Genomic DNA, 72,089 nt, shown 5'->3' on the forward strand with positions numbered 1-72,089 from the left:
GCATTCTCTTCTAATTACTAGTGGAACATATATTCCTTTGGATCTATAATAGATCTAGATAATTTTATCCAGATCTTTAAACCAAACAATCTACCAAACATGCAAAAAAAGCAGAGGTCTTGCTTTGAAGACTTCTCTATCATGCAGATATTCTAGTAAATATTCAAAAAGATAACTAACAATATATCCTGAATCATATGATAGACAGAAGTTGTACTGAGATAAGCATGGTCTCCATTCCAAGGAAAATTTGCTTGAAAGAGGTGACATTTAAGTGTGATGTTGTAAATGAATGCAATGTAGAGAGGGAGAGAAATGGAATAAAATCATAAAAGCTCAGATAATCTGACTACCAAAGCAGACTCTTAAATGATAAACTGTGAATGCTTAGTTTGGTCTATGAAAGCTTCAACCCAGTAAGAAGAAAGAAATGAAAACATCCTACATGGTTATGCCACATGGCTTGGGGCTGAGGGTATCAGAGTTTCATATATTGGGAGATAATTCTGGCTTGAGTGTGCTAATGATGAATTAAAATGAGTCTCAAGTTCATGGTTTCATGTTATCTGAAGTCTAATATTCACAATTATTGCAATGCGGATCACAGTATGGGAAAGAAACAGAGGTAAGGAGAAGGCTTTCAAGCCTGTTGCAAAGGACATTCTCTGTGACTAGATTCTCACCACAGAAACAACCAAGATTCAGAACATTATAAGGGAATACTTCTCAAACCTTTATGCTAATAAGTTTGAGAACTTGGCAGAAATGGACCTTTTCCTAGCAAGTATCAACATGCTGAAACTAAACCAAGATGAATTAAACCAACTTAGCAGACTCATATCAAGCATTGAAATAGAAACAGTAATAAGAGATCTCCCACATAAGAAAAATCCAGGACCAGATGGATCTACAGCAGAATTCTACAAGGCCTTCAAAGCAGAGCTGTGACTAGATTCTCTTCAGGAGTTCCTGCTTTTTGTTGTTTTCTTTCCTTATGAAGCCTTGCAACTATTACATACATGGTGAAACTTTCACAAATATTGGTGAAGGAAGAAACTGACTCAGAGAAAATAATGTCAAATTATGATAGAAGGCCTTGGTTCTGCTTTTGAATTTTTTACATAGTCATATAACTACCAGGAGGTCATTTAAAAGCACATTTCTTTATTTCTTTCTTTTTTTGTCAGTAGTGAGGCTTGAACTATGGGCCTGCCTGCTGTCCCTCAGCTCTTCAGCTCAAGGCTAGCACTCTACCACTTGAGCAACAGAGCCACTTCCAGTTTTCTGGTAGTTAATTGAAAATAAGAGTCTCATGGACGTTCCTGCCCAGACTGGCTTTGAATTCAAAGCACATTTCTATGGCCTGTTTCCTCCAGTTAAAATTGTATCACTGAAATATGTAGTAGTTCAGTTTTTACTCTTTTGAGAAAATTCAATACTGATTTCCAGGGTGGATTCATTAGTTTACCATGCAACTTCAAGGATAAATTTCAGTCTTCCAAGAGGAGTTATCAGAAAATAAAAGATGTTAGGTTAGAAAAATACAATCTGACACCAACTAGACCTAAGCATCCACTTCACTAACTGCCTTTTCTAATTAAAAATAATCTGGACCTAATTGATTCATACACTTATTACTTAGAAGTTGTTTACTAAGTACTGATTTTATAAAGAATGATGACTACTAACTTAATGTTCATTGTGTCTACATGTAACTCAAGGAAGAAAAGTACATAGGCATCAGACGTACATACCATTGTATACAAACAGTTGGGGCAGCTACCTCATAAACCTAGAGCAGAGGGCTATCACATGATATAGATAAGGGCACAAGATATTGTCCCATGATCAAGGTGACCATTTTCCATATTTTCCTAGGTTATCTCTCTCCTACTATAGAAGCAATGTCAAGCTGACTGTTGAAAGCTGGGTCTCTGGCTTGTGGTATTACTTAGAGCATAGTTTGATAAGTTATGTTACCAGGGGGATGTTCCTGGAGGTTAATCTTATTCAAGACCCCTCCCCTTTCCTGTCTTCTCCTTCTTGGCTGTCACTATGAGTCAACCCTGACACAAGCTAAATGTTCTGTCTCACTATTAGCCCAGAGTTTATAACTCCAAGGACTGTAGATTGCAACTTGAGAAATCATTGTTTATATCATGTGAACATCTCCAATGTGTTCATAGTGACCACACTAAAGGAAAATGGGTCATTAGTGTTGCTTGTTTTTAAGTCTTTGGAACTAACTTGTGGGGGGGGGGGGAGGGGATTTGGAAGAGATTAGAGATGTAAGCTACAGAAGTTTAGAATACTTTAAGCACAGATTACTGGGGGACCAGTTCGAACTCAGAAGACCAGAATGTCGATCAAAATGCAAATAGTAAAGACTGTGGTGATGAAATGCCAGCGGATAACAAAGATTCTCTTGAGAATTTCTGTGTCTACATTTTGTCCATGTTCTAAGAATTTGCATATATCTGACTGTCAAAGCAGCTCAACATTCAGGTAGTGGCAGGGTTATTGTGTGATCATTTTAGCCGGAATTATGATGAGAGAGTATCAAAGAGATTGGAAAACAGGTACATTTTCCCAGGGATATGTTTTTTATATTCCATTTAATTAATATATTTTATTGTAAAGATACTGTACTGAGGGGTTACAGTTACATGAACACGGTAATGAGTCCATTTCCTATCAAGCATTGTTACACCCTCCTTTATATTTCCCTACCATCCCTTTCCTCCCCACCTCCCCAACTCCTCTCTCCCCTCTCCCACTCCCCACATAAAGTTGTAAAGTTTATTTTCTTGTACATCCTGTACATCTCATTGTTACAATGGGTCACCCTCAGCATTTTGTTATTTCCCTTCCCCCCCCAAAATTGGAAAAAAATGTATATACAAGATAAATGCATCAATTCTTCAAGGTTGTTCTCATGTTCTTGCTTCTCCTACAATTACTCCTACAATTCACTTGGCTAACATATATTTCATTTTTATCTCAACTCGAATGCCATTTCCTCAGAAATTCTTCATTGGCCTCCCTCCATTTAATCAGCCTCTTCTTTTTTGCACTAGAATATTAAAGTTTTAATTATAATTTGATTATAATTTTAACCTGCTTGTTATAAGGTTTTAGATTCTGAAGTGTACTGTCTTCTTTAATCTCTGGCAGAGCCTCTTTTCTTTCATACTGTTTGTTACCATTTGCCATACCTCTCAGGTGTATTTAGCCATATAATACCTGTTTCCTCTGATTAAAGAAGTAGATCTTCATGAGGACAAAAGTCATGTGTTGCTTAGTTCATTGTCAGAGTTGAATAGCCCTATAAAAATTTGTGTTGATGTTTAATGTCTCTTGGGAGGTACTAAGAAGTCAGAAACTTCACCATGGAATTTGTGGGTGGGACCTTTGGGAGATAATTTAGATTAAATGAGATCTTAAGAGTAGAGCCCTAATTTGAGGAAACTGTGGGTTTTTAGAAAGAGGAAGAAAGACTGAGCTAAGATGCTCAGTACCTCTGACTATATGATGCTGCCTTGGGACTGTACAGATATTCCATCAAAGAGAAAAACTCTACCAGATGCACTTGCCTATTTCAAACTTCCCAGTATTTAGAACTATGAGGTAAATAAAGCTTCTTTCTTTTAAATTATTCTGTGGAATTCAGTTACAGCAGAAAACAAATTTAAGTCATTCAGCCCATAGTCAACATCTATACACATCTCTCCGAATGAATGACTAAATAACATTGGTTAAGTTACTTGACTTCTTTGAGTGTTACATCCTATTAATACCATTATGGAATTAATTCAAACCTTCAAATTTGCTAGCATGAAATAAAGCGATGTCTAAGCATCACAATACAATAATCAAATAATAATGCTCCATAACTGTTATCCAGAATCTAAGAGCTCTTATCTCATTTTCCATCCCTCTCTCTGTGCCTCCACATTTTCTTACATTATTAAGTTACACGTTATGAAAACTCTTATAAAAGCAGAGATTTCATAATCTTTCTTTTTCCCTGGACTTTTATGCAGAGAAGTAAAATAAAATTTGGCAGTTTTATACAACAACATAACTTATATGCAAGATTGACAGAGGAACTCTCTGCTCTAGGTAATGAAGAGTAATGATGAAGACAAGCAGATACCACCTCAAGTCACACTTCAGATGTCACAGTCAAGTTTTAATGACTCTATTGACTCTGACAAAGCACTTTAAATCTTTATTTCTGTGTTTTGGACAAATTTTGTGATTCTTTGTAGTTGCCACTGATTGATTGCTGAGAAGAGTCTCCTGAGTTCAACCTCACCCATTCATTCTCAGAATGGGAATTAGAGGAGGGAGAATCTGTTATTGCCTGTGCTTACAAATAGCTATAATTTCACTTCCAGTTAGAAATAATCTATACACACATTACCATAATTTCACATATCTACTGGTGAGTGTAGAATCCAATTGAATGATGGACCTAATTGAATCTTCATTCATGCTGGATAGAGCTAAATAACAAAGAAGCAAATATGCATTGTTCTGTATCGTGGCTCTCAAATTTCTTCCTTTGCCTATTTCCTAAGTGCCAGAAATTGTAGAGCAGCTTGTTGCTCTACAATATGACTGGGCTAGTCCTGAGGGTCTTCACAGAAAAGGCAATTGGGGTCCTGGTCAGCTGGAGATTCCACCTGAATGGTGAGTGTGTGCATGGTACAGCTACTTCGGAGGGCTTGAGCAATCCTCTTCTGCACTGTCTGGCTGTCCTGGCTGGCTTCTGTTGACAAAGGATGACCGGGAGATGAGCACTGGTTGCTCTCAAGGTCGAGAATCACTGACTTCAGCTCCTAGTGTTTCATTTTAGGCCTGTGGAGGCCACAGGCCAAGCACTCAGAAGACACCATACTGGCTCTGACAGCAACACTCACACAGACAAGGCAGGGGGATGCTCTAAGGTAGTGGAGACCCTTCACTATAGGGACATTCACATTCACACGTATTGCTGGTTCATTGTGCATAGAATACTGTATGAGCCATAGAAACTGCCAAAGCAAAAATATTATTTCATATATACTCCTGCTCACCAACCCCAGGGATCTCTGGTTGCAGCCCTTGGACTTAATTAGAATTTATATCAAGAGGAAGTGGCAGGCTTGGGGAGCATTTAGAGTTCCCGACAGATTTTCCTTAAAGCAGAAACCCTCGCCACCATCCTTTCTCCTGTCCCAAATGGGATCCGGGGACTGGAACAGCCCCTCCATTGTGATCTGATTGTTTACTATATTCTTCCATTTGTGGTGAAATATTAGTGTAGAAGATCTGTAAATTCCCTGAAGCCAGAATTGAGTCCCTGAAGCTGAGGATGCCTGAGAAAGTACAGCTCCCAAATGACTGCCATCAGCTCTTCTGTCTCCTGCCTCTCAGTAGTAACTTCTTGGGTCATTTTTTTAGAAGACTAACATAACATCCTTGGTTGGCCTGCACTCTCTCTTCAGTAGTGAAAGAACTTCCACTCACCACTTTTCCCAGCCCTAAGACAACAGGGACAAAATTATTTTCTGTTTGCCAAAGTAGCTGGGTGTAAACCAATAGCCTAAGATATTTTTCACATGAGTGCAGGACTTCCAATCACTCACTGAAGGACCTGCTGTAATTTTTACCAGCACATCTGGTAGTCCATTAGAACTTCAAAGGAAAAGCCTGTGTATTTCCTCTTCCAATATTTAGTGTGTGTCTTAGACAAAGGCAATAGTCGAGATCGATTTTAGCATCCTTATTTTTGACCAAGAGATCACCACACCAACCAGGTGAAGTTGACCTTTTAGGGTCTAAACCCTGTACCTGGGGAGACATTTAGCCTTGGTGCCATCTCTTCTCTTTCTGTGATCAGCCCTGAGGGAGGATGCCATCTGGATCACTGTTGCTATGACAACATGATAAGTGGGTTGGATTTCAAAGACCCTGGGCAGTGCAAAATACTTTACAGTTGTTTTGACAGGCAATAGACAATAAGGGCAGCTCTACAAAGAAAAAAGAAATTGCTGACTTTTCAAGACAACGACTGGATCTTGTCGAGGGTGTTTACAGAATTCACTGACCTGCAGCAACATGAGCTGAGAGAATCACTTGGTTTGTTGTTAAAGACCAGATATGCAGGCTATGCACTGACACCACACCATCCACTGCTAAGAGAAGCTCTTTCACGCCATTGTAACTCATGCTCTTTGGTACACCTGGAAAAAGTAGGAGTGAGAGGTTATTGTTACTCAGCTATAAATAATTCACCGAGATGGCTAAACAGGCTGCAAAGTCCTAACCCAAATGCCAACTTTCTCTGTCTTTTTGACTTCAATATTGACAAATCTGGCGATCTTAAAGGGTTTGCCATTAATCAAAAATTCACAGACAGAATACTTTCAGAATTTACTATGCAATAGTCAATAATAGTAAGCATCCTTAGTATATTATTAAAATAAGTATGATTTTCCTAGTAATCTTTTCACACATGCTGGGAAAAAATGGAACAGGTTGGAGTTAGGTAACAATAAATTCTGGGTTAACATTTTCAAGGCAACTATTGTGAGACTGCCCAAAAATTCTCTTATCCTTAGCATATTTATAGTAAAATAAAGGTGATAAAAATTGTGTGGCATTGCAGAATTATTTAAGAAGCAACTCAGAAAACATCTGTTCTTAGTAAATTATAATGTCCTACAGGATTGGCTATTTAACAACTTACTTAAAAATTGAATTTAAAGAGGATTCTAACATTGATAAGTATACTATTAAGTTCTTAGGGTTACTAAATAAATAAAGTGTTTAGTAGAAATTTTACACATGGCAAGTGCTCAGTAAAGATTTGTTGTTGCTATTGCAGTTACTAGAAGACAACAATTTCATTCACACACATTCTGTTACTAATGTCAGACTACTTTAATCTGTTCCTAGTATCCTGACCCTTTTGCTGCTCAGAGTAAAATAAGGTGTTGACCAGTTCTTTGTTTCTTCCATGAAGCAATATGAAGTAGGATCAAACTAAACTCAAACTGCAGAGTATTTTGAATTATTCCTGAGGAAAAAAAAATTCTCTTCAAGTCCTAAATCCTAAAAAAAAAGGAGGATTACAAACTCTCCATTTCTTTACTTAGGTGGATGTTGGCCCTACATGCTCACTAGATCATCTAGAAATATCTGGGCACTGGTGGCTCATGCCTGTAATCCTATCTACTCAAGAGGCTGAGATCTGAGGATTGTAGTTCAAACTCAGCACCGGCAGAAAGGTCCCTATGAGACTCTTATCTCCAATTAACCACTCAAAAACTGGAAGTGGCACTATGGCTCAAGTGGAGAGCATTAGCCTTGAACACAAAGAGGCTCAGGGACAGTGCCCAGGCCCTAAATTCAAGCCCCACCACCAACAGAAAAATAAAACGAAAGTATTTAACTAATATTTATGTACAGGGCCCCCTATCCAGAGAACTGGATTTAATTGCCTAGTATTCAGGAGGAAGGAATGGAGGAAGTGAGGAATGGAGGGATGGAGAGAGGAAAGGAAGGAAGAAAGGAAGGGAGGAAGAGAGAGAGAGAAAGGGAGGGAGGGAAAGAGGGAAGGAGGGAGGGAGAGAGGAAGGAAGGGAGTGAGGAAGGAAGAGAGGGAAGGAGATTTAAATTCTCACACCTTCAGTTCTTCCTTCTCTATAAGACTTACTGACTTAAGAACTGTGGGGTAGTCCCAGCATGTTTTAACAAACATAAAGATGTGGCCTAGAAGAAGCAGAAACCAGCATTTCTTGAATGCAGGGAGGAAGGGCAAACAGTAAACATTAAGCATATGAATCTCCTTCATTCATTGGTTCATTCATTCATTCATTCATTCCTTCATCCCTCTCTCTTTCCCTTCCTTCCTTCTTTTCTACCTTCCTTCCTTCCTCCCTTCTTTCCTTCCTTCCTCCATTTCTCCCCTCCTTTCTCCCTTCCTTCCTTCCTTCTCTCCTTCCTCTCCCCTCTTCTACATTTTAGTCTGTCAGATAGGTCTTATTGCCCAAGTGGTCTTGCCCCAAGATCTTCCAACTCTGCCACCAATATAGCTAGGATTATACAGACCCTCAATACCATGCTTGGCCAAGAAAGAATATCCTTTACAGTGAGGGTTATTTCTGTCATCTAATCCATACCCACTGGAAGACCCAAGGAGCCAAACAAACCAGAAGAATCATAGGGCTAGACTGGCTGTGGGAAATAGGGTCAATACGCATGAAAGCTCATTCTAGGCTGAGTGAGTCAGTAACATCACTTCCCTAGCCAACCATTCTCATGCCATATTAAAACCCCACACTTCCTTTGTAGTACTTGCAAAGGGTCAGTTCTCTGTAATCATTTGGATAATCTATTTCTCTCACAATTAAAATATTGCCTCATGTGGCCCGAGCTAGCCGCTCCTCTGTTTGTCTTTGTAACTCTCCTTTGAGTACACTATCTAGCAGTGCCAGACCCAGTAAGCTCTTGCTGGATAAATAAATAAAAGGTCACCCTGATGTTCTTGTTCTTTGAAATGTGCTTAGACTCAGATATTCAGTTATAGTGCTACCCGAGAGGTAGATTTTTCTTGTCTTTCTTAGACCTTTTTCAAGTATACCTAGGGAGAGGTCTAAATCTTTTGCAGTATTTCCTTCCAGTGGTATATTTATAATTTGCATTTGGTGTTCTTTTATACCATGAGATATCATTTAGCAGTTGCTAAGGTTATAAACAGAAGCCAATTCTTTTTGAATTGCTTCCATGTAAATGAAAACTTATTTTCAAAAAAATCCCTAATCTGTTTTAATTTCATCTATTAAAGAAATTAGCAGAGAGTACACTTTACAGTCTTCTCCCTTTGTGGTTAAAGGAAGGAAAATCACTGATCCTAGGACTAATAATGAAATCACTCATACCTTCCATAAGCAAGATGCAGAGGTCTTTTAAGATCCTAATGGTACTGGCCAAAACCATGATGGAAAAGATAAATGTGCAGATTGGGTCAGCAATTTTGTAGTCTGGCTGGAAATTAGAGCAATTTAGGTTAAGAGATTTCATACTTCCTAGCAAGAAAGCCTGATTAATGAAATAAGTACTCTTCTTGTTTTTCTCCTTTCTTTTTTAATTTTAAGTTTAATTTTGTTGTCAAGGTGATATAGAGGGATTATAGTTACATAATATGGTGAGTACATTTCTTGTCTAACTTGCTACCCTCTCCCTCATTTTTCTCCCTCTTTGCCTCCTCCCCAATCCTGGCCCCCCTACCAAATTGTATAGATCATTTCCAACTTACAGTCTTGTGAATATCGCTGTTACATTGGTTCACTCTTTGTCCTTTGTCTCACCATTTTGTTGTTCCCTTTCCCTTCCTCTCTAAATACTAAAGTGAGGCCAGCAGTGGTGGCACACACCTGTAATCCAGCAAGTAGAGGCAAAAGACCTCTGAGCCATGTAGAAAAGAGGCTTACATGAGCTATACAGAAAATGAAAATGAAAAATAAAAGTGAAATACATTCATCTTAGTGTTTTTTCAAAAGACTTGACTCAACATTTCTCAAATGAAGGACAATGTCTGTGATGAAAACATACAACACCCACATTACCCAATGTCTTATCATTTATAGCTATGGTGAGGACAGGAAAGGGTGTGATTTACACAGAGCTTGCAGATATCAACTATATATGCTCTTGGTCTTCACTGACTGGGGCTAGATCTTTTTTCCTCCACAGTTTGATACATACACTTGAGACAGGCATCTTTGATGTAGTCCTAATGGTATAAGCCAAGGTGTCATTCTTCTCTGTTTTCACTGATGCCAGGGACATTAGGGAGAAACACCTGCTGTTCTGCCTTTGATGAAGTTCAATGCCAAGGAAAAGCCCATACTCCATTGTCTCTAAGAAACCCAACATCAGCTTCTATCATCATATAAGGCTACTCTCAAAATTCCAATAGCCTTTATAATTTTTAACTGTTTTTTGCCTTACACTTGAAACTTTCAAAGAGCCTTTTGTCCTCCTGACTTCAAATATGTCATTGTCACTTTCACTTACATCTTTTCACATTTTAGCAAAAAATGAAAAAAGCAAAGCCTCTGAAAGTTGAACAATCATGATGCAAAAAAGAAAGAACTAGTCAGTTTCAGTAACTCAAGCTTGTAATCTTAGAGAGTTGGGAGGTGTAGTGCAGGACTGTGGTTGAAGGTTAGCCTCAGCATAGAGTTTGTGAGTATACTTTTCAATGAATAAATTCATGCAGTGGCATGTCCTGTCAGACAGGTAAGTGGGAAATATGAATAGGAGAATTACAGTCCAAATCACAAGAACCTAATTGAAAAACCACTAAAGCAAAAGGTCTGCTGGAGATATGACTCAAGTTGTATAGAACCTACCTAACAAGTACAAAGCAATGAGGTCCAACCTAAGTATCTCATCAAAGAAAGAGAAAATGTTATTTTCCTCCTTTGCCCTACCTACTATACCCACTCACCTCTGTTCTTCATATTACTAGATAGAGATATGTAGTAAATATATATTGCTCAGGATCAGAATCCCAACTCAATTTATACTTTGTGCCTAACACTGGTTTGGGCAAAATAAGCGACTCCTATATTGTAAGTAATGTTGGCAGGACAATGAGTCAGGTGTACGACACTTCACCAATCAAACAACAAGTATACAAGTATGAAACCCAAACTTGGTCGATAAGACTTTTCTACCCAGAAATAGTGATCTTTAGCAGTGACAAGAACAGGAAAAATTTGTTGAAAATACAGTTATTTTAGTATGGTGCTTAGATGAAACACAAGTTTCCCTTATTCCTACCTTGATTTCACTACTCAAATACATTCAATAAATTTCAGCTACTAAGTTTACATTTTACCGACAGGAATGGGAGGGAGGAATGGGGGAGAATGAGGGAATGAGTGACATGGATCATGGCTACTTCTTTGTACAACTAATTAATAATAAAAATTTTAAGTATACATTTTGCTTAAAAGAGTCAGAAATCTCTTCTGTTGCTAACAATCAAAGGACCTTAAGGTGTTCATAGTTTCATTACTGCCCATCTTAATTAACATCATGACAAAAGGAATTACTGTCTTAAAAAGACCAGCTATCAAATAACTGAAGACAACTGTTCTTAGGAATTTGGGAAAGACTAAGGCTTCAGGCTTTGAGTATTCATTTTACTCTTGCAAAGTGGTTTGTTTGTGCAGGTAAACATAGGTTGTTGATACTAGTAAAATTGGAGGATCAGCATCTCTATGACTTAATCCATGTATTTATGATGATGGTAGGTAAACAAACACACTCACCTTAAAGTAGATAATAAGGGCACTGATAAGCACATTGATGCTCTGAAATACATCTCCTAAGGCATGCACAAAAGCTGCCTTCACACTGGCGTTTTCTTGTCCCTCCCCGTGACGAGAGCCTAGACCTCTCTGGTGCAAAACCACAGTGAGTCTGCGAGAGAGCACAATGTTCTGAGTATAGAGAAGATTAAGTCTTAGAAACCTGTACAACTCAAGGAGTTGGCAATAGAGTGTTTTCCAAAATGGCAAGTAGTTAGATAATTATGTTTGATACTTGAACATAAATGCATCAGAGAATTTTTAAATTTTCACACAAAAAAGCCATCTCAGTTTTCTAATTCATTCACCTAATTCTACTCTGCTTCACATAAACGTTTCTATTGTTTCCTTGATGAGAATCATGTATTTGACAGTGAAGAGGGGGAAAAAAATCTCATTCATTTACTAAATGTCAGGCACTGAGCTGGGCTTAAATTGGAAACTTCAGGAAGCTTAATTAAATGTATTGGCTTCAAATGCATACCGCAGCAGAAAGGGCTAAAATAAGAAGAAATTGTAACAAAGTTAAGTTTGTAACTCTTTAAATTTATTTAATTTTTTCAGTGCCATGCTGTTTGAGTAATTTCCTAATGTCCACTGATGAAAGTCCTGTGTGTGTTGTTATATCCTGAGACAGAAATGCATTCATTTATTATACTAGGACTAATACATGTGCCTGCACATATACATCACACTGTAAGTTTTAACATCTCTTTTCCAATTCAAGATGCTAGAGTAAAAAACTCTGTAAATTTTACAGCTGACTCTATTTTAGCTGCAACTTAAAGAGGATGGGGAAAGGCAAAATGAGAACTGTTTCACTAATGACCAGCAAGGAATATTTTGGCTATAATCTCTTTCTAAACCTTTTTAAACAAATATTTTTAAAGCCCAGACATATTGCATGGTATACCATGTATCCCTGTCTTCTTGCAGCAAAATATCTATTAACTCTGAGTCCAACATCAGAAAGCAAAGTAATTATTGTCTACCAAGATCTGGTCATTCCAGAAAATAGTTCTCAGATTGTCAGTATTGGGGTAGAAACTTACTCTTAACTAAGTATGAACTAAAGTTCCCTAATTTCCATTATGACTTCTAGTTAATAGCCTCTCCATAGCTGTCATGTATGCTTATCACATTGCCATTTGTTGTTTAACATGATTTTAAAAGAAGGGAAAACTTACTTAGGAATTCATATGCCACACATATGTGAAAGGCTTGTACCATAAAGTCAGTGCAAATAAATGTATAGCCCCATATGGTTTTGTGATAAGATAGGGATCACACACACACACACACACACACACACACACACACACACACACACACACACACACACACACACAGATTCTTACTTATCCTATGTCTCCTAAAGGACTGGTACCATACAAAGGTGTTTGACTTAGAGAAATAGATCAACTCAGCTGAAATCAAAAGGTCATGCTAGAGGTAAATAGTCTGAGGGGAGAGAACACTTTAGGCAGAAAAACAACAACAACAAAACCCTAGCCTGCAATAAATAGTATTAGGGTTCTGTCTGCAACTTTTGTCACAACTTCTACTGGAACTATCTGTCCTGTTATTGGGTCCCCAAAGAGCTGACTGTTGTTCTGATATGTCTATATTCAGATAGTGCAGTCTCCAGTGACACTAGAAACCCACAATCTCAGATCTTCAAGGAAGCGTTCTAGTCACTCAGCAACTTTACCCATAAATAACTACCTCCTTAAGCAGGGGAGACAAAGCTTTCCAGTCCCAGTTGTCTTTCTAGGTGTGCAAAATACTAGTAATGTTATGGTCAACGTTCAGCAGCAGGTGCAGTAGAACAAAGGAAAAAAGAAAAATTGGATGTTATCAATTTGGAAAATCAGGCTGCATCATTAAGGTCTCAGATGGTTGTGGTAGCTGGCTAGGTTTATCGTTCATCTTTGTGTAGCATCAACACCATCTCTGTGACATAGGCCTCTTAGGAAATTATTAATACTTTCGTTCTTCCTGCAGCTCTGGAGACATATTGTTCTCCTCATGCAAAGATGATGTTATTGACCCCCAATTAGCAGGACACGGGCTCTGGAGTATTTATCTCCTAGAATTGATAGATTTGCATTGATCTGCCCACATTCTTTCTTCCAGTGCCAATGTAAAGTTCAGTCTCAAGCTAACTGGTAGGAATCAGGATCTAGTTAGTGATAGAAGATTAAACATCATTCTTTATATTGTTTAGCTGAGGGGAATCTTAAGGAATTGTCCACAAACTGAAAGATAAGGAATGGAGGTATTACAAGGCAAGACTCTTAGAGTGACCTAAGAGGGAAATTTCAAGTTGTTGAGGCTTGCATGTCCTCTAATTGGAAAAATTCCATCACATCCTTTGTTAAAATTCACTTCTATTATTGCCATCTTCATTTTCATGTAAAAAACAACTAGAGTAAGGCAAGCTTCACTGAGAGGGAGAGGATAAATAGGGGGTAGGGAGTGAATATTCCTTACCTGATGTTTGATATCAAGAGGGTTTTCTTTTTATTTAAAAGTATTTTCATCGCCTTCACCAGTTAAGCATGCCAAATCTGAAAATTCAAAATTCTACAAATTCCTAAACTTGGAGTAACACAATAACACTCCAAAAAGTACGTATTTATATGATCAATTTTAGTGAAGATATTACAAAAGAATTCAAAATGAGAAGGGAAACGGGAGCACAAAAGCTCTAAGATCTCTTCCAATTTAGTTCTCTGAGAACTCATAATCTGTTCACTTAGTAAACTGAACAGGCGAAAATCACATCTCATATGGAGACATAAACATGCATTTAGAGCAGTGTCCAGGACCCCAACGCTAAGTCTATGAATATGATTCAGATCTTGATTCTATACTACCCAATGGACAATATATTTAACATCTCTGAATTTCAGTTTCCTACTCTATAAAGTTGGTGTGCTGTGAACAGTATATCCTATCAGCCCCGACTCCTATATACTGGAAGTGTATAGAAGTATACAGAAGTGTACAGAAGAGATAGCTTAAATAGCCAATGTTTAGGGCTGGGAAGGTAGCTCAGTGGTAGAGCGCTTGCCTTGCATGCATGAGGCCCTGGGTTCAATTCTTCAGCACCACATAAGCAGAAAAAAAAAAAGCTGGAAGTGGCGCTGTGGCTCAAGTGGTAGAGCGCTAGCCTTGAGCTGAAGAGCTGAGGGTCAGCACTCAGGCCCAGAGTTCAGGCCCCATGACCGGACCCAAAAAAAAAGAAAAAAAATAGCCAATGTTTAAAACCTTTTGGTGTAATTCAAAGTGGACAGACTTACTTTTATTTTTAATTTTTTTGTTTTCATGAGATTTTTAATTATCTCTACGTAGTTGTACAAAGGAGCTGGCCTTAACGAAACAATTTATGAATATACTATGTCTTGATCAATGCCACCCCTTTTTCAACATTCTCACCCATCCCTGTCCTACCTGCCCTTTCCCTTACTCTTCTTAATTTTGTAGGACATACATTGGATCCTTGACTGTATTCTCCTCTTCTCCTCCTCATTCATCTACCTCTCTCCCCTGAACTCAACCTCACCTCTTTCATCCAGGTATTTGCCTGTTGAACTTGGACTTGGCCTTTCTAAGGAATTACACTATTTGAGTTCTGATTTGAATCTACACTAGTTCAGTTAATATGTTTGTATTGCACTTGCATACCACCAAACACATTACTTACAAGTTGACAAGCTAAATCTAGCTAAATCTAGCTTGTAAACTCATAAGGAAAAAAACATGTATCCTTTGACTCTCTGAGTCTGACTTTTGGTCTCAGATAGTTGAACAATGTGTTTGGTCTTCAGCATCTTCAGGAGTCAAGGAGGGTTTCTTTTAATATTATTGTCCAGATAAAGATAAGTCAGTCAGGCACTTAATGTGGAGAAAACTTACACAATATTGGCCAGCACCGCACAACTTGAAACAATGACCATAATGGTTGCCTGGATCTTGTAATCAGGGTATATCAGGCGTTCACATGCCATGTACATCAGCACAGCAGTCACCAGCCAGATGCAAAGGACTGACAGCAGGGCACCAAGGATCTCTAGAAATTCAAACGCATAAACACAGCCACACTCAAAAATCTCCCATACATCACCCACTCCCCACAAGAAACCAAACATATTTTTCTTTTACCCTCTGAAAAAGAGGTTTTAAAGTAATTCAGTCAACAGTTCACAAAGAAAAGGTGTGGATGAATTTAAGAACCAAGATGAGGTACTTTAATGTCACATGCATTAAAAAAACAGTGTCTGAGTTCATTATGTTCCTTATTTCTAAGTAATTTCCAGCAAATTTTGAGAACAGATTAATTGCTGTCTGCCCTCACTATTTTCCTTGAGGATTTTAATTTAAACAGGTGCTAAAATGATCGAAACTTATTAGGAGATGAAATAATGAGCCACAAGGAGGAAAATGTGTTTAGAAACTCTTAATTTCCCCATAAAACATTTACGACTTGCCAGTAACAGCACCTTTAGTAGAATAAAATAGTAAAGAGGGAAGGCTTCTGAGGATACTTGATGAAAATAAGTTGCATTTGCCAACCCAACATATTGTCAACACAGAGGAAGCTCTGAGGCTTATCTACACTCTAACAGCCTTCTGGGAGCAACAGGAAAGCAAAGAAACATCAGTATGGAGACATTTGCATTAATATTTGAACATAAAGTACTACTCAATCTGTCCATTGAGGAAAGTGCCTTTGCTCAGTTACTGTTCCTTAATGCTTCCCTTGATCTTTACCCCAATCTCTCAGGTAGATTCTAAAAATCCACATAGGTCTCAAAGTGCCTGGGTCTGGGAGTCACTGGTCATGTTGCTGTCCTTATCGCCCTTTAAATTAGCCCCAGACATGGTCTCCTTTCAAGTGGCACTCCTACTATCTGTCGGTTGCTTCTCAGACTACAGCCTCTTGCATACTCTTCGTGATTTTTGCCATGTTCATATGCTACTTTTTTTTTTTAGCTACTTCATGTTTTCTTCAAATTTACTGCATATGTTTGTCTTCTTCCTAAACAGAGTAACCTATAAAATTACATATTTGATGTGCTTATTTATTTTCAATTACATATCATGATGTGTAATTAATATTCATTTGACACTAAATATCAACTGACTTTCTCACATAATTAGAATAGCTGGGGCAGATGTTTAGGGCATGATTTAAAGTGTCAGACCTATGTGACCTGCCAGTCACTAACTATAGTAACCTATTTGAGCTTGAGTTTCTCTATCCATAAACTATGTATAATAACAGCCTATCGGTACAATAAGCTGACTTATGTTATTCGCTGAATTGTGTCCCTCCTAAATTCATATTGGAAATGTTAATCATAAGGCCTCAAATTTTGTTGTTATTTGAAAATAGAACTCACAGATGGGTAGACTTATTTGTAGCTCATGTAATACAGTGCATGCCTAGCAAGTAGAAGACCATTAGTTCTTAAAAGAATAGAATAGGAAAGAAACTAGGATTCTTCCAAGTATAATTAGTTAAGATAAGATCATATCAGAATAAGGAGAGTCCATATTCCTACAAGGCAGGTATACCTATTCTTAGGGGAAATCTAGACTTCCACATGCCCCCTGGGAATGCCATGTAAATATTAAAGCAGGGGTCTATAAACAAGGTACAATGAAGAATGTCAGCAAACCACCAGGGATAAGAAAGAGGCGTAGCACCCCTTTACAGCGATTTCTCCATCAGTGGGAAAACAGAACCATGACTATTGTTCCCCCAGAGGCACAGAAAACTCAGGCCGAATCTCTTCCACCTGATATAAGGAATAACAGAGGCAAAGCAACGGAGTTGCTATGGTTATGTGTTGGAAAGGGTGTTGTGTACAAAGTAGCCAAAATTAAAAAGACAGTCTCAAAGACTAAACCCTTATTGTGACCTTGGGCTAACACCTACACATGAGCAAATAGTTGCTGTAGTGAAAGAAATATCTCCAAGAAAGGAGCTCCCTCCTCCTTGACTCTTTCTTGTGGTTGATACTGATTGAACATATATTCATCTGAGCTATCCGTTCACAGAATGGCTGTTTTAGTACATTTTCTGCAGACATAACAGGATGCACTAGAGTGGATAATTGATAAAGAAAGGAAGTTTATTTCTCATAGTTCTAGACTCTAGGAAGCGCTAAAACCAAGGTGTCAGCAGCTGTGCAGGCCACAGGGAATATGGTGAAAGGATAAGTAAGCATTCACAAAGTATGGAGGAAATTGAGTGGAACTGAATCTGTTCTGTCAGGAGCCCACTCACCCAATAATAATCCATGAATGAGAACACAACCCTCATGACCTAACCACCTCCCTAAAGGTCCTCTCTTTTAGTACCATCATAATGGCAATGAATTTCCACATGAGTTTGGAAAGCAACACTCAAACCATAGCAATGGATGACTTCTGTTTATGCTCTGGAAAGTCCATATGCTACTATTAACACGCTAGTAAAAAGTGCTCAGTCTCCGCAACTCTCTTGGGCACTGCAGGCCTTATTTCACAATATGGCATGAATTCGAATAAATTTTCTCTTTCAAGGATCCAGAGTAAGAGTAATTTAATGAATAATATCATGGCTGTTCCCCCACATTGAGACCCAGGAGATGATCCTGCAGCTACCATGATGCACATCTACCCTTTGTTCCACAGGAGAGGAGGTAGCACCATTGATCTGGCTGTCTGCTGAATAACTATCAAGAACAGAGATTCCTATACGCATGGTTGTTTTATCCTGGGCACCCAGAGTCTTCCCTTAGAAGGATTTTCTAACAAAACTTTGTTCTTACCCTTTCATTTTTGCCCTCAATCGGACTCTGAGTCACTGTCCTGTCAGTATTGTTAAATAAATTTATACCTGCTCGGTGCCACCCAAATGTCAGTCGCTTGGAAGGGGGCTTGGATGACAACCACAAGGAAAAGAGACTGAGCAAGAAACTGGTCAGGTCAATTAAGAGATGGGCAGCATCGGTGATGACAGCCAGGCTCCCAGCAATATGTCCACCTAGGGGAATTGAAATATTATACACTGAATTAAAGGGTCCAGAATGTAACTAGATTCATATGCATTCTATCCACAGTTAATGAAAATGCTACAGGCTCAAAAACCTCAGGAGAGAGAACATTTTTCAAGTTTATTTAATCCACTTGGGCTTCCCAATGTGACAAAGAAACAAGTCCAGCAAAATGATTAGAATTTGAACTTGGAAAAGCAAACTTAAGATGAAACAACTCCTGGGGGAAGAAAGATTGGAAAGTATGAAGCAAATATGGAGGCCATCCTACTTAGACTAGAGCATCAGGATTCAGAAAAGGGCTACATAAAAGATGAAGTAGAGAGGTGTAGACCAGATTCAAAGAGTAGCATATTCCAGGGTGAGGGTTTAACTTCTGTCTGAAAACCAGATGTTGCAATCTGTATTATTAATTGACTTGTAACTTCAGCATAGACTTTCCTATTTCCTTAGCTCTACTAATTTCTATTATACACCTCAGTTTGAGATCACTATATAAATAGTAGGGAGAGAAAAGGAAATGGGCAAAAAAAAAATGCTTTTCAAAAGGGACTGTTGTCACTGTATTTGATTTCAGTACCCTGGTATTGTATATGCATTTATGTGAGTTAGGGAAGGGGAGGGGAACAATAGAATGGTGAGACGAAAGACAAAGAAAGAACCAATACAACAGTGATATTCACAAGACAATATACTGGGAATCATCTGTACAACTTGAGGGAGTTGAGGGAGGGAAGTAGGAAAAAAATGAGTGAAGGGGTAACAAGTTCAACAAGAAATGTACTTATTACTTATGTAACTGTAACCCCTCTGTACATCACCTTGACAATAAAAAAGAATAAAATAAATAATGTAACCTTAAAAAGGACACATGGAATGCAACAATAATCCAAAAAAGAATGAGAATGAACCCAAGCCACATGTGCCCAGCCTTGCTTTTCTCTCCATTTAATGTGTTTCCTCTTTCTTCTAGTTCTCCACTGAAAAGACCTCCAGCCTCTAAAGTAGAAATTAAAGAGAAAAACCTTGTCCTTTCCTTCCTGAGCGGGCTTGTTGTTTGAGAGCAATAACCTTTATTGCTCTCACTACATCCTCCCAGCAAAGAGCTTCTGCTGACTGATTCACCCTTCCTGCAACTGTTTATTGCCTTGTGTACTACAAAGCAACCGAGACTGTCAGTCATCAGCTCCTCCATCATCTGACTCACCTTGTCTCGCCTAATGATTAAAAAAAATTACATAGATGGCTCATAATTGCAATAATCCCCACAGACTTTGGCTCTAGCTATAGTTAATAACTGGTTTGTCAAAGTTTAATGGTCTGAGGCAAAGTAGTCTTCAAGCTTGTTACTGAGCTGTCAGTGCAAAAATCAGAATGATTCATTAGGCAAAAGGCAACATTTTGCTAACAAATCAGCTGTCCTTCCAATTATCCACTAATGTTGCTCTATCTGCCAAACTGAGTCCTGATAATAAAGCTGTGTTAATAATGTATTATTTCTTTCCTGGAGAATGACTAGATGCAGATAAGCTACATGCTGCAATCTCAGCAGTGAGTGATGATTCTGTGCTACACTGGAAATGTGGCTAAGTCAAGGAGAGGAAGTCATATGGGGAAACTTGAATAGGCTCAGCTGAAATCAAGAGGCAACTGAGAAAGAAATAGGGCTTGCTTTAGAAGCAGCACATGCCTATGGAGAACTGGGACCCCAGAATCATTTTTTTAACCATCAGAATTCATCATGAGAACCTTTCAGAAATCTGTGTCTATTGCTGAATGTTATAGAGCAAATTGTTTGCAAGAGGTGACTTGTGGTTGAGCTTGCATTTGCTTCTAAAAGCATAGGATATTATTGATAATTAATAATCCAGTCAGCATTTATTGAGTGCTTACTGTGCATGGTATCAGGAACAGGGAACATAAAGATAAACAAATCACAGCCCTCCTCTTCAGTGATTTCTAAACTCTCATTGCTGTGAGGCCCCACTACTGGGCCCAGGAACAGTGAATACTGGGGGACCTTGAGAACTCTTCAAAGAAAACTGTAGTGTGAATTAGCAAGAAAAGAGAGATTTTGTTTTTCAAGAATAGGAACAAAGAGAAAAGGAAGAATTGTAACCTTTCTGGAAAGTCAGAAAGTATAGAGGAAAAGAGGAAAAAATGGAAATGAGAGTGGAAAGAGCTAGGACACTTGTGGGAAGTAGTCTATGTCAAGTTCTATTTTACCATGGATTAATTAGGTCTGTTTAAAATTCAAACTCAAGATTGTGTCATATGCAGTTTATATTTGAGAGGAGTCTTTGGAAAGGATGACTGGGAAGGAGGAGAAGCTTGTGGCTAAATGTAACTGCAAAGGTAAAAGAAATCATGGCAACAGCATGTGCAGAACATTGATCAACAACAAAGCAGGAGTGACACAGATAGGACTCAGTACTCGAAACAGAATCTACTTAGGGCTTACAGGGCAAAGGTGGCAGCAAAAGAGTATTGGACTCAAATTTAGACAGTTGGCCTTAAATCTCCATGACATTTTCCATGGAGACTAGAGGACAGGACTGAAAAGAAAACTTCTCTGACAATATTACCTTGCATCCATCACTGTGCAAACACATGCATGCAATATTCTTTGATCAGACTCACATCCTTCTTCACTGTCCATTTTCCCCCTTTTCACTTCCCAAACCAAGTTCAACAATTTCATTGTTTCATTTACACACACGTACATGATTGATGACCATATTCATCCTTCTTTATCCTCTCCATTTGCCTACTCACTTCCCACTAGTATCCATACCTCAGAAGAAACGTTTCACTATCCTAATATTGATTTTGCTAAAGAGTTAATTGTTCATTGCTCCAAGGGGCTTCCCCATGGTTCACATGCCTGTACTGAACTTCAATCAGACTGATCCACTTGCTTTATGGCGTTTCTATAATGAGGAATTTTCACAAACAAATCAGAAGCATTCCCATCTCAACAGGTTCAAAAGGCAATGAATGAAGAGTGGGCACATTAAGCTCTTATCCTTCCTTCCTTCCTTAGTTCTTGCTCCTCTCTGCTCTAGATCTTGTGGCAGTTATCACCCTGAATATGTTTTGGTGACCTGTAGCAAGAACAATCAGGCAAGAGAAGAAATAAAAGGGATCCACGTTAGGGAAGGAAGAAGTCAGATTATCCCTAGATTCTGATGATATGATCTTATACTAAAGAACCATAAAGATTCCATCCCACACTCTCAGATCTAATAAACAGTTTGGCAATACAGTAAGAAACAGCACGCAAAACTCAGTAGCTTTTTGTGCACCAACAATAAACAGTCTGAGAAACATTAGGGGACAATTCCAATCACAATAACCTCAAATAAGTAGAATACCTAGGAACAAACCAAACAAATGGGTTGAAAGAACTCTACACTGAAAAACATAAAACCTTGAAGAGGGAAACTGAAGAAAATCAGAAGATGGAAAGACCTTGATTGTTGATGAATTGACAGAATTAATATTGTAATTCTGGCCATACTGTCAAAAGTAATCTACAGCAAATTCAATGGAGTACCCTTCAAAATCCTAATATCACTCTTCACAGAGTTAGAAAAGTTAATCCAAAAATTTATATGGAAGCATAAATAGCCATCTTGAGCAAAAATAAATGATGTTGGAGGTATCACAATACCAGACTTCAAAGCATACTACATCCATAACAATACCAGCATGATACTAGCACAAAAGCAGACAGGAAAGCCAATGGAACAGATTAGAAAACCTAGAAATGAATCTATGCGCCTCTATTATCTAATTTTTGACAAAGGTGTCCAAAAAGTATATTGGAAAAAAGAGCCACTTCAACAAATGATGCTGGAAAAACTGGAAATCTACATGAAGAAGGCTAAAACTAGAATCTCTTACCCTTACTAATATCAATTCAAAGTGGACCAAAGATCTTAACGTAATGCCTGATACTTTGAAACTACTACAGGGAAGAACAGGTAAAACACTAGATTTTTTGGCATCCACAGTAGCATCTTGGATACGATTCAAATAGCTCAGGAAATAGAAGCAAAGATTGACAATAGGGATCACATCAAACTAAAAAGCATCTGCACACTAGGATAAAAGATACAGAATGAGAAAAAATATATTGTCAGCTATACAAGTGACAAGGTATTTATAGCCAGAATCTACACGGAGCTCAAAAAAACCTAAACTTCCAAAGAAACAACAACCTAATTAATAAGTGGGCATATAAATTGCACAGACAGTTCTCCAAAGAAGTACAAATCAACAGTAAATAAATGAAGAAATCCTCAACATTTCTAGTTATAAAGAAAATGCAAATCAAAAGGACATTGAGATTTAATGGCCATCATAAAGAGCACAAACAACAGCAATTGCTGGAAAAGAAATGGGAGAAAAGGAATCCTTCCACATTCTTGACAGGACTGTAAACTAGTGCAAGCACTATGGAAATCAGTATGGAGGCACACTATGAACAACTGGACATGTCAGAATGAAATTAAGGCTAATTAAAAATAAAAGAAGCAAACAAATGATTAAAATATACCAAATACCAATGGGAAATAATTTTGTCATAAATGATGCTGAAAAGTTGGCTAGCTATTTGGAGAAAAAGTTTTCAATTCTTAGAGCATGTAATATATTTCATTTCACATAGATATGAAAATTAAATGAAAAGTTTAAGCAACTAAAAATAGTATTTATCTTTTAGTAGATGAAGATTGCTAGTGCTGAAATGATGAGTCATGAAAGAAATCTTATCAAAATGAAAAGATTTATACATTTACCTTTATAAAGCTTAAGACATCTCAAAGCCAAAAAAAAATGAAAGTTAATCAGAGAACTACTAGAAATGCTTTAACACTCTATTAAATATAGTTTCCATAGATAAATATAAAGAGACTTAGAAAATTCTCTGAAATGCAATACACAATAGATACTAAGAATGAAGCTGTACATTCACAAGAGAGGGAAATACATATCAATAATAAGCATGCAAAAATGTTCTAACAGTAACAATTAAAGAAATGAATACTAAAATTTACTAACCATTAACAAAGCTTTTAGAGGATTAAAATGTGTTTAGATGACAATTTGAATCATCTTTGCAGACATGCAAATCATATCAAGATTTTGGATAACAATTTGTCAATATGAGCAAGTAAGAAAAATATTCATGTCCATCAAGCATTAGTTCCATTTTTAGAAATCTTTTAGAAGGGATGAGCCAGAAAGACAGAGTTGTAGTCAATTTTCCACTGTAGCATTGTCCACAAGCAGAAAATCTCCCTGCATTTCTAACAATAAATAAATCTCAGTAGGGCCTACTATAAAATATTATTGAGGTATAAAAATGTTTACAGACATTAACGCCATTTTGAGCAGTTTTTAACTCTGGTCATAAGCATTTAGAATATTCTTAATTGGGTTAAAAATTTGTGAGCTATACATAGAAAATAAATTGTACAAAATATTTCATAATGTTATTGGAGATTGTCACTGAAATGTAGGTTACTAATGGAATTTGTTCTTTCTTCTATTTATGTACACTGAGCATGTTGTTACTTTATACATAGAGAATATTAATGCTTTTAAAGAAGAATTTAAGTAACCCTCCTATAATGACACATGGTTTATTTGTGTGTCAGAGACTCCTTCTTGGACAATATTGTGAAAAAAGGAGTTCGCTTCCTTCCTATTAACCTTGTGAGAATATTTTTTCTGAATAGTTCCTTGGTCAGGTGGCTTGACCCTTGTGGGTTACATTTTATTTACATCCTTTCCCTGCTGCACTTTAATTAAGACATCCTTTTAGAAGCTCCTTGAATTTTAGTTAAGTCTTGTTAATTAGCCCATATCCTTTTGCAGACTGTATTCAGCCAATGGGAGCAGAGGGGCAAGGCTTGCTGGGTTAGTGATAAACAGGGAGCCGCCTGTTTGTGTGCTTGCTTGCCAGATTTTTGGCTGATGGTGCACCCTTTTGCAGGAGTAAACTTTACCTTGCTGAGTTCCTTTCGAGTTGGTCTCCTTCTTCCTACAGAACATTCAAACATCCCAAGCCATTTCTACTAATACTCACCCACAACTTCTGCAATCATGAAAACAAAACACATCGCTGAAGCAGCACAAAGTTTCCATTTGGCATGCACTTGCTCCTGTGCTCTGTTTTCCGCGGCCTTTGAGTGGCTGTGGCAATGATAGATGCCTTCTAGTTCCAGCTCTTCTGGCCTTTCTCCAGGAAACTGATCTTGATTCACATGTTTGTGTTGAAGTTCCACACTATGGATAAGTTTGATGAGAGTAAGGAATGAACACGGTTACAAGCAAACGTCTCACTGACAGTACTATTATAGAACCACTGTTATGACATATGCTAACTAGTTGGGAAGTCATCACTCACAGCCCTCCTACAAGATATACCAAGTGTAAGGAACAAGTAAAAATATTTCCTCCTAAATTCACATTTACTACAAGTTTAACTTTCATTTGGCCAAGTGTGTATCTACTCAATACCAACTGATGATTGAGAGCTGACAAGGTGATTGAAAAGGTACAAAAAGGGACAGGAGAAAAAATAGCAGACTAATACAAAACCTTCCAATGTATTTCACTTGGAAAATATTGAGAAACTGTGCCATAAAATAGTAATTAAATAATCAGGGGATGTTGTAAAATATTTTTCATGAGCCAGACAATGATTCAAGTTCAGATGAAAGTCATTATAAGATCACCTCACATGTTCATGCTGAGACCTTGTGAACTGTCAGGGACTTTTCTCACCCCAGTGCAGGCAATCTACCATTCGTGTCATAATGAGATTTTAAACCCTGGAGTTTCCAAAGCAGGCAAGGACTAGCCGTCTATCAAATATACAGCATAACTCAAGACCATTATGGACTCCTAGAATTTCCCAGGTAGAAATGTTGTAGATAACAATTAGTCTAACTGCAGTTTCTTGGCTGCAACTAAGGTCTAGAGAGTTAAAGTCGTTACCTGAGTGACATCAAATCCCCAGGAAATGACAGAGCAGGATTCTAGACATGCTGTTTTCCCACTTGGTCACATACAGCCTTTCTCTCTCAGTGTCAATACACTCAAAACCAATTTTTAGTGTTGCAGATGCCAATGCCTGTGGATTGTGAACTAATCCGATTTCTACAAATTGGTTAACTTGTTTGAATGCATTAATGAGATTCTTAGAATTAAAAATTTTGCATTTCTGGCTTTGTAAGGTTAAAAACACAATAAATTAGCTTCTACTTGAGTGATTTCATTTAGCTTATCATCATCTGGAGTTAAAAGTCTTAGGGTTTTGGCTTAGCTCCTGCACATTATGATGACAAATTATATATTTTTTCAAAATAAAGCCATATCTATATATTCATTATAGGAAAATCTAGAATTACCAAAAAGCAAAAAGCAGGAAAGAGGCATACTTCTGAGAGATAATCATTACTGTTATTGCATAGCTTTCTGATACACATAATTGGGTCTATACTATGTTAGAATATTTTTGTTTGCAAGAATAGAAGACAAAGATTGTGTTATAGAAATGATCAAATGAGAATATTTGGTTTTACAACTGAGGGCACCTAGTGGTGTACAGGGTTCAGGCACTGTTTGAAGAGGGCTATGGACACATTTCTCTGCTGTTTGCAACCATGCTTTAAGTTCAGGCTGGTTTTCTTCATTGTAGGGGAATTCTTGGAATCAGGCCGTGTTTTTCTTTTCTCATATAGAGAAGAGTATCTCTTCTTACACAATTCTAGAAGTACATTCCAATTTGGACAAATGACAACTAACTAGTATAGTCAGAAGAATATGAATGAGCTAATTGGTTTAGGTCATTTCATTTAGGCAAGTGGCTAAATCCAACATGCAGACTCCTAGAACTGAAAACAGGATAACTTCTATGCAAGTTACATGGCCACAACTCTGTGAAACAGCTGCAATTGATATGAGTAAGACTACAGTATCAGAGCAGGATTACAGAAGATACAACTTCAGAACTTTACTCCTGGAAACAGAAATTACCTAATTTCTGCAATTTCTTACATCTCAAATATAATTATTTTTTATACACATAGAAAAATGTATTTAATCTAAATATGCCATAGCATAATTAACTGATTTTATATTATTCAACAATTCTCTTTTCTAATTATTTGCTCATATAAGCACACTATGATTCATATTCTTATGGTTCATCTTTGCTCAATATTTTATTATCTTCTTAATAAGTAATCTTAGAAAGGGAATTACTTGGTCCAAAGGCACTTATCTTTCTATGAATTTGATTGTATTTTATCAAATTAGTTTTGGAAGGTTTCTATCAAGGTTAATAACACTTTGGATTTGGAGCAGATCTACGTAATCTTTGTGAGAATAAGAGCCATTTGGGGGAAAATGACAGGGTATTTAGATCTCTAACAAGTTCCTTTTTGCCTTTGTACTGTAATACACACCCTTGTTGAGTGTGCCACTCAACAAACATAGAATGCTGTGATCACTGGTGCCTATCAACTCAGAGGAGCCATGGCAGCAGGATGGTTTCCTCTCTGAGGTGAGAGACAGTAAGAGGAAGGCAGGCACATTCACGTGCAGTGACACTGTCTCGTCCTATGAAGTTAAGTTTTGTTTTATGTTGGGCATGAGTCTTGTGACTGTAGAGAAACAGATAGCCAGTAACCAGCAGAGAGAATTTAACCCAGAATTGCTGAGAAGCTAGAACAAGGCAGGAATCCTACCAGGAGAACACCATGAAGAGAAGTGTGGAAAGCATAGGCAATTGTTGCTGTTTGATACTGGTTTTCTTTTTCTTTTCTATTTTTTTTCTTTCTTAGGCTCTAAGATTAACTGGTATGGGTACACTCTAAGCTGGCTTTGCTCTTTGAAGCAAACGTTAAGGCAGAAGTACAAAAGAGGGCTTCAGACAGTTCATCACAATTAGATATATGTTGAGGGTCTGAGCATGGAGCTCATGTCTACAATCCCAATTGTGCTGCAGTCAGAGGTAGGATGAGCATGGTCTAAGGCTGGCCCAGGGAAAAAGTGAGACCCTATCCAAAAACTAACTAAAGAGAAAACAAAAGGCTAGGATGTAGCTCAGGCAGCTGAGCACTTGCCTGGCAAAAATAAAGTACTGTCCAACCATAAAATACATACAAAGAAAGAAATTTGATACTGTTTCATGTGTGTATGTTTGTGCCCACTATCTTCTCTGGGCTCACAAAAGATTCTATGACTCTGGAAGTAGGTGTAAACAAAAGTTAAAATACATTCCTCATCTTTTCGTTACAGCAGAGTGATCTAAATGTCTCTAGATGCCTAAGAGGTTCTAGATCTAAAAAATGATGTGACTTCTAAGAAGTACTATTTCAACAAGTGGGTTATAAAAAGTGAACTCAACGATGGATCACAAAATGAAGTATTTACAAGTGATGAATAAAATCTCAGTAGAATCCTAGCCTTCAAGTATTGATGAAAGCATTGAAGAAAAGGAATGAGACCAAATAACACAATAAAAGGATAAAAGAGATAAAGAGAAATTAACAAAACTAAACAAAAACAAAACAGAGCAAGGTTTTAAGAACCTTGTAGTTCATCTGCAAAAATACAACTTAGAAAATGATTTTATTCTCATCATCTTACAGAAACTTTTTAATTTTACTTTGGTTGGTTAAGCTCTCTTGTTTCTCTGTTTTCACAATAGTACTGATGATATTTTTATATCATTTCATGTTGACTCTTTTTGACATGACAATATTACTTTCCTCAAGAAACTCAAATCACTAGCCCTGTAAAAAGAGGGTGAAATCTGAGTTTTTACCAAGCATTTCCAAGATTCCATTGATTCATTCATTCATTCATTCAATAAATATATTTTTACATGCTTGAAACATTCTTACTCTCTCTCGTGTTCTGGGTGCTGTGTTTTAAGACAAAGACTTTAAGAAAGAAATAAGCAGTGACTTGAGTCAATATTAACAGAGATTATAATATAATAGAGAGAGGAAAGAAGATGCTTTATTTTTAATTAATTAAATTAATTTTAACTGATATATAAAAACATAAAAATTATACCGTGAATGCAATTTGATGTTTCAATACATGTGTGTGTTGTACTGTGCTTAAGTCACGCTAAATCTATTTTTCTTCTCAAATTTTTGTCATTTCTTCATGGTGAAAACATTCAAAATACTTTCAGTGACTTGAAATACATTTTACATACGTACAATTGCATAGAATTGTTATCTATCATCACAATAGTATAGTGGCATTAAGTTAGGAGGTAGGAGAATGCGTCTCTGGAGGGATGGTGTCTTAGCAACTAGATAAAAGCAGCAGACCACCTATGAGTGAACAACATGTAATAGGGCATTGTTGATGCAGATGCCCAAAGCCAAGCAAGATATTCTCTTGCTCAAGAGCTTATTTTGAACAGAAATTATATTCATGGCATATGTTTTAAAGTATAATTTTATAAACTTTAGTTTCTATCTTAAAAATGAGAATCATCTAGGGAATAGAAAATAAGCATACTAGATTGGATATGTCTATTTTCTCGAAGAAAAACTACCAAAGGGGAAAAAATAAAGAAAAGGAAGAAAAGCTACAGAAGAAAATATCTGAATGTTTTCTTTATGCACTTACAACATTTAAGAAATAAAACCAACTAGGTAGAGTATTGCATTTTTCAGGATATAGATTACACAGATCCATTGATCACTTCTACAATGTTGCAAATTACCCTCCACTTTCAAAACAGAACTTTACCATTCAGAAGCAATAAAGTCTGGGGGTTTATTATATACTTAAAGCAGAGTAAAATGAAGAAGCAGACACAGGTGTCTGTTACCTCTCTAGTGTGAAGGTATACATCTTGGCTGCTTTGTCATTCACAAGGTGAGTTCGTTCAGGAAATTCCATGATGGCTGGGATGAAAGCTGTTGTTGTTGAATTCACTATCCAGTTTTGGAAGCAAAGGAGCATGGAAGCGATTCACACACTTTCCAAAGAAAATATACATAAGCTTCTAGAACTTAAATTAATGAACCTCCTTCATCCGTGTTCTTAGTAGGTCCACTAAAATTACAGCCTGTTGGAATATCACCTATCATTCTTTCATCCACACTAACTGCTTTCCAAGGATAATTGCAGGTGGAATACTATAGTGCATGTGTGTCTGTGTGTGCCTGTGATTTGACTGCACTTTCTAAAGGGTAAAGGAGTTCAAAGGTTTTTCTACTAAATGCTGATGTAGCAGTTTAAGCTTTACAATACACACACTTGAATGAGCTGCAAAACAGCTGCCCTTCTGCCCTTTGTGATCATTCCCTCCCTCTCACTCAGCCCCTTCCCTCCCTTCTTCCCTCCCACCCCACCCCACTCCCCTCTGGGATTTTTATACTGAAGGAGAGGAAAAGGATCATTCGTTATTGAAGACTGAAACGGAACCTGTTTCCCACAGCTTTGAAACACTTTGATAGGCTATAGGAAGGACAGACTGTCCTTCTGGGTGATAACAGACATCCACCCTCCCACCCATGCCTTGCACAAAAAAACAGGAGTGAACTGTGTTCTCCTTCGTGGAGAGCCCCTCTGCTGAGGATTAACGACTCACCCTAGGAAACTCTGTCAGGCTCACCCATCACACTCTCAGGAACAAAGTCTTCCAAGTTGCTCCTCAGAGACCTGCAATTCACAAACTCCCAGGAAGCGACATATTATTTCTGAAGCACTCTTTTTCCACATGAAAGAGAGCACAGAAAATCTTGATCATGTAGCAGGTATTGTATGTGAACCAAAGATCTACAAAGATTTAATAGAGAGATGAGTGGGGGCAGAGTAGAGAAGACAGGTGAGCCCCAGACCACAGGATTCTCATTGCCTCTGCATTCCTTCTGATGAAAACGCTGAGTGGTTTTGTCTCGAATAATTCAGTGTCTCAGTGTCATAGGACTTTCTCCATCTTGTTGACAAGCGATCACTGATAATGGCCTAATAAAGTAAAGCTCATCCCTTGCAGGGAGAACAGGGTCAATGACAATGGGAGTAGGCAGTATTGCTGAGAGGGAGAATGAAATAAGGCTTCAAGCACTTGCTCTATACCATAATCTAAGGTCTCTTCATAGGACCCCATCCCTGGCTGACTCAGTGAGGAATCAGAAAAATGGTACTGGGGAGGCCTTGAAAAGACGAATTTTTGTTAGTCTAATAAAACCAAAAATATTTCCATTTCCTATATCCTTACTTAACTTTCCAAAATTAACATTTCAAAATAGTAGGCTTCTCTGTGGCGGAAAGTTAGAAAACAAGAAAATGATTGCTAATCCACTTGTGTATGCCAAGTGTCTAAAAACCAAGGAAAAGTGTTCAAGATCGGGCAAGGGGAAAGAAGAAAAGATAAGCAATATTCAAATTCAGAAAAAGAGAGTATTTGGCTAGAGATGTCAACACGACAGGCAACTCTTGAGTCTGAGAATGCATTGCACCAAGATGTGTAGATACACCCATGTTTCTAGACTGTGGAGTTACCTACTATGTTGCAATATGGATGCACTGGGGCAAGGAGAGAGTGAGTTAGGTTTGATGTAGGACAGGATGAGGTAGTGATGAGAAAATAGGTAAAAGTGGAAAGAAAGGGCAACACCAAAAACTATATTCTATATTTCCTTCATTTTGTCTGTGAGTTGAACTGCAAAAAATGGTCATTTTCATAATCCATGAACCGATCATTTCACATGGTTCGACCTAATTATAAATGAACACCTCTATAAAATATGTATCACTATGTATATTTAAAAAACAAAATGTGCACGTTTTTAAAACATTGAAAAACGAGGTACCGTATTCATCAAAGATTTATAAATTTCTAAGTGCTACTCTTGAACTACCATCAACCAAAGCTTCTGGAACGAGTATGGCAAGAGCAGGGCACAGTGGGTTACAGGAAATCAGAATCATATGGGAAGCACAAAAGTTGCTTTGCTGTGATAAATTCAGATACTGTAACAAGTATTGCTTTTATACTTTTAAAAAATGCCTTCATGTTGTGCTGTAGAAAAGTCATCTGTTTATTACCTTTTCCTCTCATAAGCTCATTTTACCTGCAGTGATGCCCTCCCCTCGCCCAGCTCCAGCTTCCTCCCTCCAAATACTTCTGAAAAGCTGCTCATCTTTCCTGAGTGACTTGTGGTCCCCCTGCGCATGTGCTGCCCACCGAGGGCCAGGAGCGCTGCCAGGTCAAACTGCACACAAGGCCAGCTGACAGTGTAATAACCCATGGGTTATATAACACCACGGGGCACCGCACACAGCAGGGCTTCCGGAGGCTGACGTCACCGCCCCACGGGGTGCCGCCAGAGGGGCGTGCCACGCCCCCGGAAGGGGTGGGGCACACCACCAGAAGGGGCGGGGCAGGCTACTGGAGGGGGCGGGGCATCAAGAGGCGAGCCTCACTGCTCCACAGACCGCTGACATCACTGCCTCAAGGGACACTGCCAGAGGGGCGTGCCATGCCGCTGAAAGGGGGTGGGGCACGCTGCCGAAAGGGGCGGGGCATGCTACTAGAGGGGTGGAGCGTTGAGCCCCACACCGTGAGCTGTTAGGAAGTGATTGGACAGTGGGCAGCTTGGGGGAGGAGCATGAATGGCAGGTGGAAAACCGTTAGGGGAAGAACGGTTAGGAAAGAAACCGTTAGTACGGAGTTAGCGCAGAGGAAGGGGAGGCGTAGGAGCTGAGGGAGAGCCTGCCGGAGGGGAGCAGCGCAGGCCTGTGGAGGGCAGCGCAAGCCTCGGGAGGCCATTCGGGAGAGGCCGGGGCGAGGCCTCCGGAGCAGGGCAGGGCAGGGCAGGCCTGGGGAGAGCGGAGAGGCCTGCAGAGGAGGAGGAAGGAGGGGAAGGCAAAGCCTGCGCCTTTGGAGCTTTGGAGGTCTGAGGTTTGGGGGTCTGAGGTTTGGAGGTCTGAGGTTTGGAGCTTTGGAGGTCTGAGGTTTGGAGGTTTGGAGGTCTGAGGTTTGGAGGTTTGGAGGTTTGGAGGTGTGAGGTTTGGAGGTGTGAGGTTTGGAGGTTTGGAGGTGTGAGGTTTGGAGGTTTGGAGGTCTGAGGTTTGGAGATTTGGAGGTTTGGAGGTTTGGAGGTCTGAGGTTTGGAGGTTTGGAGGTCTGAGGTTTGGAGGTGTGAGGTTTGGAGGTCTGAGGTTTGGAGGTTTGGAGGTGTGAGGTTTGGAGGGTTGGAGGTGTGAGGTTTGGAGGTTTGGAGGTCTGAAGTTTGGAGACTTGGAGGTCTGAGGTTTGGAGCTTTGGAGCTTTGGAGGTCTGATGTTTGGAGGTTTGGAGGTGTGAGGTTTGGAGGTTTGGAGGTCTGAGGTTTGGAGGTTTGGAGGTTTGGAGGTCTGAGGTTTGGAGCTTTGGAGCTTTGGAGATCTGATGTTTGGAGGTTTGGAGGTGTGAGGTTTGGAGGTTTGGAGGTTTGGAGGTCTGAGGTTTGGCGGTTTGGAGGTTTGGAGGTTTGGAGGTCTGAGGTTTGGAGCTTTGGAGCTTTGGAGGTCTGATGTTTGGAGGTTTGGAGGTGTGAGGTTTGGAGGGTTGGAGGTGTGAGGTTTGGAGGTTTGGAGGTCTGAAGTTTGGAGACTTGGAGGTCTGAGGTTTGGAGGTTTGGAGGTTTGCAGACTGACTGATAAAGGTCGGGGAGTGGGGGGTCACCCATTGGAGGCTCGGGGTTTGGAGGTCCAGGCTGCCCTTGGCTCTGGGTGTCCAGCCCAGGACTAGGTAGTTGCAGGCCCCTTTTGGGTGTAGGTAGTGTAAATAAATTTATCTTTACCTGTGTCTCGATGGATGGCCTCGCTCTTGAGAGGTCATAATTTTTACATGTAACTGTCTTGTAAAGTAGATACAAAAACGGTAAGATCTTTCACCTTGGTGGTTTCTTTTCCCCATTATTTTGGCAATATTTTGACAGTAACAAAGTGATTTCATATGGGAGCTTGCAACTTAGAGCTTGTGGTTTGGCCACTTCTTTTTTTTTTCGGGCGGGTGGAGGGGGGGTCCGGTCATGGGGCCTGAACTCTGGGCCTGGGCGCTGTCCCTCAGCTCTTCAGCTCAAGGCTAGCGCTCTACCACTTGAGCCACAGTGCCACTTCCGGCTTTTTTTTTTTTTGCTTATGTGGTGCTGAGGAATCGAACCCAGGGCCTCAGGCATGCAAGGCAAGCGCTCTACCACTGAGCCACCTTCCCAGCCCTGGCCACTTCTTTAGATAGGTGGCATTGAAAAACTTGTGTTACCTCTTCACTCTGGACATATTTTGTCTATAAAAAAAATAACAGTAAAATCCATCTTACAGAGTTTCATGATAGGAAAAAGAGAATCCATTTTTAAGAACCTCTTGTTATAATCTCATATATAACCAGCTGCTCATTGTTATGTAGACTAGCCATGTTTAAGTAAAATAACTCGGCTATTCTTTTTTTTTTAATTTTATTTTATTTTATTTGAGAACATATTGTACAGAGGGGTTACAATTACATGGCAGGAAAATGCATACATTTCTTACCAAGCATTGCAGCCTCCTCCTTTGTTTACCCTTCACTTCCCTTCCCAGCCTCCCCCCTCCCCCCCACCCAAACATACCCCCCCTCCCCCCCCCCACCGACATTGTAAAGCTGGTTTTGACATGACATTTTGTATTTCTCATTGTTGCAACAGGTCCACCTGAATCCTTAAACGACTTGTTTGTCCCCGTCTCCTCCACATGTTATACTGACATCAAATATAGTGAAAGCGGGGGTTACACTGTGGGGGAGGGACATACAAAGCAACAAAGAAATAATCTTATAAATGCGTTAGAACACATGCATGAAAGAAACAAAAACATTAAAATACATATTTGAGGGTTCGTTTTCCTAACATCACATTCTCTGACTTTTTCCGCTTGACACATACCTATACTAGATATTGCAAATAAGGGAAACCATGGGACCTATGTTTCTTTGGGCCTGGCTTACTTCACTTAATATAATTTTTTCCAAGCCTTTCCATTTCCTAACAAATGGGGCAATGTCATTCTTTCTGATGGAGGCATAGAATTCCATTGTGTATATATACCACATCTTCTTGATCCATTCATCTACTGAGGGGCATCTGGGTTGGTTCCATATCTTAGCTATGGTAAATAATGCTGCAATAAACATAGTTGTGCTGGTAGCTTTAGTGTGGCCTTGTTTGTGATCATTTGGGTAAATGCCCAAAAGTGGGATTGCTGGGTCACTCGGCTATTCTTAAAACAACTGTGTCTGTCTTAGCAGAAAGCCAAGAAGTAGCCATGACTAGATGAATCCACCGGTGAATTGGAGGTTATTGGAAAAAAGACCCAGGGTCTTGAATCTGCCATCAATTATATTACTTTAGGAAGCTCTCTCAAGCTTTCTGGGCTCAACTTCCTCAAATTGTAGATTTATGCCTGCCTCCCACTGTCTCCTCAACAATAGAATTCCATTCTGAATGGTCCTTCATAAAAAATTCTTCCACAGCCAGGCGCTGGTGGCTCACGCCTGTAATCCTAGCTACTCAGGAGGCTGAGCTCTGAGGATCGTGGTTCAAAGCCAGCCCGGGCAGGAGAGACCATGAGACTCCTATCTCCAATAAACCACCAGAAAACCGGAAGTGGCGCTGTAGCTCAAATGGTAGAGCGCTCGCCTTGAGCTGAAGAGCTAAGGGACAGCGCCCAGGCCCAGAGTTCAAGCCCCACGACCGACAAAAAATAAAATAAAATAAAATAATTCTTCCACAACTGGAGATTCAAACTCAGCATCATAATCACCTACTAAAGAGTCTAGACTTGGATTTTCCCACACTGACAACAATATTACTATTTCCAGATTATGTACTGTTACCTTTGCAAGGCAGTTTTTATGGTTTATTATCACAGTGTTTTTCAAAAGTTCTATCCCAGAGCACAACAAGAAAGACATTGAAATTTTAATTGGGTTGTATTTTAGACTGCATTATGAAATTTTCATCTTAATATAAAGTAAGTATATATAAAACCCAAACCATTTCCAATATTTCATGCACTACTGGAAATAGATTGAAAGCCATCTGACTTTCTTTTTTATAAATTGAAATCATATAACTTTTTTATTTTATCATTTTTATTTTTAAAGACATTAAATTAAAGAAACATTCAAGCAGAAGTGCTATTTGTATTTATTAAGAAAAGAGCTAATAAAATATCAATAAAATATTGATAAAGGAAATATTCTCATAGATGCAAATAAATAATACAAGTATGAAGTAGCTGTGTTTCAAAAGAAGTCTAGCTGGCTAATATATTTATGAAGTACATATTTTATCAATTAGGTTTATCCATCACACTTTCTTTTCCAAGCTCCATAAATGTTTGAATTAGTGAACTCTTAAACTCACCCTGTAAAACCAAAAAGGCTCATTATGTCTTACAAATTTCACATCAATGGTCCACTGGCTTCTGGCTTCACAATTTCACAACCATACAAGTTGCTACTCTCCTTGATTTTACTTATATAAACAAACAAGAGTGGTTGTAGAGACCTAAGACATAGTTTTAAGGCACTAGACAAAGTTAGGCAAATATATAGTTTCTAATATTTACTTGGTTAACAAGTACACTTAAGAGTCACTGAAAACTGAAGTTCTCAATTCCCCCTATTTTCACTGTATTTGATTCCGGTGTCGTGCATCTTGTATATACATTTTTCTAATTTGGGGAAGGGAAGGGAAATAACAAAATGCTGAAACAAGGATACAGGTTGACCCATTGTAACAGTGAGATGTACAAGACACTATATTGAAAAAGAACTTTACAATTTCGAGGTGGGGGCAGAGAGGGAGGAGTTGGGGAGATGGGGAAGGAAGGGACTGTAGGGGAAAAGCAAAGAAGGGGATAACAATGCTTGATAGGAAATGTACTCATCACCTTACTCATGTAACTGTAACCCCTTCATATAGTATCTTTACAATAAAAATATATATTAAAAAGTAATAAAACCCTTTTGCCTTCATCTGGTATGCACTATTTAACTTGCATGATTACTCTGCTTTCCTTTAGTGAAAGACTTAGAGCTCATAATTTGTCTTAAGGAGAAGGATTTTTCACTGAGAGCTTCTACTGAATGCCAAGAGAGCAACTCACAGCTCATCTTGTCTTCTGAATCTTGAAGCCTGGATTTATTTGACTCCTGGCTGACAGACCTGTCTCTCAGGAGATAGTCCGCGGAACAAGACAAAAGCCTCCTTGGAGCTTTTCCCAGAAAGACTGAGCCATTTCTTTTCACCTAGGATCCAAAATAAATCAAGGGACAGAGGCTGTCTTTTCTGGTTGGATGCACAACCACAAGGCATTGCAGCTAATTCGTCTCTTCTTTGGGTATTAGTGAATTTGCTGCCAGTGATTCCACATTTTTTTTAAAAAAATGCTGCTAATCCAATTGCAGCAAACTTGACCACCACCATTAGAAGATTATTTCCTTGAATTTACATACCTGACAGCCAAGTGCAGAATCCTATCGCGTTCTGCACCACCACTAAGCTCTCTACCCAATCACATGGCTATTGGCCAGTGGAGCAAAAGACAGGAGCTTCCATTTCTTTGTAGACAAATAACTCTGGAAAAGGACAAATATTATTTAATTATAACATATACAAAGTCTGATTGAAAATCTTATGTATAGCAACAGATAATTTTTACAAGTCTCATGTACCTTGCATGACGCTCCTTTTAACCCTACATAATCTAAGATTATTCAGAACCTTCACTGAAAATATGATATGTCATCATTTAGAAGATCGAAGTTTCATTTTAAACATTATGAATATTCATGTTAACATACGATAAAACAGTATTCATGGCAAAATGACAAAATTCTTTGTGTGTGTGTGCCTGTCTTGGGTTTTGAACTCAAGTCCTGGGTGCTATCCCTGAGCATTTTGTTCAAGGCGAGCCCTCTACCACCTAAGCCACAGTTCCACTTCTGGCTTTTTGGTAGTTAATTGAAGATAAGTGTCTCCCAGACTTTCCTGCCCAAGCTAGCTTTGAACTGCAATACTCAGGTCTCAACTACCTGCGTAACAGGAATTACAGGCATAAGCCACTGGCTGTCAGCTCATTGTCTTATTTTAAGTGTGATTTCTGCATGAAAAATCACTTCAACAAAACCATAGGAACATTTAGTGATACAGTCCATTAGAATGAGATTTAGCCTAAATTACATTTCTTAGTCACAGACAGTTTTTCAAGAAAGTTGGTAAGTGGTAACAGGCCCCTTGGACTTTTTCTATTAAAAGAATCAGAAACCAAAATCAATTTTATGGCTGCGCCAATGGATAATAATCTATCACTTCCTTTATATTTTTTATTGTAAAGATACTGTACAGAAGGGTTACAGTTACACGAACAAGCTAATGAGTACATTTTCTGTTGAGCATTGTTACCCTCTCTTTTGTTTTTCCCCTACCATTCCTTTCCTCCCCACCTCCCCAGCTCCTTCCTCCTCCCCCTCCAAAGTTGTAAAGTTTGTTTTCAACATAGTGTCTTGTACATCTCATTATTACAATGGGTCATCCTGTATCCTTATTTCAGCATTTTGTTCTTTCCCTTCTCCTCCCCAAATTAGATAAATGTATATACAAGATTCAGGACACCAGAATAAATACAGTGACAATAGGGGTTATACCATGTGGGGAGAACATACAAAAAAAATCACATAGCACATTATAAGTACATTAACCTATCACTTCTTAGAATCACATTGCTATGGATGTTGCTGTCAACAAGTGAGGAATAGTTCATTTTTAATTTAGTTCATGATATGCACTTCTTTCTCTTTAACTTTTAATAAAGATCAGGCCTTTTAATAGAAAGGCCTGATCAGAGAGTACACTGATTAGTTCTAAAGTCTAAGCTCAGTGGAGTCACTATCTGCCCAAATACATACTTTGCTTAGTTGACTGGTCAGATTAAAAGCTTTAGACCAGTATACTGTAATTCAAGGGATCACTAGCTACCAACTCAAACTCATTTTTGAATTGATATGATTATCTGATTTCTAACCAATGACTTATTACACTCTGCTCTGAGGATAGTTCTTAGGACTCATATATTTGATACTTAAATCCAATCCAATCATATTTTGAAGAGGTGAACATGGTTTTGTTTTGTAAACAGTAAATCTGGAAGCTGGGTTTTAGTTCTGATTTTCAGTGTATACATGAATATAAGCAAGTTTCCTTTTTTCTGCTCCAGATCCCTAACTAGAAAAAAAATAAGCGAATGACAGTAGACACCTATGAAAAGTTTTGTCAGCAAAAACAATCTACTTCTTTATTCAAGCTGAACAAAACACTTCTCAAGTATTTAGTTGTATTAAATATTCACATTAGAGATTGATAATTACTTTATTGACAAGTAAACAAAATATGTTATTGGATAAATTCAAATTTTAACTTTTGTTGTTTTCAAAAACCAACAGATTCAGAAAAGTATATTAAAAATTAAAAAGACAGACTAAGAACCTACATACTCCTCTTAAGATGATAAGGTAAGTACCTGACAATAAATCAATTTTTAAAAGATACTCCGGTTTCTTCACAGATTTCTTTGTACATTTATGGACACATATACACATGTTAAAACAAGATTTGTCAGATTTTTGTGAAACTTCTAGCTGGTTTCAGTCATAGTTACATCAAAAATGAAACTATTTTCTTTCCTGGGACTGTTGTGTGAGAGATTCCAGATCTATTCTTCACCTTCTAGACCAGGAAAATGCAATAGTGTGGCCGATGCTCTAGAAGCCTTGTGAGTAGCAAAGCAAAATGTCATTTCCTATCATGTCCTCATTACCACCAAATTGAACAGTCTTGAATCCACCAAAGTTGCATTGCACTGAGCCAAAAAGAAAGAAGAAAGAAATGAGCCTTTCGAGCTGACTGAGTTCACTGCTAAGCCCAACAACTGCCACTCCATCCCTAGGCCTGTCTTCCCTCCCAAGTCTTAGGAAATTCCTCTATCCAAAGTTCAAGCTCCACATCACACTAAGCTTTAGCAGTTTAGACAGATGTAGCTTGTGCCCTCTGAGGACTTACCTAAGAAAATTACCCTTGCAGAGCAGTATATTCAGTAATGGGTGATTATTCAATAATCATCACAGTAGAAAACTTGCCAGAGTACAGTCAACATTATCTCCTTAAAGTTTATGATATCCATTCACAAAGCCTCAATAAAGAGTAAAGATGAAAATTTAATAACACCAGCTCAGTTATCGTTAGTTTCAACACTAAAAATTAGAAACTCCTATTTTTTAACCCGTTATTAGACCTGACTTTGTCAATAATAAAAAAATTTATCACACATCATAGATTAGACTTTCTCATGTCTTAAAAAAATTTCAGTAAGTCAGCCAAAGAGAGACAAAGGATGCATGTTATCTCTATTATGTGCTATAGATCTAATTTTTTTTTTATTTTTGGGTCTGGTCATGGGGCCAGAACTGTGGCCCTGAGCGCTGTCCCTCAGCTCTTCAGGTCAAGGCAAGCACTCTACCACTGAGCCACCTTCCCAGCCCTGTAGATCTAATTTATAAGTATACATCATATACACATACACGTATATAAATATATACACACAAACTTATTGACTGAAGTATGGTATACACAGAGGTATATCCAATGGGGTAACTCCTTTGAACAACTAACTCACAATCTAACATATTTGATACAGGAAGCTGAAACAGGTGTCAGGTGTGATGGGGGAGGTGAAGAGAAGAGAGATAAACAAATGAGGAGAGAAAGGGCAAGAAATGCAGTCATAATATTCAATGTGCATATGTGAAAATGGAACTAGGAAAATAAGTGAATGCGTGGGGTAGAGAGAGATGGGGAAGAATGATGAAAGAGAAGACATTAAGATGCATTATACTCTAAGTCAGACATGTTGAACTGAAACCCCTTTATACAACTACTTAAACATCATGACATAAATAAATCACTAATCCGATCTCATTTTCTAACACCTAAAGTTACAGTCATGGAGTGTTACAACATAGTTCTGAAGAGTTAGCTCGATTAAAATGAAACATTTACATTGTCACCTGCATGCAAATACTTTCCTATCATGCAGAGAAATGTCACAAGAAGGTGAATCTTTTTTGTCTTAATCTAATTGTGGGAGTAATGATAGCACACAAGAAATAATACATCTTCCAACACCCTGAGGGCAAAATTCTCCTGCTGCTCTGCATTGCAGACCTCGTTTACTTGAAGAGCTCCAGTTATTACTCTTCAGCTCGGTGTTTACAAACACTCAGCAACTTATTATTCAGCAGATGAGAGGAAATGGGAAGGCAACCAAAAAAAAGAGTAATTTAAGTAAGACATTAACTAATGTGAAAAAGACTAATTAGAAGTGTGATTTGCCTATCATTTTTCCCCAAAGAACTTCTACCTGAGATTGCTTTCTTCTAAGTAGCCAGAATAAATGTGGTGCATATAATAATTTTAAGATTTTAAGAGTTCCTTGGCTAGGATGACCACCTGCAGATCTAACAGTGGCTTCCACTTACCTAATAAAAACCTGAGGGTCCTGCCCAATGGAGTCTCTTCGTTGTTATTTTTATTTTTCACTGTTGAGAATCAAACCTAGATATCTGAATGCTCTAACACTATGCTACATCCATAAGCCTCAGGGATCCCCTTCTTAAAAGTGTGTGTGTGTGTGTGTGTGTGTATCTATATGACTACTACATATAATTGCCTATATAATACTACAACATTTATTCTATAACATATATGTGCTCTAACATGTTATAGTATTCATTATAGACCATTTCATCAAGCTGCAGTTGTCTATAAATGGCCCTGCTAGAAAGCTCTGCAATAATGCCATCTTCTCTCTGGCATTGCTCATGGATGCTGGTCTAACATATATGTGCTCTAACATGTTATAGTATTCATTATAGACCATTTCATCAAGCTGCAGTTGTCTATAAATGGCCCTGCTAGAAAGCCCTGCAGTAATGCCATCTCCTCTCTGGCATTGCACATGGATGCTGGTCTTGCATCCTGTCAGACATCATCTCCTCCCAGATTCTTACTCAGCTCTTCCTATAAGAAGGAAGTAGAATGATCTCAATGCCTTCCAACTTTCCTACTTTACAGTGCACTTTATATCTTTCAGCTCGTCTCACTGTTTGTTTGCCTGCTTCTGTCTCCTGTCATCTGCTCCTGTGAAAATGTAAGCTCTTGGTAGGCAGGAGAATTGTTCATTTTCATGCTGTTGTATCTCACCTTCCTCATTTATGTGAAATATCACGAGTGAACAAAATGCTTTGTTAGAAATCAATAAATGGAGCCGGGCGCTGGTGGCTCATGCCCGTAATCCTAGCTACTCAGGAAGCTGAGATCTGAGGATCATGGTTTAAAGACAGCCCGGGTAGGAAAGTCCGTGAGACTCTTATCTTCAATAAACCACTAGAAAGCCAGAAGTGGCGCTGTGGCTCAACTGGTAGAGCATTCACCTTGAGCTGAAGAGTGCAGGGACAGCGCCCAAGCCCAGAGTTCAAGCCTCACAACTGACAAAAAAAAAATGGCTAGATGGATGGATGATGAATGTTGGAACATATTGGCAAAAATAAAAACTCACCTATTATGTGAAGAATTAAATAAGACTTTTGGTGTCAGGAAGACTTGGGTATCACCATCTGGGTTTTCAAAATCTTTCTGAGACTGTTCTCATCTGTAAAATGAATGGGATTAAAATTTTCTCCTGTCTCAATTTCTTTAGGACTACTACAAAGATGAAATAGATAAAGTGCATTTCACTTACTAAGTTGATAGCAACTAGTCAACAAATAAAGGATAATCAAATTAATACTTTTGTTATTATATAGACAATTCTATCTCATCCAATACAGGAGAAAAATCACAACATGTGTTTCAGATCTAGTTGTCAGTAATATGAAGAAAAAATCTATATTATATTGGACCTTCCTGTCTTTTAAAAAACGTAATAATATTTGGAGTTGTCAGGGATATTAAGCTTGAATTGCTTTGCTAGCTGAAACCTTTTATTTCTATGCTTCGTTGAAGTAGGAAAAGGCAGATAAGAAAAGGAGATCATTGAAGCTGATTCATTTTGGAAGTACAAAAAGATAACCCTGTCATTTACCAAGAAAATTATTATACACCCATATCCTATTTTCATTATTTTTATTCTTGGAATTCAGATTCTATTGTCTTATTTCACTTTCTGAAACTAACACGATATACTTTATTTCTGTGCTACTTAAACTTCTCCTAAGTACCTTTGTACAGTAAGCATGCATTTTGAAATACATATGGAAAGAGTTGATTTATTCTGAGACATCAGAAGTTCCACATTATTTCTCATTGGTGCAAAACTAATTGGCTTTTCTCAGTCATAGCACAAATATTTATTTTTCCATTTTATCTTCCTTATTTTTGCAGCTGAGATTAGTAAAGAGCACAACCACCCGACATACCCTGAAGTAGGAAGTGTTTTATTTCCAAGTACCTTAGCCACATTGATTTTCCAAGCTTAGAGAACAGTAGCTAATAAAGAAACATTATTCACCACAGCACCACCCTGCCCATAGCACAAGTTCTTCAAGCATCCCTCCATTCCAAGCAACATTCGTTCTTGAGCTGGAAAAAATTAAAATGTGTGTGAGGCTCACATGAAATAGGAATGAAAGGTGGTGGCATACACTCCTGGTTGCTCAGCTCAAAGAATAGGCTTGCTTCACTTAATATGATTTTTTCCAAGTCTTTCCATACCCTTAAAAATGGGGCAATGTCATTCTTTCTGGTAGAAGAATAGAATTCCATTGTGCACACACAGACACACACACACACACACACACACACACACACACACACACACACACATACACACATCATATCACATTTTCTTGATCCGTTCATCCACTGAGGAGCACCTGGGTTGATTCCATGTCTTGGCTATGGTAAATAATGCTACAAGGGTAGCCTTAGTGTGGCCTTGTTTGTTGTCATTTGGGTAAATGCCCAGAAGTGGAATTGCTAGGTCATAGGGAAGCTCTATGTTAGAAGTGGAATTGCTAGGTCATAGGGAAGCTCTATATTTAGCCTTTTGAGGAACCTCCTTGCTTCTTTCCAGAGTGGTTGAACCAGTTTATATTCTCACCAACAGTGTTCCTTTTGGCCACATCCCTGCCAACATCTGTTATTATTAGTTTTTTTTGCTTGTTTCTTTTTGTGTTTTTTATAATGGCGATTCTAACTGGGGTGATATGGGATCTCAATGTTGTTTTGATTTGCATTTCTTTTATGGCCAGAGGTGCTGAACATTTCTTCATGTGTCTATTGGCCAGTCTTATTTCCTCTTCGGATCAGTTTCTCTTTAAGACTTTAGCCAAGTTATTAATGGGGTGGTTGTTTCAGCAAGCCAGACCCAAAGAAACATAGTCTATCTGGTTTTCCTCATATGTAATAATTAGTATATATCTAGCATCGTCCTAGCAGAAGATCACAAAAGCTCAACAGCTATGTATACATGACCTTATAAAATGATGCTAATCAAAATGATATAGAAACGAGATTTTTTCCCTTAGTGTACTATATAAAGTTATTTCTTTTTATTTCATTTTTTCTTTTTTCTTTGGTTTATCTCCTATTGTCACTGTTTTCTGTTCCAGTACTCTTTGTATTGTGTATAAGTTTATCTGATTTGAACAATGCAACAGTGATACTCACAAGACACTATGCTGGAAGGGAACTTTGCAACTTGGCAGGCGTAAGGGAGTCAGGGGGAAAGGATAGCAGGAGAACTGGGGAAGGGGGGTAACAATATTCAACAAGAAATGTTGAATAATTTCCTTACTTATATAACCGTAACCTCCCCGTACATCACCTTTACAATAAAAAAAAAAGAATAGGATCTCTTTTAAAGGAGCAAAACTCTAAAACTCTTGGATATAGTGTGTTTATGCATCTTTAACCTTAACTTCTCTAGTGGGTGGAAATCCAAGGCCCTCTCTATAGTTTGGTCATCTTTTGGGAGGCAGGGGGTGATGGAGGAAAAGTTACGAGGGGTAAGCTGATGCCCTTCAATGCAATGGTCAGCTTCAATGCCAGCTGCCTTCCTTTAGCAATGTATTAAAGCAAGACAGACACTCATTTTCATTTCTCTGCAAATCTAGGTACATGGTGCCTTGATGAATGTAGTCAACTTTACAGGTGGTAAAGTAGCCAGGTGAACAATCTCAGCCATGTGGAATGGAACCATAGACATCACTGTTCTGAAAAAAGACTTCGGTTAGTTCACCAGTGTGTTTGAGATTTCCCATGTCTTGTCTCAGTCCTGCCATCTGGCCAACTTCTAACTCTTCATTGAGTGTTTAAAAAACAACTTTCCTCTTCTTCCCCTTATAATCACACCAACTTCTTAAACTTAGACACTCAGGATATTCCCTGATAATCTTCTGCTCTCCTGTTTGTTCTCTATGCAAAGAGTTCTCTCTCTCACTGAAAGAGAATTCTCATGCTAGAATTCTGTTGCCTAAATTTCAGTTTTTGCTCATTTTATTGAAAAGTTGTAATGTATGTAACAATATTTACTGCTACTCACTGATTTCTAATGTCTTTTTTTTATGGACACAAGAAGATTTCTCAGCCCCCCGCCTTGAAATTGGAAGTTAGATGTGGTCATGTTTCTAATTCTGCCTAGTGGGATGAGATTCGGTGCCAAATGAATTACCTTTTGGATGAGGTGTTTAAATGCCGATTTGAGATCCTGCAGCACTGATTTCATTCTGCTGTGACAACCTTGATCCATGCGTAGAAATTGAGCCTGCTTCATCCTGGTGCCTGGGTAACATCAATGAATCATCAAAGCCTCTCTACTGACCTGCACAGGACTTGTAGCATAAGGGGAACAAGTCTATTTACCATAAGCATCTCAGATTTGTGGATTATTTTTTGTGGCATAAATTTGCCTTTTCTATCTAACATACTAATCTTATTGTAAAAGATATATGTGTATGTACATTTGTGATATATACATCATTATTCTGTATCTAGACAATACATATAAATATGTTTCCTATTATCGTCAGTGTCCTTCCTATGACTTACTAAAAAATTGAAAAAGTAAGCAACTATCTTGTGAGTCACACTAGGAAAGGCATTATTGTATTCTAAAAACATAATTTAGTGAACTCACTAAACCACAAATCTGTGAATTTACTAAAACTAAATCTTACATTTAAAACAAGTGGGGCTGGGAAGGTGGCTCAGTGGTAGAGCGCTTGCCTTGCATGCTCGAGGCCCTGGGTTCGATTCCTCAGCACCACATAAGCAAAAAAAGAAAAAAGCCGGAAGTGGCGCTCTGGCTCAAGTGGTAGAGCGCTATCCTTGAGCTGAAGAGCTGAGGGACAGTGCCCAGACCCAGAGTTCAAGCCCCACGACCGGACCCAAAAAAAATAAAGAAAGAAAGAAAGAAATAAAACAAGTGAACTTTGTAGCATGTGAGTTATAGAACAAAAAAGCTACTAAAAAAAGAAACATATAATTCCTTTAAATTAAGGATAACCTTCAAAATAAATTTTTTCTGTATATTATGAAATTACTATATTATTCTACACACAAAAGGTAGCTAACAAAATTTGATGTAGCTATTTCAACAACTATAGTCATGTTCCCAGGTTATTAATGGCTGATAATGAAATTAGTTCAAGTTTCTAATTAATGTTACCTTTAAAGGTTTCATCATGTTATTTTAATATTGATAACCTGTTTATGCAAATGCCATCTATTACTCTCATTCTGATGTCTGTTTATGCATTGCATAAAATCAACAGGGTCACATTTTTCAAACATAAGCTCATCTGGTAAGGGAATTGACCTTTAGTCTCTGTGTCATCTGAATAAATGAGAAAGTCTAAATGTCGACACATTCTGTATTCATGAATTAAAACTTAGGCCCAGAAAATGATGGCTAATTTCTGAGTAGCAAGGAACAAATGGCAAAGGAGATGAAGGCTGTTTCAAGGTCTAACTTCTGAGGAGAAACAGAAACTGGAGACACTTCCCATTAATGTACTCAACATGCTTGCTGTATGCCTACTCCATGCTAAAGCTGCACTGCTGATTAAATCCAGCAGGTCTCTCTCCTCCAGAGTGCATCCTGTTGGTGTGCAAGAATGCCCAGTTCCATGTCAACAACTCTGACAAGCTCCATCGCCATAGAAGGGAATAATTTACTCAAAGGTGTCTAAACAAAGGAGCAGATACATAGAGCAGAATAGAGACTAAACTTGTGAAATAAATATCTAGAGGGGAAGAGTATTGTTATCAACAAGGATATAAAAGATATGCAAGGCTCTGTTCCTACTTCTTTCTTGTCAGACTAGAGAATTAGTCTCCAATGAGACCACAACTCAAGATTACCACAACTCACGTGTAGTGTGGGGCCTAGTCCCATGCTCAGCTGAATGAGTCTATGTTCCCAGACTCCCAATATCACTTGCTGAAGAGTCTATCCTTTTCCCACCTTGCATTCTTGGCATCCTTTCAAAGATTCCTTGATTATACATGCATGGGTTTATTTCTTGTATCTACAGTGTGTTTCATTGGTCTATATGTCTGTTTTATGCCAGTACTATACTGTTTTCATTACAATAACTGCAAAATAGGTCTTAAAAATCAAAAAAGCCTGATGTCTCCATTTTTTTGTTCTGCCTTCTTGATGTTGTTTAAGTTATTTGGTGTTCTCTGAAAATCCTGACAAATTTTAGGATTATTTTGACTTATTCTATTTCTATTAAGGATGCCCTTGGAATTTTAATAAGGAAATACATTGAGTCTGGAGAGGGTGTTCAGTCATTGAACACTTGAACAAGACTGAAAATGTTCTCCATTTATTTTTTGGCTTTCTCTCCTCAATGATTTGCGGCTTCAAGTGTGTGCTACCTACATCTCCTTCATTATATCTAGGCCTAGGTATTTTCATGCTGCCATAAACGGGATTTTTCTCTTTATTTCCTTCTCAGATAACTCAGTGTCACTTGTAGAAATACAACTGATTTTGTATGTCAGTTTTATCCATTTTATGTCCTGCCAAATTAATTGAATCCATTTATTAGAAATACCCTACTTTTACATCACATAGCCCAGCATCACTTCAGTGGCACAGCTTCTACCATCCCCCACATCTCTAGAGCTCCGGAGGAATTTTTGAGAGTGGGCCATTCCATGACATACAGAATGTGACACAATGGCGGAGAGGATAATGCAGAACAAAGGAACTATAGCTGAATAGCTGGTCAAGGAAAGATGATGGAATATTTCTTAAGATAATATATATTTTTCTCATTCCCCTGAGCATCCTCTTGACTGAAGTTAATGAGGTAGAGGAGAGAGATATCGCAGCAGCCAAACCCTGGCATGGGCCAAGAGTTTTCCTTTATTTCCTTTTTGGAAACTCAGTCTAAGTTATGAAAGAGCTAACTTTCAAGGGCATTCCAGTCCAGGGCTGATTTCAAATGTCCCCAACACACTATGGATGATTCAGCTGGTGAAAATAGTGCCACTCAGATGATTTTTGGAAACCAACCCCAAACACTGACCTCATCAATGATCAGCATTGCTGATTCAAGATTCTCTTAGCCTCTAGACCCTGCTTAAATTTCTTCCAGACACCGTACTATCCTGATATCAGTGATCAGAACTTGTACTTGAATTTTTACTCAAATTAGAGTTTCTGTATCCTTGGCTTTGGGAGCCAAATGAAAAGAGTCTGCTGTAGTTGACTGCCACCAACTCTGAATCCAATATATGTCATATCTTTCTCAGAGGCTAGAAGTCATTGTCCTTATTCCAAAACCCCATTGTGAGTTCCATTAACTGGATCCTTTACACTATTTTTTTCTATAAATTCAGCAACATTTTTAAAGTATCTGACAGAAATTGAGACATGTTACAAATTGTCACTCGGGTAATAAAACATCATATGAATGGGCTAGTTTGTATAATCCAAAGGAAATGATTGTATTTTCAAGAGAGGCAGTATGCTAAGAGAAGGAATTAGATGTTAAGAAATATTTGCAAATGGACTGGCTGATATTTTAAACATATTTGTGCAAAATCTAAAAGTAAATTGAGGTTTGGTGGTGCACATCTGTAATCCCAGCAATTGGAAGGTAGAGGTAGGAAGATCATAGTTTGATGTTAGCCCAAATTACGCAGTGAATTACAGACCAACCTGGATTATTGAGTGAGACCCTAGGTAAAAAAAAAAAAAAAAGAAAAAAGAAACATTAAAAATAAAAGTGTCCTACTGTAAAACTTCACCAAACCTATGTTAATCTGCTATAGATTTTCAAATTCTAAAAATATGACTTATCTGACCTATTAAGAACGCTCTCTGATTTTAAAAGTAAGCTATCGATTTTAGGAGATTTTAATTTAGATTAGTTCACTTAAAAGTGAAATAAGGGGTAGAGTTCACATGTTGAACCACAAAAACAGCAATTATTTTAAGAGGTTAAGTCTTCTGTACTTTCAGTTTAATCCAATCTCTTCGTAGAGTTTGTAGACAGTATTTGAAATAATCATATAATTTGTCTGTGAAAAGTTGTTTAGAGCCATATGTTAAAAGTTAAAGAGAAATTAGAACGACAACATGTGGTTTTAAAAGACCAATGATGACAGATGGACAGTAGCTTTTATTTTATCTATGAGCAACTGTTGTTTTTAAGGCTTTCTTTTTGTTGTTGCTGTTGCTTTTTTTTGAGAGAGTGAGAGAGTAAAGGTAAAGCATCTGAACTGGAAAATAACCAAAAAATACTCAAGTTAAGTTTGCAATCATTTAAAGTCTTTAAGCAATTAGGGTAAGGGCTGGGCATAGCGTTTCAAGTCTGTAATCCCTGTACTCTCAGCTATGGCAATAGACATAGACATCACCATCTGAGGAAGGCCAAGGGATAAAGCACAAATCCTTGAAAAATAACTGAAGCCAAAAGGCTGGGCATGTGGCTCAAGTAGTAAAGGACCTGCCTCCCTAGCAGAAAGCCCTACGTAGAGCTCTTGTACTACCACAAAGAAGTTATGATAAGAGCAATTAAATAATTTTTGTTGACCTTTAGCAAATGAATTCTTTGTCATCTTTGCAAACACCATGAGAGAAAAATGAAAAGATAGACCACCTTGCTGTCACATTAACATGCAATTTCACAAAGAAGCTACATAGCTCATTCTGAAAGGCCTTTTACCTTTGATCTTTTCATGTTCCCCCAAAGATCTCATCATGCAAGTCCTTGATATACTACTGAGTCCCTGCTGAGGTGAAGTCAGACCTGTATCTCTGGAGCCAGGACCATGAGAGCCTTCCTTTACGTCTTTCCTGACATCTGTACATAAAGCAACATAAGACATTTTAATATAAATTGCATCCAAGGGAATTCATTTCAAATTCTATTTCACTGTTTAATAATTAAAACTTGAAAACCTTCCATAGCTTCATAGCAGTCTCTAACAAGAATAAATTTTCTTGATACAGCATCTTCCTCCCCAACAGTGAATGCCCTTGGCACATTCTTCAAAATGAGTTTAGTGGTTAATAAATCACATCCCATAGGACCTGACTTGATACTTGAAGCTTTTATTAAGGCGATGTTACCCATCTAGAGTTTCTGACTTGTCCACATATTTACAAGTGTGTAAGTTTAGCATGAATGTCTCTAGTGTTGTTTATGAAATGAGCAGAGATGGCAAAAGTACTGATTAAGTGGACACCATGAAATGTTCAGAACCCAGGCTAGAACACTGAAAACAGTACATGTATCCATGGTAATTGTTACTGTCTTTATGTTATTTCAAAAAGGTTATTTTGCATCACATGAATGAGAAACTCTTCCAGAGAAGTCTCAAGCATTGCTAGAGTGTCATCGCATGCATTTGTAAGAGTCTAAGTGCCATATCTTGGAAGAGGAAACTGTGTTTGAAACAGGATTGTGGACAGCTTAGAATAAATGGAGAAGATCTAGGTGGGGTAGTTTCGGGGTTCTAGTATAGGACGTTGACTACTGGTCTCCTATAACCCTGAGTTGTGCTTAGAGCCACCCACGTTCAAGTGTTTCCTAACATTGAAACCATTGTCCTTATTCAAGAGCACTACTTGAAAAATCATAACAAGTCACTGTCTTTAACTATCAGAACACCTCCAACTTTATTGGAATAGTTATATGAGAAGAGACTTTTGATGATGTCAAGAAGAATGACGTAGAAGATAGCCAGGTTACCTCTCATACAAGGTATGCTGTGGGAACATGTAAATAAATAATTCTCATTCTAACTTTCATGTACAAAGAAAAGGCAGGCAGAGAATGTACTTGGCAAAGATACCCTTTAGCTAGTTATAATTTTGTCTAATGGCACGCTAAGTAGAGCTGTGTCTCTTGCTGATTCTCCATGTGGAAAAATAAAGAAGGTGATTATCTTGAAGAGCCTCAAGTATAACTCTGATTTCCTTGTTCTCATATCTGAGGCTATCCGTGCTTTACAGTTGCCATCCCAGGAGTTGGTGGGGCCATTTCCACACAGCTATGAAAGACTCAATGGCTGAAGAAGCACACCGCAGCAGGGTAACTTCTGTAATCTCCCACCCGCCCCTCTGGCCTCCAGGGTCTAGCTCTCACATAACTAAGATTCTGCTGAACTCGAAGTAGGAAATCATGAGCCTCTGGCTCACTAAGAAGCCAATTAGTCCACACTTAAAAATAAAACACTGTGTAATAGGATGGCTAGGGATTTAAAGCTGAGGGTGGTCAGTTTCACCTCTGATGAGAGAATTTACTCCAGTGATTACCCCACTGCTTAAGCATTCAGCAATAAAACAACTCCTCCAGACTGATTTTTCCACTTCCTTTCATCACAAAGTGTTGCTTCACCACAAGGTATAGTCCTTTCGTGCTTATAAACTCTGAGTTATTTGAATAGTAACTCAGAGAGCAAGAAAGGAAGGAGGCATATGATAGATACAGGAATGTAGGAATTCTGTTCTTGCTCCTCTCAGATGAACATGAGCATTATTTTACTCATACAAAACTTGATCTAATTCCATTCAACTATTGATCCTACCATAGGAATAAATTAAAATTTATGTCAATACGTCAAACAGCACATTCCTAGAGAAACTTCATAGATCATGGAGCAAACAAAAGTTCCTGCTCCTAAGTAATCTGTCTAAATCCTTTGCATTCAGGATTGTGATGAGGTGTGTGCTCCTACCTGAAGTTCAGGTCATCAGCTCTTAATGGTCTAAGGACAGTTTTCTCCTTCTCTAGTAGAAGTCTCATGACACATCTGCACTATGAATTTGCTAAAGATGAAGTGACTTTAAGAAAAGTCATCTAATGAATCCACCATACAAATTTTCTGTTTACCTCATTTATCCACATCTTCATCTCGTGGTTTGCACCAGGTGCAGCTCACCAGCATTTCTGTACTGTAAACAATAGTTTTGTATATTTCATCTACCATCCTAAACACAATGCAGGGTAGGAACCAAACCTGCCATATTCAATATTTTCCCCCTGGGGTAAGATCTCTGTATGTTTTACTGTGTTGAGTTGAATATACAAAGTTTCTGCTACAACTATTTCTGTATACTTACAGTTCAGGAGCACTGGTACCTTCGCAAGCCAGTGCTTCACATCTCTGAATAGTAGAGAGAAAAATTTCTTAACGAAGAAGCAAAATGCAAGCAAGTATTTTTTGTTTGTTGGTTGGTTGGTTTTTATTGTGAAAATACCGTATAGAGGGGTTACAATTACATGGGCAAGGTAATGAGTACATTTCTTATCAAGCATTGTTGCCTCCTCCTTTGTTTTCCCTTACCATCCCTTCCCATCTACTCCTCTCCCCCACCCCCATGCCAAAGTTGTAAGTTCATTTTTTGACATAACATCTAGTACATCTCATTGTTGCAATGGGTCCACCTGTATCCCTATTTAAACAATTTGTGTTTGCCCTTCCCCTCCACAAATTATGCCAACATCAAATACAATGAAAACAGGGGTTATACCATGAGGGAGGGACATACAAAGCAACAAATAAGTATCTTATAAATATGTTAGAAACAATAGCAAGAAAGAAAAAAACATTTGCGTCCTTATCTTGAAGTTCATTTCACCTAACATCAACATATCTGACCATTTCTGCTTGTCTCAGACATATACTAGTTATTGCAAATAAGGGAAACCATGGGACTATGTTTCTTTGGGCCTGGCTTAATTCACTTAATATAATTTTTTCCAAGTCTTTCCATTTCCTAACAAATGGGGCAATGCCCTTTTTTTTGATGGAGGCATAGAATTCCATTGTGTATACATACCACATTTTCTTGATCCATTCATCTACTGTGGGGCATCTGGGTTGTTCCATATCTTAGCTATGGTAAATAATGCTGCAATAAACATAGTTGTGCTGGTAGCTTTAGTATGGTCTTGTTTGTGATTATTTGGGTAAATGCCCAAAAGTGGGATTGCTGGGTCATAGGGGAGCTCTATGTGGAGTCTTTTGAAGAAACTCCATACTACTTTCGAAAGTGGTTGAACAAGTTTACACTCCCACCAACAATGCAGTAGGGTTCCCTTCTGTCCATATCCCCTCCAGCATCTGTTGTTATTAGAGTTCTTGATTATAGCCATTCTAACGGGGGTGAGGTGGCATCTCAATGTTGTTTTGATTTGCATTTCTTTTATGGCTAGGGAGGTTGAGCACTTCTTCATGTGTTTATTGGCCATCCTTTCTTCTTCAAAGAAGTTTCTCTTTAAGTCTTTAGCCCACTTATTTATTGGGCAGTTGTTTCTTTGAGGATTTGTTTTTGGGGGATTTAATTTTTTGAGTTCCAGGTATATTGTAGATATGAGACCCTTGTCCATTGTATGACTAGTGAAGATCTTCTCCCAATCTGTGAGCTTTCTATTAATCTTGCTAGCTATGTCCTTTGCCATACAGAAGCTCTGCAATTTCATGCAATCCCATTTCTTTGATTTGTGGTGTTTCTGGGTCTCTTTTAAGAAAATTTCAGCCTGTGCCAAGGAGGCCTAAGGTTTCTCCTATTCCATCCTGTAATGTTTTCAGTGTCTGCTTTGACTCCAAGGTCTTTGATCCATTTGGAGTTGATTCTGGTGCAGGGTGATACATAAGGATCTAGCTTTAGTTTTCTAAGTGATTAACCAATTTTTCTAGCACCATTTACTGAAGAGACTGTCTTTCTTCCATTCTATTTTTTTAAGCTCCCTTATGGAAAATTAGATGGCTATAGGTCTGTGGGCTCATTTCTGGGTTTTCAATTCTATTCCATTGGTTCTGAGGTATGTTCTTGTGCCAGTATGAAGTTGTTTTGATTACTATGGCTTTGTAGTAGAGTTTGAAATTTGGAATTGATATTCCTCCAGCACTGTTCTTTCTGTTAAGGAACATTTTTGCTATTCGGGATCTTTTATTGCTCCATATGAATTTTTGGATTGCCTCTTCTATTTCCTTGAAGAATGAGGTTGGACTATTGATAGGTATCGCATTGAATTTGTAGATATCCTTGGGAAGTATTGCCATTTTCATGATGTTGATCCTTCCAATTCAGGAGTATGGGAGTTTTTGACACTTTCTACGTTCTGTTTTGATTTCCTTTTTCAAGTTTTTAAAGTTTTCATCATAGAGGTGCAGGCAAGTATTTAAGTCAGAATCAAATCCCAGTTCCTGGGTAATACAGCCAGACCTGATACACAGGAGCTGCTCCAAATCTGAAATATTACAATGCAATGTCTTGCTTTTGGATGGCACTAACAATTTTACAACTCTTTTCTCATCTGATCTTCACAATAGCCCATGAAGGTGGAATAGCAGATATTACTATCTCTATTTTGAAGATAAGATTGAGTCATGACATAGATAAGTGACTTTTTTCAATTCCATCGAAGCATCAGAGCGGAAGCAGCCAAGCTTCAAAACCACTAGTTCATTCGTTTCCACTAAACTACAGTGTGCTATAAGCCTGCTTAGAGCTGGCATTCTCAAACTTCCATGTGCATACAAATTGCCTGAGGATGTTGTTAATATGCAAATTCTGCTTCAGCTTGTCTGGGATGGAGCTGCAAGTCTGTGTTTGTCTAACCAACTCTGGTTGGTGCTGATGCTTCTGGACCTGGGAACACAATTTGAGTAGCAAGTCTGCAAAGGGCAGGGACCATGACTAATCCACCTTGCCATCCCCACTGTTCGGCATGTAATAGGTGCTCAAAAAAGTATGTGTTGACTTAATGAAAGACCAGCCATGCTTGACCCACTTTTGTATTGCTAGTGCTGAGCAAAACAATGTAACACTCAGGAAATAAGCAGGGAATTAATGGATTCCTCCACAGTCAATGACACAAAGAAAGCACTGACTAGGCAGAACTGTTGCATATGAGCAACCTCAATGAGAGAAACAAAGATTGTAGCCAGGTGTGGTAGTGTACATCTGTAATCCCAGTACTTAGAAGACAGAGACAGGAGGATCATGAGTTGGAAGCCAGCCTGAGCTACACAGTAGGAGACTCTATCGAAGAAACATAGGAATTGTGGAGTAAGAGAGTCCTCATAACTTACTCGAGTTCACTCTGTGTTAGCTCTCGACCCACAACACAGTTTCCCTATATGATTTACATCCATCAAAAAGTATTCTTGATCCTACTAGTAAAATGATAGCTTTTTGTCTAAATACCTTTTCTGGTTTGGAGACATTAGCTCAATACTTCCTGCCACCAGTTAATGAAGTAAACCAATTTTAATGCTTTTGACCTGGGAAAGGAAAGCTACATTGTCCCAGACCTTCGCATTGTTGAAATTAGGGCCCATGTTTCCTGCCTCCTAGCCTAGACCTTGAGACTCAGCTAAGATTCAAGTGCTTTTTCATGCCCACCAGCTCCCATATCTGTTCACCATTACTGTGTCATGGTCATGAGCTTACTTCAAACAAAATATGTACTTTGAGCTGAGTCATCTAATAACAGTCTCTTTAAGAGGCTATGGAAGCAGCTCAGTTTTAGAACACCTGACTAGAAGGTGTAAGACCCCGGGCTCAGCCCCCTAGTACCACACACACACACACACACACACACACACACACACACACACACACACACACACACACACACACACACACACACACACACACACACAAACTCTCTGAACAATTGGTGAAATAGAACAATACAATCCACACTAACCCATTTTCCAAGAATCCCATCTCACAAGACTTATGGTATAAGGCACTCCAAATCCACCATTTTGAATCTGTCTCAGAAAAGTATAAAATTACTTGTCACTATAAATTAACACATGAGGAAGATTTTCAAATTCCTAGTGGCAATTGTACTTTTCAGGAAGTAGAGTTTGGAAAGAGGAAATCATAACTGGAGTAGATGAGGGACATGGCTCTTAAGCTGCTGTTTGCATATTGGTCTTTGCAGCTTCCAAATCTACCTTGATTACACTGGAAGTACCAGTTGACATTTCCACATGTTAAAGTTGTATTGAGATTGAGAATCAGATTCTCCAGTTACAAAGAGGGAGAAGAGAATACTTCAGTCAGGAGCAGAGCTGCTTTGCTTTATAGCTATGTCAAACCATAGAACAGGGTCTGGCTTCCCGCTTTTGCTCAAGTCTGTTCCTCCAAGTCCACTTCACCATCAGGACGGTTCTTGCTTTGGACTGGAAAAACGGCTTCCAGCTCCATATATTTGCATTGTGGTAGTTCAGCAGGCTCCAGTGAAAAGATAGTGCCTCATTTTCTAGTACCTTGCAAAACAATCCCCCAACTCAATTCTAACTAGACTAGCTTATTCCACTTGCTCAATGCTAAACCACTCAGAATATCTGTGGAATAAAAAAGATTTCAATTACAGGGTCTGCTTGGGTATCCTCTTGGGTTGGAAGGCAGAGCCTCACTAAAAGCACAGCACCAAGAATTCAATTCAATTCTGAAGGGGTAGTTCCCCAAAGGAAACTTGGGCTGCTGTGGCTAAAAGAAGAAGTATATGCTAAGCAGGCGTTGAGAGAGATCTACTTCTAATGTCTGCGCTTACATTTTTGCCTGAATTCTGATAATTATGTTTCTTCTTAGTTGTTTATGTTGTTTGTCTAGATTTTCAAAGACTTGACCACAATTGATATTTTACGGCAAACCTCCTTCATCTTCTGATTTTAGCATCCCCATATGTAAAGTGAGAATGATGATCTGTCTTATCTGTCTGTCTCATCTCTCAGTGCTGTTATGGGGATTTAGTAAAGTAACTTACAAGTAGCACGATGGTTATTCCTCATATAGTGAAGCAAAATGACAGACACAGACATAAATTAGGATATAGAAACACCTTCAGCATACCACTTTCTCTCTTTCAATAACAGATATCCTTTTCCATCAGTTCTCAGGTCCTCTCAGGGGCTCAGTGTACTTTATCCTAACAAGAGCAGAGATCCACTGAGCTCTCTATGCATGCCCTAGACTCCAGTCTCTTCAGAGCCCTCACTATCCACTTTATACATTACTACAATGTAAGTCTGATGGCTGACCCTAGGAAGAAATATAGCTATTCTCTTGGTCACCATTTCTCACTCACATCACCCTGGCACTTGATAACCTGTGTCATTGCCCCTGATCCTTTGGTCTTTTTTTGGCACTTATAGTCAAAATCACTGGAAAGAAGTTCTCAACTCTCAATCAGAATGAGTGAGTGAAAGAATGTTTTAGAATTACTCTGCTACTGTAGGTCTACAATTTCTATGTAATTGGTGGACATTTTTTAAAAAAAAATAATAAAAAAAACCTTACACTCAAAAATCCTTACAGAGTTCGAGATGTGGAAAGCATATGAACCTGCTTCTGGGGCCAACTCCAACTATCAAGAGCATCATTACAGCATCCATTATCATCGTAGGGGAGCTTATTTTTTTAAATTGGAAAACTCTTACCAACTATACCTATCTTCCAAGGACTCATGGAAATAAAAACAACTCAGAAGAGCTTCATTAAGTGAATGGTATGCTTGATACTTTCTTTTGGCTTTTCAAAACAGAAAGAGCTTGAGAAAGTTAAGGGAGAAAAGATAATTCGGAATAATTAGAGTGATTTGGGTTCACCCTAAATGCTGAGCTGGTTCTTCTGAGAAGCTATTTCCTGCTTAATATCCAAGATGATCATTTCTCTTAGTTCACCCACTAAAGAGAGTTTCTTTTTTGAATTTCCAGCATTTATCCTTTATAGTACTAAAAGTCTCTGTTGAAAAACTTTTACTTAGGAGACCAAGTTGTAAAACCTGTGAGTCTGTTGAGATCACAATTTTTCAGCTTAATGCCAGTATGTTTCCTGCAGACATAAATATAGATGTTGTACTTTAAATGGGCGTTTTAGCATTTTCAAATAAGAGGCCATTCATTAAACATAAATGAACAAATAATTTTCCAGCCCAAACATACCCAGAGCTCTTGGGAGTTTATGAAATCTGATTATGTCCTACTTGTGTTTCCTGGATGGTTGTAAAAGGTGAAAGGAATATTTCCTCTTGAACAGAGCGCTGAGGGTTGATGTCTGGAAAGATTTTTCTCAGGAGCTAGAGAGTTACCAGATTTTTTTATAGAGTTCATCATCACTTCTCCATTAGTTAAGAAACTTAAACTCTCTGAGCCTCAATTTCCATCACTAATATAGAAATGGTTGTGACTTACCTCTAAAAAATGTTTTGTCTGTTCGCCTATTTCCTCCTTTTTTCCTGATTAACAATATCCCACTTTGGTCTGGAGAATTATTTCTTCTCAATTCTAATGAATTTTTCATTGGCTTGTCTCTACTGATTGCTTTCAAGGCTTATGATACAGGCAAAAGATTGGATAATCACTGCGTCTAATCCTTGTGACCACTATGATTGGTTCAGATGTGGCCACATGATGAGGATCAAACTCAACCTTAGAACTCTTATAGGAAACACCAGTAAAACCACCTTCTCTGAGTATTTCTAGGCCCAGGAAAATAAAGGTTAGAACCATGGGATGCCATCTTATAGACTATAAAGCCTGCCTCTGAGTAAAAACGAAAGAAAATTTTCAAATAAAAATCACATTGAAACCAGAAATACAGATTTGTGGATTTGTTTGGTAGCCAACAGCACCTACAATAACGTTGTTGTTGTTGTTTGTTGTTATTGTTGTTTTTGTCTGTTGTGGGGCTTGAACTCTGGGCCTGGGCGCTGTCCCTCAGCTCTTCAGCTCAAGGCCAACACTCTCCGGCTTGAGTGACAGCACACTTCCAGTTTTCTAGTAGTTTATTGGAAATAAGAGTGTCATGCACTTTCCTGCCAGGCTGGCTTTGAACGGTGATCAGATCTCAGCCTCTTGAGTAGCTAGGATTACAGGCATCAGCCACCAGCACCTAGCTACAATAACATTTTACAGAAGAATTGTCCAATAACATTTTCTTAGCAAATTACATAGATCCTGTGTTGCTCAACTCTAAGAAATACTGCTGCTTGCAGAGAATTATTTTTATTTCTATAGAGCCAAACCATCAGGAAGAAAGGTCAAAGGCTTCTCCATCAAACTCCCAGGGATCTAAGGAATCCTCTGTCTGTCACTAAAAGCTGTGTGAATGAGGAAGGCTGGATAACTTGGCTTCCATATTTGTGCAACAGGGATGAAGATGATTTCTTGAAACTTGTGTAGGGAGGAAATGAGTCATTTTCCACTCATCAGTTCAGGCTAGGCATTACAAGCACCTCTTTGGGGCTTTGCTCATTCCCTGTGGAAGCAGCACTGAAAATTCACTCTTTGGAGCCAATTCTGGAAAGAGTTTCTGTTCCATTATACTGGAAAACATCTGACTGCGTACGTTAGACCTGCCATGAGTGCTGTTACATATCACTATAAACAGCATTCTGATTCCTTCATCCAGGGACATTTGATTTTAATTTACTCATTTAAATACATATTGGTTTCTATAAATTTCTCATCCAGCAGTCCTGTGCAGGCAAAACTCCCATTAACTCTAATAAAAATTTTAAATATGAAATATTTTCAGGAGATGGCTGATATTTTATTCATACCACCAATGATTATTTTAAATCTTTTAATTGCTCTTTGGTACCATATGCATGGTTAAGGGTAAACCTTATTTACTCATCAAAATAAAACACTATACAAAAATAAAATGAAATTGATAAATAGAAAATTTTCCCCAAACCTTATTTAAGAGCAAGTTGGCTTATAGCTGAGTGTTAACTATGATGAGACTTATTTGGATCGGCTTGACTTTTCTGTATGTATTATAACTCATGAGACTTTTCCTAAGGGCAAACCAAAAATAATTATCCCGACCCAAAATTACTATCCTTGCTCTGTAATTGATTTTATAATGGCTTATCTTTATCCCATAGATTTTTTTTCAATGTTAGTTATTGCTGCCTTTCAGCTAAGATTTGGAAGAGTTATCCTATGGCCCAAATAGCCAATCTAAATTTGATTCTCTGATGGCAATGGATGGATGACTCATTCTTCATAGAAAGGATGGAGCTTGGATCGTTGAGTCAATCAGAGATAGTGGATTGGACAGCTGGCCCCAAATAATAAAGTTCTGCACCAAGAGATAGTATCATCTCCTTCCCTTAAATAACAATCTTTATTTCTAGCTCATATAAGAATTTCATCTTCAATAATTGATCAGTGTGACAGAAAATCTGTTGTTGGCAGAGCATGTTTAAAATTATATTATTCGATAGGCTGCATCTCAGACACTTCCCATCTGCCCCACAAATTCAAGGCACTTTGCAATACAGAGATTCCAATCCTACCGTGACTGCATTGTCCTTATATTTATCATTTACTTTCTCGAAAAAGTGCAAAGGAAAAACTCTGTCAGTGTTTCATGGTCTATATTTTATATAGCTACATTAAATGTAGAATCAATATGACAGCTTGTGTTTATTAAAGTGCAGAATGGTTTCAAGCTGATTTGAACAAGGACAGTGTCCTGACAAAGGTTGATTTTCAATATGAATCTGTTTATAGTGTGGAAATGAGCTAAGAAAGGTCTATAAGACAAAGAAGGAGATCAATGGCCCTGTAAGGAACTCTGATGATGTTCGGTTCACAGAGCTTCTGTCACCTAGAGATTTATTAAGGAAGTTGTTATGACAAAATGCTAAGCAGAGAAAATGATTTTACTTCTCCAAAGAAGAATGTGTGAGTCACGCATGATTGGTAAGAATAATCCCGTTAATATCATTGGAGAGAGATAGGTGTGTCATAAACGAACTGACTTCCTAAAGAGAAAACAGTGAGTCTTCCATAGTGCCAACAAGCAAGATGGAATCGTTGGAACTACGCACGGTTCAATTTTTGAAGCATTCGCTAATTGTAGTCAAAGTGGGCTGGGGATTTCAAGTGGAAAAATGAAATGGTCTAATTAGATGGGGATGTCATATAGGCTAAAGGAATAAATGCTCAGTTGAGACTCAACCAATGCAAGCTCTGGGTCCTGCACAGCTGCTAACAAGCTCTGCCCTTCAGTGGCTCAGTTGACCTCTGATTTCTCATCTACATAAACATGGCTTTGGAAGTCTCCTTTGGACTCTAGCATTTACTAAAGTAGTAATCAGAATTCATTTTATTCCTATACTTTAGCAAAAGAAACCCAGCAATTCAGAGCTCATTAATCCAATATATTCATCTAATTTAGGTATTGAAATGTAAATAAATATAAATAAATAAGTTAAGTAAAACACAAACATGCAACTTTCCCAGTGACAGTAGCTATACCTACAGAGCACAATACCCACATGTAGCTATTAGATAGCATATTAAAAGGACAAATTAAAAACCAGTTCTGTTATTGAAGGAAACACTTATGAAGACTATTTTCTACTTCTTGGTGACTAATGGCATTCTATAAATGTTTATGGAATAAAAGAGAGAGAGAGAAACAGATGAATAATGCTAATTCAAATGCCAGTCTAACAGAGCTACAATCCAAAATAACCTGAAAAATTATGATTATTGAAAGTGTAAAAGAAACTTCTCTTCTTGGTGAAGTTGTGAAGTTACAACTGGACTGTAATGTACAGTTGACTCTGCAGTTTAAGAGAAAAGAGTTAGAAATGGAATAGAAGTAGAGAAAAGCAGCTGTAATGGTTACCTTCCATGTCAGCTTAGATAACTCATAGTACCTACCTATTCAATCAAACACTAATCTATGTATAGCTATAAGCGCATTTTGTAGATGTGTTTAACAGCTAGAGGCTAAAGGAGATTATGGGCCTCATTTGAAAGGTCAATCATTTCACAGGTCTTAGGAGCAAAAACTGAATGAACAGAAAAAATTCTGCCTTAAAACTCAACATAGAAATGTAGCTCAATAGCACAGTGATTACCTAGCATGAATGAGTGCTTGGTCCAATCTTTAACACTGAAAATAAACCATAGAACTACCACAGAGAAATTTTCTGGGTTTTCAGCTTACCTTATGGTCTTCTGGACACAATGGTTTTAAGGATAAGGGTAACACTACTCACTGCAGTGTTCTTACGTTACCTTGCTGTCCAAAAGTAGCTTCTTTTTCTAGTACAAGTTAGGGTTCTATTGCCTGCTCTCAAAGCAGCTATGCATGCTTCATGGGACAAAAGGGGCATTGAACATAAAAGTTGAAAATAGGCCTATGTTGTAGAGGAAAGGTTCAAAAAAGACTTTAGACAGAAAGCAAATATGTACTTAAAGAGAAGAGTTCAACCTCTTCCCAGGAAAGATGTTCAAAATATCTTTATAAAGGAAGAAAAAGCATGAAAGAATATAGGTAAAGTGTCTCTTTTTCACTGTGAGACCTCTCAACATCTGACATCTCCTAATTCCTTATTAACATGACAATAAGACTCATGAACTACAAATAAATATTATATAATATATTATATACATATTTATACATTACATGGTGTGTATGATGAATTTTATCAATCCTATCAATACCTGTAGGGTGGTACTTGAGATAGAGTAGACAAACCATAAAAATTACTATTTTATATTCTTATAACATGATTGTCTATATGCATTATAGAGCAGTATGTTTTGTATCATGCCTTTAGACTACTTGGTTCACATCTTGTTCTCATTATCCACTAGCAATATAACCTCAGTTTTCTATAAAAATTTTCTATAAAATTTTCTATAAAATGGACATATAACAATGGAATCTTACCTCCGGGATGTGGTCAAGATTAAGTGAGATGTAGTACAAAAGCATTCAGCTCAGTATGTGACTCCAAAACAAATAGCAAATATTATCTCACTTGATGTAACAGCATTCTAATTTAATAGCTTTAGTTGATTAACATAGGTCATTCTCCTGAGAGAGGTGGTAATTACCTAGCAGAGATCCTATTAATAATTATTTTGGTAAAGTCCATCCATCTGCCATTCTAAAAACTGGTATCAACCCCCATCCTCTTTTGCCATAGCATTTTCTGCAAGGTAACTAAAATGATGTCCTGTTTATCTCCTTTTATGTTAATGTTTCTCAAGTTAAAAATAGGAGCTCTTTCCTTTCTCTTTAATATCAGTTGAATTGTACATTGTTTTCATTGAAATGTCTATCTTACTGAGAAAAGCAACATTGAAACTAGAAGGCTTGGGTCTGGATCAACATATGGGGTGGTGTTTGTCAGGTTACTGAACTGTTCAAAGCCTCATCTTAGAACAAAGGAAAAAGGAAATTCAAATCAAAACAACTCTGAGATTCCATCTCACTCCAGTTAGATTGGCCAACATCATGAATTTGAACAACAATACACATTGGTGTGGATGCGGGGGGGAAAAGGAGCATTATTGCACTGTTGGTGGGAATATAAACTAGTACAACCACTCTGGACAGCAGTATGGAAGTTCCTCAAGAAACTAAACACAGATCTTCCCTACAACCCAGCCATACCACTCCTGGGCATCCACCCAACATTATAAGTCAGGATACCATAAAAACACTTGCACATCCATTTTCATTGCTGCACTATACCCAAGTTGTAGAATCAGCCCAGATGCCCTAAGATAGATGAGTGAACCAAAAAAAAAAAAAAATGTGATACCTATACACAATGGAATTTTGTGCAATCATTAGAAAGAGTAATATTAGGTCATTTGCAGAAAATGTATGGACCTAGAAAAAAATCATGTTAAGTGAGGTAAGCCATGCTCAGAGAGACAAATCCATGATTTCTCTCACGTGCAGAACTAGATCTCAAATACACCAGGACATGATAAATTCTATAGGACTCTAAGTAGTCAGTGAGACCAAAGTGAGTCACAGTGAGACCAAAGGAAGATATTCTTAGGAGAGGAGCATAAAGGTGCAATGCCTCCGTGCCTCTGATCATATAAAATCATATTAATCAAAATGAACTCCAGGAATTGGAAACAAGAGGTTTTTCTCTTCATTGTTGTTTTTGTTTTCTTTTTGTCTTGTCTGGTTGTTTATCTGTCTTTGGGAGGGTAAGGGAGGACAGAGAAACGGAAGGACAAGGGTGAAGAAAAGCAATGGTACTCAGTAGACACTGTTGACAATGAACTATATAACTTGTGAGTGGGAACAGAAGGTAAAAACTGGGAGAGAGCAAGGGAAGGCATGACATTACCCAAAAAGAAATGTGCTCTTTACCTGACTTATGTAACTATAACCCCTCTGTACATCACATTTATAACAATAAAAACATTTAAAAGAAAGAAATCACGACCAAAAAAGGGAAAATGGCATTGTAGCTGAGAAATGTCACAGAAATAATATTAGGAAGCCAGCCATTTCTTCTTAGAGGGGAGAGAAGTCTGGCTATGATTAGTCTAGATAAAAGAAACAACAAGGTGCAGAGCTTTTCAGGAAAGCACAAAGATTGTGCAAGAAAAAAAAACAGAATGATTTGGCTATGGGAATTTCATTCTATAGCTGAAAGCTTATGAGAAAAGATGTATCTTATACTTTACATTAAATTCACTTCTATTCCTAGCTGAGTGACTCAATTTACTGATAAATTGATTCTCTCTGCTAGAAGTTTCTCCCCAGTTTAAACGAGTTTCTGATATTCTTAACAATATGCAATCATTTTCCACTAAATCTTTGTGCACCCTAGTAATTTCACTCCACACTTGGTAGCTCTAGTTTCTAGCATTGTAATGAGAAGCTGTTATGACAGTCCCTCAAAAGCATTATACAATGTCACCTCTTTCCTCCCAGAAGCCAATTATTTGTCCTATTCATTTCCCTACTTAGTACTTCCTCCAATTCATCTCTCTCCTTCTGCTTGGCTAATAAAGTAGAATAGTTTTTTACTCCAAAAAATATTGCCAAAGAACAGAAGGACAATCACCCCAATACACTGTGAGTCCATGTTTTCCTTGGTGCTACAAACAGTCTGTTTATTTCCACTTGCTAGATACCATTGCAAAAATCAAACCCACTTTTCTGCACACTGCTCTCATGCTGTTCTTGCAGCAAGCTTTTCAGGATTTGTCTCACCCACTTAAGAGTCTGTTTCAGATATCCTCCCTTCAGTTAGTGTTGTGCTTTTTCTAAGCTGAATCTCAATTTCAACTCTGCCCATACTTCCTGTCATTTTATGGCTGGAAGTGCTTCTCAATTATTTCTGTATGCAGTAGTATTTTAGGGAATCTCACCACTGTGAGCATCTAATCCTAAATGAACCTAATAAGAAATCCTTTACTGTGATATTCCCAGGACAAAAATTCACAGGCAAGGCTACTTTTCCTGAGATGGAGAGGGAGAGCATTTTGAGAACAGAACTCTTAAGTGCGTTAGACTATGGGCTTGGAGGCCTGAATTGGGGATGTGACTTTACATTCTGTTTGGACTTGAAATCAACTTGTTCTCTCTGGTGTTCAGTTTTATCTTCTATAATGCAAATGCTAAAACTATTTGTTATTTTCAAATGTATTTTAGCAATGACATTTTTAAAAGTATATATTTATGTGAATTCTTCTTTAATTCTTGAGACAAAACAAAATGGCACTCTTGGAATTTGGAATTGAATTCAACCTGTCAATTTGTTCAGCCCTTTCACAGTCTTCCATGGATTTCCAGGAAGCCTTGAAATACAATTTATAAACTGTACTAGATGGTTTCTTGCTCCTCTCTAGTTCTTCTTTGTGGTAATATGTCAGTCACCCTTCCCACAGAACAATATTGAGAAGTTTTGATCATCTCACTATCCCAGTGAGCATCATTTGTTCAATGTTCTTGTTGCTTTATCTCACATTTAGCTGGATAATGAGTGACAAGTTTGGTGATGTCATACAGTCACACTTTAAGAAAGATGAGAACATGTTTCTCCTCAAATTTTAGTTCCTAGTGTTGATACAAGTTATTGTAATATGACAAACAGCTGAGCAAATAAAAACTAGACTCCTAAGACTAGTATCACTGAATCATAGAGTAGTTCTTTTTTTAGTTTTTGACGAATCTTCATATTGCTTCCCATAGTGATGCACTAAGTTACATTCCTGCAAACAGTGTAATAGGGTTCCTTTTCCTCAGCATCTCTGACAGCTATTTTTGTTATTCATATTTTTGATGATAACCACTATAACTGGAATGAGTTAGAATTTCAATACTGTTCTGATTTGCATCTCCTGTATGGCAAGAGATATTGAGCATTTCTAGTTACAATACTCTTGGACATTTATCCTAAAGATTTAAGTCAAGATATGATAAAAAAAAAATCTGTATATCTATGTTCATTGCTACACTAATCACCATAGCCAAGTTATGGGAACAGACCATATGCCCTACAATGGATAAATAAATCCAGAGAATATGGAATATACACACACATACACACAATGAGATTTTATTTATCCATTAGAAAGAATAATGGTATGTCATTTTCAGGGCAATAGATGGACCTCAGGAAAATTACATTGAGTGAAGTAAGTCTGCCTCAGAGATATAAGGCATGTGCTTTTCTCTCGTACATGGAAGTTAGTCTAAAATATAAACATACATTAAAACACATAGAGAGCCATTTACATATACTGACTAAAACATGGTATTCACAAGAGTGGATTTCCATGATATAACCCCTTTAAACAATTAACAGACAGCTTAACAAAATGAATACCTGGAAGCTGAAACATGTATTGTCTGCGGAGGGTGAGGAAGATAAAGGCACAATGTCCCTAGTCATATCTTGCTTACGGGGTAAAGGGAGAATGAATGGAGAGAGGAATAGGGGGAAAATATGGTTATAATACTTAATGTGAAAGTGGAACTAGGGAATGTGAGGGGATGAGTGGAGTTGGGATGAATAGGCGGGAAGAATGATCGAAGGGGAGATACTGACAAAGATTTATTGTACTCACAAACTGATGTGCTGAATTGGAACTCTTTTATACAATGATTTAAAGATAATTAAAAAAATAAATTTAAAGAGAATGAAAAGAAAAAAAGAGACTCCGGTAGCCATGATCAAATCTCAAAAGTATATGAATCAATCTGATATAAATTCCTGCATCTAGTGCAAGTAATTTGAGGGTGAGACCATCGAAGAGAATGAGAACTGTGACTCAGGTGAGACTTAATTACAACCAGGACATGTTTGTTTTATTTGAAGTCTCATGTCCCACCTCAGCTCTTTGGGATTTTCTTATACATAAGGTGCTGAAGAAGTGGATACAAATGAAGTCTGGAAAGCCACGATCTAAGAGGAGTCACTGAAATAGTTGTCGTCAGCTAATTTTGTTCAAAGGTAACACCTACCTGGGCCATGAATATCTTACCTTATGACCAATAGGGTGAGATCAGAAAGAGAGGAGGGCGTCTATCAAACTCAAGGAAGCAGAGTGTCACCATTTGCAAGAGAATGGTATCAATGGCTTGATACCATATCTAAGACTTTGGTTAAAGACAGATTAGGAAGGACTGGCATGAAATCATACCCCACTGCTTACTTTCTTTAGCTACCACAGGAGATATCGGGCATAATATCTCTCAGGGAAAGTCTTAAGAGCAGAAAAAGACCAAGTAAACCAGTTAGGCTGTGAAAGACGTTGGTAGGTTAGGTAAATTGTCTTGAATTCTACTCCTGAGCAAAGAGTCATAGCACAGAGTCTGTCAGCTCAAGGAGGGTGCATGAGAGCCCGTGCATCCCAGATGCAGCCTTTGCCAGGAGCCTTCTCTGTTTACAGCAGGTGCTTTAAAGGCACTTGTCTGTATCCAGTACATTCAGCTTTTTGTTCTCTGCTTTTATTTTCTATTTTCTATTTTAGTCTCCTTTTATTTTCTACTTTTGACCAGAAGTAAAAATTTTTAGTTCAATCTCTTCTTCTCTATTTAATCAATCTCCCTAGATCTAGGCACTCAGTTGCTATTTGTCAAGTGAGTAAATTGTCACATCATCCGTCTGAGTTCAGGGACAGTTACATAATTTTTAAGGCTTACTAAAAATGTTGAAATGGGTGACATTGTGTTGTTAATGCATTGTGTTCATAAAATGTTTGTTAAATAGTAACTCCTTTATACAGCTACTTAAAGATAATAGAAATATTTTTAAAAGAAAATACCACATGGGTCCTCTTGTTCAAATCCATGAACAAAAAGGTCTATGAAATAGGTGAAGGTACAGAGATACATTTTCTTCCATGTCATTATTCTTGACTTGTCTTTCACGATGTATTTTAAATTGGTGTTCCATTTGTTCTTAAGAAAAATTAAATATTTAAATTACTTGCATGAATCGTACTGTTCAGAACATGCAATGACAGTTTTGCAAGCAAATATAAGAGCACTTACTTGACAGGAGAATTATTGAAATTCCGTATTTTTATGAGTGCAGGTATTTGGATCTTACCAAAAACAGTTGAAATACTGTCTCATACTAACTCAACTGTTTTTATTTCACTTGTCACATTTCTATAAGCTCTATATCCTTTCAACTCACTGATGATATAAGATGAAATTTATTCTGAAGAAACTTAGAATAAATACATATTGAATTATCTTGCCTTTTACACTATTTCTATGTCATGATTTTCAGCATAATCAATTAACAGGGAAAGTAAATGAGTAAGAAATGATAAGACAACATTTATTTGTCTTCCTCAATTCTGGGGATACCATTGTGTGTCCTTGAGAGTCATGAAGGGAATTCTGTCTGTCTTTGCTCTACCAGCAAAGTCTAGGTCAAGTAAATTGTTTTCACATAACCTATGGAAATAATTTAATGTTATTACATTACAAGATTTGTCTGCATGACTAAAGGTAAAAAGGGGAAAGGCAATGAGGATAACAATATAACAGGTGATTTCTGTGGCTCATGTTTATCCATCACATTTCTGGTTCCAAGAGTATTAAATTGATTAAGCATAAATAAAGCTCCTGACCAATGTGGCTTTGTATGACTCCACAGAGTTCATTTCCTTTACTACCAAGGAAATTCAATTCAACAAATATGTACTGACTTTTACCATATGCTTGCAATTACAATGCCAAATCGGCTAAGGAGATGAGGCAGAAACTGAAAACTGACATGAAATCATTTCTTCCTGGGCATCTCATGGATATTTAGCAAATTGGAGCAAAAGCTTTCAGAAAAGTCTGATAAAATTCTATGCAGAAAACCATACTGCACAATTACCCACTTCCATACCTGAAGCTAGTTTTGCCCATGCCTCTCTCAAGATAAATTATAAAAATGACATATATTAATAGAGCATTGGCTTTCAGTCTCTTGAACTCATAAACCATAAAGAGGAAATACTAGGAAGAGCCGACTTCAGATTTGGGTTTTTATTTTTGTTTTTGTTTTTGTTTTGAGTCAGGGGCAGCTTCTCAGGCTTCTGCTGGGATGAAGAGATGAAGAGGACTTGTCAACCTAGTTGCACAGAAAGAAAAATAATATGTGTTCAGATCATGAATGCATTCTACCTGTTTCTATGATTCAGGGGAGACAAAAGGACTCCAGAAGAAATGATTTGTTTATATTATGTCCAGAAATATTTCCTGATCACCTATTCTATATGTCAACCACTGAGCTGAGTATTACAAGAAAACAAGACATTCGTTGTTGTTGTTTTCTCTCAAAGGGGAGACATTAAGATAAAGAAATAAATACAATTCAATGTAACCAGTAAGTAGAGCTAGGCATGGGTGCTGTGAGACATCTTGGAAACTGATATCAAAGATGAATTCCAGGCATATAGTAGATCTGCTAAAAAATGAATACCTGTGTCTCCCAAATTTATACAGTGAAATCCTAACTCCCAATGTGATATTTCTTGATATTAGAATTTGGAACAATGGAGTGTGATCCGATCACTAGAGCAGAGACCTCATGAATACAATCCATGAGATCTCCCTCAAAAAGATCGCTCAGCAAGGAGAGATGCTACCAGGCACTGAAGGTGCCTGTGCATAAGACTTTGCATCCTCTGTGAGAAATAACTTTCTGTTGTTTATAAGCCATCACGCCATGGTAGTTTGTCTTAGCAGCCCAGACTGGTCAAGGCAAACTTCCAGCACTGAATGGGTCTTTAATGAATATTTTTGAAATGAATAAAAACAAGACTTCTTAAGTGAGTTGAAGGATTTGTTTAGTCATAAAATTTATTAGGAGCTAGCATTGTAGCTCAGTGCTTGAATACATATCTTGAACGTACAAGGCCCTAAATTGAATCCCCAGATTGCAAAAACAAATGAAAATTATAAAGAGTGGTCAAGATTATTCCAAGCAAAAGAAAATGTGCAAAATGCAGCTCAACATGTCCAAGAAAGACTAAAGATAAAGTATTGCCCAACTGTAGAGTGTAAGATGAGAGACAGAGATGTGCTTTGGAGAAGTGAACAAGAGTCAGGTCAGAAGGAATTTTACATGTCACACCAGAGAGATTTGGCTTTATATAACGGACAACATGGAGGCCCTGAAAAGAAGAGTATGATCAGAATCATAAGTTAAGATGCTCCCTCTGGCTTCAGTGTTGAATGTAGATTGCAGAAACTAGTCTATGAACATAGAGGCAACAGCTAAGCCTTCTGTAATCTGGATTATCCTCAAAGAAAATATCCTCCTATAGAGGAATGAAAAGGAGCAAAAATGCTTGAAAGATATTAAAGAAAGGAAGCAGTTGTGTGAATTGTGATGGTTATGTGAATGAGGCTGTAGTCAGATTTCAGATGCAGGCAATTAGACAATAATAGCTCCATTGACTTCTATAAAACTCTACCTCATCATCACCACAAGAGAAGAATGAGGTTTGGAGTGATAGGAGATGGAAATTTCAGTTGGGAATACGACCCATTTCCAGATGCTAAGATATCTAGTACTTAGTTGGTTCACATGAGTTGGAAGATGTGAAATTTTTGACTAGAAAAATATAGAGACATTGTAGTTTCATAAATATTAATGTCATAAAACTGCAAGAGCTGACCTGGATAGATTATAAAATCAAAGGGCCTACAAAATGTAATGCCAATACAAATATGGCAGAACAAATGAAATGTTCGTGTAAGAAAATTAAGAATGTAACGTCACAGAAACCAACGTAAAAATTGCTTCCATTAGAAAGAGAAATGTTAGAAAGGTGACAAGGAGTAGCAAGAATAAAAATGTGCAAACATGTTTCTCTTTCCATGACTCATATGGTAAGAATCAACCTGTCTACAAACATCAACATCTAATACAGTCCAATATGAGCTCTATCTCAACATCTAGACCCATTGACATGGCTTAGCCCCACCATGTGTGAAATCATGCATAAGGCGTACAGGCATACCAGATACTTAGGAAAAGGAGTGGTTTACCTAAAGGTATTGAAAGAATCCGAGATTTACTTAATCATAATAGTCTTGTCTTTTTCAGCAGGTAACAGGCTGGGAAATAAATTTGCTTTGCATATTCCAAAGGTTAAATGCTTCTTCTCTTGGTTGCAACTGGCAATTCTAGTTTATTGAAGGAGGGATTGAGGGAAGTGTGCATGTGGTTTGTTGTTGTTGTTGGTTTATTTTGTTTTGTTGGCACCAGTCAAGAGGTTATGATGAAAAATTTACAGGGCGGAAGCTCTCAGGAGGTAGTTGGTTAGAATGTTGCAACTTTCTAATTTGAAAGGGATGTATCATTATAGGTAGTGGGGAAGGACTAACCTGGGTATCTGTGATTGGACATGCTCATGAAGTCATATGTTTTCCAATTTATGGAATTATTTTTCTATGTTACTTCAATACTTTCTCTTATATAGTATGAGAAATGTTTCACATATAACATTCATAGGGCCTGGGGGCCTTTTAACAATGACTCAGTTAGGTACCAGCTAGCCATACAATTTTTGTCACCTTCCAAAGTTTATTTTTGGCTCTTTGATGCTCTGGCTCATTCGTTTCCTCTGATGGTTTCTCTTCTTCTTTCCTATCACTCTTTCTCCCTCTCTTTATTCCTTCCCCCTTCTTCTTTCCCTCCTTCAGTATAACCATCTTTGATAGTTTATTCTTCTCTTTCTTTCCTACTCAACAAATTTATTCTCTCTCTCTCTCTCTCTCTCTCTCTCTCTCTGACACT

The 72,089-nt window shown here is 37.9% G+C and overlaps 1 protein-coding gene across 1 annotated transcript; it reads right to left on the reverse strand.

The window, feature by feature from the left end:
- Window positions 1-4,628: 4,628 nt before the first annotated feature.
- Slc30a8 (solute carrier family 30 member 8) lies at window positions 4,629-29,365 on the reverse strand. The gene is made up of 8 exons (XM_042673187.1): window positions 29,295-29,365; window positions 24,516-24,715; window positions 18,265-18,411; window positions 15,294-15,447; window positions 11,334-11,484; window positions 8,931-9,036; window positions 6,096-6,230; window positions 4,629-4,774 (listed from the first exon to the last, which is right to left on the reverse strand). The coding sequence occupies exons 1-8, from the start codon at window positions 29,363-29,365 to the stop codon at window positions 4,629-4,631; spliced, it is 1,110 nt and encodes a 369-aa protein (XP_042529121.1).
- Between the last annotated feature and the right edge of the window lie 42,724 nt (window positions 29,366-72,089).

This window comes from Dipodomys spectabilis, unplaced genomic scaffold (assembly GCF_019054845.1).
Source record: "Dipodomys spectabilis isolate Male_0828 unplaced genomic scaffold, ASM1905484v1 ptg000783l, whole genome shotgun sequence".
Taxonomy (NCBI): domain Eukaryota; kingdom Metazoa; phylum Chordata; class Mammalia; order Rodentia; family Heteromyidae; genus Dipodomys; species Dipodomys spectabilis.

What these genes read in the sequence shown, in the direction of transcription:
- Slc30a8 (XM_042673187.1), bottom strand. Translation starts at nt 29,365, where the DNA reads ATGGAATTTCCTGAACGAACTCACCTTGTGAATGACAAAGCAGCCAAG. An exon ending in GCGGTGCTGGCCAATATTGT is followed by an intron (nt 11,485 to 15,293) that starts GTAAGTTTTCTC and finishes GCTCTCTCGCAG; the next exon opens with ACTCACTGTGGTTTTGCACC. An exon ending in CCCTTATTATCTACTTTAAG is followed by an intron (nt 9,037 to 11,333) that starts GTGAGTGTGTTT and finishes TCTAATTTCCAG; the next exon opens with CCAGACTACAAAATTGCTGA.